The sequence below is a fragment of the Pan troglodytes genome, chromosome 9, assembly GCF_028858775.2.
Source record: "Pan troglodytes isolate AG18354 chromosome 9, NHGRI_mPanTro3-v2.0_pri, whole genome shotgun sequence".
NCBI classification, from domain to species: domain Eukaryota; kingdom Metazoa; phylum Chordata; class Mammalia; order Primates; family Hominidae; genus Pan; species Pan troglodytes.
This window is the reverse complement of record NC_072407.2, coordinates 136,423,868-136,495,058: the sequence shown is the minus strand read 5'-3', so window position 1 is coordinate 136,495,058 and position 71,191 is coordinate 136,423,868. Positions and strand designations below refer to the sequence as shown.

At 50.8% G+C, this 71,191-nt stretch overlaps 1 protein-coding gene across 9 annotated transcripts; it reads right to left on the bottom strand.

Moving 5' to 3' along the window:
• Positions 1-23,179: 23,179 nt before the first annotated feature.
• Positions 23,180-65,693, bottom strand: LOC100614081 (uncharacterized). 9 transcript variants are annotated; one of them, XR_010147721.1, is made up of 6 exons: positions 61,695-65,619; positions 61,323-61,445; positions 57,659-59,828; positions 48,379-48,445; positions 46,581-46,684; positions 23,180-24,040 (listed from the first exon to the last, which is right to left on the bottom strand). XR_010147721.1 is itself a non-coding variant. In XM_063784625.1 (6 exons), exon 6 carries the CDS (start codon positions 43,055-43,057, stop codon positions 42,020-42,022), a length of 1,038 nt encoding a protein of 345 aa, XP_063640695.1. In that variant the 5' UTR covers positions 43,058-43,434; positions 46,581-46,761; positions 48,379-48,445; positions 57,659-59,828; positions 61,323-61,445; positions 61,695-65,680; the 3' UTR covers positions 40,931-42,019. The 9 variants fall into 9 exon arrangements, 6 of the variants coding, with proteins under 6 accessions (XP_063640695.1, XP_063640692.1, XP_063640694.1 ...); XR_010147720.1 differs by having other exon boundaries at positions 23,180-25,893; positions 61,695-65,616; XM_063784625.1 differs by lacking the exon at positions 23,180-24,040 and adding an exon at positions 40,931-43,434 and having other exon boundaries at positions 46,581-46,761; positions 61,695-65,680.
• Positions 65,694-71,191: the final 5,498 nt, after the last annotated feature.

Sequence of the window (71,191 nt, the reverse complement as noted above, 5' to 3'; positions counted from 1 at the left end):
GCAAGGCTTGATTCAGATCTCTCTCCCCATCTCTCTCCCTCTTCCTTCCTGTCTCTTCCTGTCTGTCTCCCTCTCTCTGTCTCTGTCTCTCTCTCTCTCACACACACACACACAGACACACACACACACACACACACACACACACAGCTTCTTGCTCCCTGTGGGCCAGCTGTTGTCCCTGCGAGGCTGCACCCTGGCAGCACATCCTCACACACCCAGAGCAGACAGCAGAGAAGCCTCCTCCACCAGCTCTGGTTAGAAAATGCCAAGGGGGGCCTGGGATTGGTCCCAGACTGGTTCACTCTTGTCCCTGGATGGGTCAGGCCAGGCAGGAGCAGGGGCACTGGGGTGGGTGGTGCTACCATGTGCTCCCCACATCAGAAGGGAGCACGCTGATCAGCGACCCCCACCCCAAACCATGCAGTTGGCAAAGAGGGACCCTTCCTCTAAAGGAAAGGGTGGGGTCTGACCAGCCCCAGCAAGAAATGCGTGCTGCAAGAACCTTTCCATAGTACAAATGGCTCTGACTGGCAAAGGCAGACCACCCCCGAGAGACCCCCACTGGGCTTCTTTCAAAACCACGCAGTTCAGGTGGAAGAACATCTACAGTCTTCAGGAGGCTGAGCCACACTCGTGTGGAACTCAGCTGGGCACACGGCCTTCTCGATACTGTTCTTGAGTCCGGTGCCTCCCAGTGACACTGACTCACCGAACACCCTGCCCTGTGTCACACTGTGTAGGGGCCACGATTTAGCAAATGAAACGACAGGACACCGAACTAAACTGGAATTTCAGATAAACAGCAAATAACATTTTAGTACAAGTGTGTGTCCCATGCAGTATTGGGGACATATCGTACTAAAAAGTTCTTCCTTGTTTATCTGAGATTCAGATTAACTGGGCAGCTTGAGCTGTAGCTGGCACCCAATCCCGAGCCCTGGGCTCGCCTGGGCCTGCTCGTCTGGGACTCTGAACCTGGCGTGCTCTTTCTGTCAGTGGCACTGCACTGGGAAAAGGAGAATTTTCTTCTATTTGACATATTCTGATCCTCTTGCTAAAGGATGCTCCCCTTTAAAATCACAGGTATTGAAGAGACAAGAGTATTTTCTACTGAATATTTTATACTCACCAAATAAAACACAATGTAATCTAAACATGGTTATAAAAAATACCTTCACACTTATTTCAAAAAGTCGTTTACGCCACAAATGACCCAATTTAAAAATGGGCAAAGGCCTTGAGTAGACATTTCTCCAAAGGAGATGCACAAATGGCCAGTAAGCACATGGAAAGACCTTCTGCATGACTAGTCATGAGAAAACACAAATCAAAGCCATGAGGGATCACCTTATGCCCATTAGGATATTATCAGAAAAAAGAAAACTAGTAAGTGTTGGTGATGATATGGAGAAATTGGAACACTTGTACCTTGCTAATGAGCATATAAAACTCTACAGCCTCTGTAAGAAAAAGTACAGTGGTTCCTCCAAAAATTACACTTAAAACTATCACATGATCAAGGAATTCCACTTCTGGGTATATACACACAAGAACTGAAAGCAGGGACTCAGACAGATATGTGCACCCATGATGACAGCAGCTTTATTCTGGGTATATACACACAAGAACTGAAAGTGGGGACTCAGACAGATATGTGCACCCATGACCACAGCAGCTTTATTCACAATAGCCAAAACAGCAACCCAGGTGTCCATGGATGGGTAAGTGGATAAGCCAAATGTGGTCTATGCGTATCGTGGAACATCAGGCAGCCCCATAGAGGAAAGAAATCCTGACACCTGCTACCACACAGTTGAAACCAGAGGCCATTGTGCTGGTGAATAAGCCAGTCAGGAAAGAAATACTCTATGGTTCCACTTATGAGAGCTACCCAGGGTCGTCAGATTCATAGAGGTAGAAAATAGAACATTGGGTATCAGGGACTGGGGGCAGGGGAAAACAGAAAGTTCATATTTAATGGGTGCAAAGGTTTCATTTTACAAGATGAAAGAGTTCTGGAGATGGATATTGGTGATGATTGCATAATCATGTGAATGAACTTAATCCCACTGAATGACTTAAAACCGGTAAAATGCTAAATTTTATGTTATGTATATTTTCTCGCAATAAAACAATTTGAAGAGGAGTATTTCACTTACTTCCATCCCTTTGAACAATATCAATGCAGATATTTTACATCCTCTGAAGAGCTGGGCACATATATATATCACTTTTTTTTTTTCCAAGACAGAGTCTCACTCTGTTGCCCAAGCTGGAGTGCAGTGGCACGATCTCAGCTCACTGCAACCTCCACCTCCCAGGTTCGAGTGATTCTCCTGCCTCAGCCTCCAGAGTAGCTAGGAGTACAGGCATGCATCATCATTCCCAGCTTATTTTTGTATTTTTAGTAGAGACGGGGATTTCCCCATGTTGGCCAGGCTGGTCTCAAACTCTTCACCTCAGGTAATCTGCCCGCCTCGGCCTCCCAAAGTGTGGGATTACAGGCATGAGCATATATCACATTTTACTCAATCCTGAATCTATGCAGGCCTTCATTTGTGTACTCGATTTGCAGAGTATATCCTTGCCCCCATACACTCATGTGCGGTTTTGTCCATGTTCATGCCATTGCTTAACAAAACGAATAAATAAAGACAGTGTCTCTTTCTCAGGCGGGATTTGCAGAACATGGTTTCAGGTAAAGGAGGGACGAGCCACTCAGGGCGGTGCCCTGCTCAGAGCCGGCGGTGCTCTGCTCTGCTCTGCTCCAGTGACCCGCAGAGAGATGGCTGTGCACAAACAGGGTGTGTGCACAGAAGAGGGGTCAGGGCAGTAAGAGATCTAGAAACCCCTTCTTATGGGGCCTGGGAAAAAGAGCACGAAGCTGGGTGTGGCTTCAGAGGAGAGGTCAGTGGTCTCGGAACATCCGAGGAGTTGCTATGCAGAAGCCTGATTCGATTCATTTCACATTTCTCCAAACGACAAGCTCCACCCTGTTTAGAGTTCTAAGAACTGCTATCAATCATGCCACGTGCAGACATATACGCCTCTTTGTGCGTAATGAGCCCCCTGGCTCTCGGACAGGCCAAAGGGATGTCAGTGCTCAAGGCAGCATGGGACAGCGGGCGCTTCTCACTTTGGGCGAGAGCTTGGGGTAGAATTCTTCTCAGTCCCTTCAGAATCATAGATTCCAGGACACGACCCACGGAACGCCTGCTGCACTCTCTGACATCACCCTGTGAGTTCATCTATTTTGTTAGGCATCCAACGTTAAGGCATGGCGACTCTTGTTTCTTTGTTGCAGTCCCACGACTCCTTGGACAGAGCCAGCGATCCCTGCTAACCACCCTCCCAGCAACTGAACCGTGTTTCTGAGGCACCATTCAGTGCCCAGCACTATGCCAGATGCTCCGACAAGCAGGCCTGTGAGACATGTTCCCGCCTCTAATGGAACTGACATTCAGTGGAGGAAATTCTTAGCAAAAATGTCTGGCACATGGTTGATGCTCAACGATGATGCCTTAGTTGGATTAATTATACAATACAGGATTAATTATACAGGATAATCATTAGGCTCAAACTCAACAGGGTTCTCAAGGAAGCAAAGGAATCCAATTTAGTGTATATTAGTCATGGTACGTTTCAAGAAAGAAATGGCACTTGAGCTAGGCCTGGAAAATTCAGAAGGAAATAGTAGGTTAAATAATGGGCAAGCCCCATTAGAGGTGAAACAGAACATTTTAACTACCAGTTACTGGTGCTGGGCATTGAGCTAAGTCCTCTACACATTATTCCGTTTAATCCTCACGTAGCCCAATGAGATCAGTGTCGACACCCATTTTGTAGTCAGGAAATCGAGGCCTAAAGATGTATGCAATTCACCAATGGCCACATGGCCAGCAAATCACTGGGCTTAGATTTGAGCCCTGGGTGGAAACCGCTACACAGTTGGCCCCTCCTAGGCTGGGGGCAATTAAGAGCAGTCTGTGCAGAGGCAAGGTGGCTCTGAGAAGATGGGGAACAAGGTTCAGGAGGGAAAGCAGGCCTCGGTTAGGGGCCTTGGGATCCAGGCAGAGGAGGTGCCACAGTCAGCAGCAAGAGCCGCCGCAGGGTCCTGAGGCGGGAGCCGGCCCGGTTCTCACGGCGCCTCCCCGCGGCTGGCCCGGCTGTCACTGCGCCTCCCTGCGGCCGGCCCGGTTCTCACTGCGCCTCCCCGCGGCCGGGCGGGTTCTCACGGCGCCTCCCCGCGGCCGGGCGGGTCTCACGGCGCCTCCCCGCGGCCGGGCGGGCTCTCACGGCGCCTCCCCGCGGCTGGCCCGGCTGTCACTGCGCCTCCCCGCGGCCGGGCGGGTTCTCACGGCGCCTCCCCGCGGCCGGGCGGGCTCTCACGGCGCCTCCCCGCGGCCGGGCGGGCTCTCACGGCGCCTCCCCGCGGCCGGCCCGGCTCTCACGGCGCCTCCCCGCGGCCGGCCCGGCTCTCACTGCGCCTCCCCGCGGCCGGCCCGGCTCTCACTGCGCCTCCCCGCGGCCGGCCCGGCTCTCACTGCGCCTCCCCGCGGCCGGCCCGGTTCTCACTGCGCCTCCCCGCGGCCGGCCCGGCTCTCACTGCGCCTCCCTGCGGCCGGGCGGGTTCTCACTGCGCCTCCCTGCTGCCGGGCGGGTTCTCACGGCGCCTCCCTGCTGCCGGGCCAGCCACCCTGCATTCCCAGAGCACCTCCCCGTGTCAGAGCCAGAACATCCCAGAATGGACAATGCCAGACAGCTCGTTTCTCTCCCTCCAGCAATAAACAAGATAACCACTTGTCAGTCCTCCCCCTGGGGCCACCGATCAGGAGGAAAATCCCACAGCTTCCTGCAATGGCTGTGTTCCCCCGGCCTTCTAGCAATTTCAGGAAGCATGAAAGACTTTACTCATCAGGACCCAAAACCAATCTGCCTTTTCCTCCAGCTTCATCCATCACTATCTTTACCTGCTGCTGGAGGGGTGGGAAGGGGGAGGAAGGAAACACCCACCTTCCTTCCATCCCCACTCTCTGCTGGCCTGCAGCCCTCCAAGGCGCTCCTATCAATTGGATCAAAGGTCACTGGCTTAGAAGTGAGCAGGTGTTTCCCACGCCTTCAGCTATTAGGAGCCCTGCGGGGACTGGAGCCGGCTGCCCTGGGGAATCTGCAGGTGCAAGTGTGAATGCGGGATGCAGGACCCTCAGGGCAGGCACTGGAGCTGGGCCAGAGGCGAGAGGGGCTGAGCAGCAGTTCCAGCAAGCACCGAGGACATACGACAGGACAGGCACACCCGTATTCAAGGAGAGACAGGCAGCACTTGTGTCTAACACATGCCTGCCATTAGCACCCATGACCAACATCCCGGGGCAAGTGTACACGAACTGCACCCCTGTGCACACAGCAGATCCACACAAGGACAAGCTTGCGCTCCTCCTGATTTATAAACATGTTTACCCGACCGCTCACTCACTGCCTGTCCCATCAGCCACACTCACTCACTGCCTGTCCCATCAGCCACACTCCTCATCAGTGCCTGTGCTCCTCAGATGGGTGCTGACTCCCTCTCGCTCTTTCTTTTTATGTCAGCAAATGCCACCACGTCCACAAGAAAGCCACAATGCCCGTGGCTCTGATCCAGTGTGTGTGATGGTGCCCACACAGGGAGTGGTCACAAGTACCCCAGTGTTTGTGTGTGTCTGTGTGTGTGCTTCTGTGTTTGCAGGTGTCTCCGCATGTATGATTGGATCTGTGTGTCTGTATCTGTGTGTGTCTCTGTGTAGTATGTATGCGTACATGTGTCTGTATGCGTGAGTCTGTGTGTGTTATCTGTGTGTGTGCATGTGTCTGTGTGTGTGTGTGAGCTGGTCTGTGCATGTGTGTGTGTGAGCTGGTCTGTGCGTGTCTCTGTGAGCTGGTCTTTGGGTGTCTGTGTGTGAGCTGGTCTGTGCACATGTGTGTGAGCTGGTCTGTGCGTGTCTGTGTGTGAGCTGATCTGTGCGTGTGTGTGTGAGCTGGTCTGTGCATGTGTGTGTGTGAGCTGGTCTGTGCGTGTGTGTGTGAGCTGGTCTGTGCATGTGTGTGTGTGAGCTGGTCTGTGCGTGTCTCTGTGTGAGCTGGTCTGTGGGTGTCTGTGTGTGAGCTGGTCTGTGCACGTGTGTGTGAGCTGGTCTGTGCATGTCTGTCTGTGAGCTGGTCTGTGCGTGTCTCTGTGTGAGCTGGTCTTTGGGTGTCTGTGTGTGAGCTGGTCTGTGCGTGTCTGTGTGTGAACTGGTCTGTGCGTGTCTGTGTGTGAGCTGATCTGTGCGTGTGTGTGTGAGCTGGTCTGTGGGTGTCTGTGTGTGAGCTGGTCTGTGCATGTGTGTGTGTGAGCTGGTCTGTGCGTGTCTCTGTGTGAGCTGGTCTGTGGGTGTCTGTGTGTGAGCTGGTCTGTGCACATGTGTGTGAGCTGGTCTGTGTGTGTCTGTGGGTGTGCATGTGTGTGTGTAAGCTGGTCTGTGCGTGTCTGTCTGTGAGCTGGTCTGTGCATGTGTGTCCGTGGGTGTGCCTGTGTGTGAATGGATCTATGCATGTGTGTCTGTGGGTGTGCTGGTCTGTGCATGTGTGTGTCCATGGGTGTGCATGCCTATGGACTCCCAGCTCCACGTCACCACATTCTGCCCCTCCCTGGTGCTAACCTCGGCATCTGCAAAGTGAGCACAGACGTCGGGTCTCCCTGGGGGCCACCCCCTCCTACTCCCTGGGCAGGGCCTCTTCCTCCAGGATCTGGAGGTAGCCTGTAACCCACAGCCTCCAGAGAAGGATCTGTCTCCCTGCTCCACCCTCACTCCAGGCCCCACTGCTTGCTCAGTGTGGAAGACGCTGCACTCTGTCCACACTGCAGACAGAGCGGATGGACGGGAATCACTCCACAGTCAATGCAATGGAGAAACGGGAATCCGCTGGCCCGTGGGAAGGGGTGGCCAGGGAGAGGAGGGGTCTGCAGTGCTTACAGTTCTGGGTGGACTGAGGCAGCCCTGGAAATCCCGAGGCAGGAGCGTGGTGTGTGGAGAGAATGACCATTGACAAGGTGAGGCTGGGAGGTGGCACCGGGACTCAGGCCTGGGTAGGGAAGGTGGATGGAAAGCTTTTACAGAAAAGAGACAGAAAAGGGTAAGTGTGAAACAAGGAAACACTCCAGTGAAACAGATACAGTGGCTGAAGTCACCACAGCAGCATCGAGAGACCCATAAGGAGAATATCACGTGTCAACGAAAAGCCCACTGGTCACGTCTGTTCACAGCGCGGCGGTGAGCTGTCCTCCACAGGGCTCCACTCAGCATGGGTGCAATTCCAGAGACGCAGGGACTGTGAAGGGCTCACATCTGAAAATGGGGCCCTCTACCTTACCTGTAGAGGAGGGACCCTCTCCAGCCCATCGGCCTTTGGGAGGTGAATCTGTTTGCTGGGACGCAGGATGAACCTCCTGTCTAAGGGGCCTGGCGCTGAGACTTTGGCCTGTGTCTCCGACTCTAAAAGCCTGGTGCTCCAAACACCTGCCACCACGTGCTGCTGGCTTGTTCATCTGCACACCGTCGTCACAGTTCAATGCTCCCTTGAAAATGAGATTTTCCTCTGCGTGGGGCAGGAGTGATGGACCTGTCTGAAAGATGTGTGTCCTTCTGCAAACGAGCCTGCTTTTAATGTAGTTGAGGATAGATTGACAGAGGCAGATGGATGGATGATACAAGATAGATACATAGATGGATGATTGATTGATTGAAGATATATATTGTAACTGGTTTCGGAGAATAGTGTCGTAGTAGAGTAATAGACCAAAAATAATAAAATCATTAGAAACCTAAGAAATAAATGAAAAAATGAAAATTGGCAAGAAAATTAGTGTAAAGAATATTTTTCATTTGGTGGGAATAAATGATTGGCAATGGGTAACTGGCACAGGCAGCGGGAGATGGATGGATGGTGCCAACCTTCACGTCTGCGGGCTGTGGCCTGTAACCAGCTGTTGACAAGCCCCCTGTCACTTAGACCTCCTGACAAGCCTGCGAGGAGACACTCCTATTATCCCATTATTGAGGCACAGAAAGGTTGACCGATTTGTCCAAATCCCACAGCCTGTGAGAAGAAGAGAGAGGACCTCAGCCCAGCTGCTGGAATGAAAAGTCAAAGTTCTTGGCCATTTGGCTGTGCTCCCTCTCCCTGGGGTGGGCAGAGGCAGACAGGACCAATCCACAGGAGCACATGGCACCACACTGGCCTGATTCTTCCAACCCTGCCGTCTCCTGTCACAATCCTCCTAACTAAACCACAAATGTGACAGAAACCTTCCAATCCACATGTGCCAACACAGAGACTCTGATGCCGCCTTAACCCTGAGTTCTGCAAAACAGCAGAGGGGCCAGTGTCCTCTTTTTACCAAAATGGCTCACCTCACAGTCTCACCTTCCCTTCAATCCCAGCCTGCTTCCTGGCTGTGGAGAGAACCTCGTCCTGCTCTTAGTCAAGCTAGTTGCTTTTGCTGTGACTGTTTCCAACTACAGGCCACGCCAGAGGGACAGGGAGGGAAAGGCGAGCACGGAACGCATCCTCCGTGAGGTCCCCAGGAGGCTTCTGTAAAGAAAGAAGTCAGCTTTGGAGCAGGAAGCATCTGCTGTGCTCTGGTAAGCAGCTGTTGGGGGAAGGCCTGGAACCTGCTTTTCGTGCTGGGGCTGCCAGGCCATCCTCCAGCCTCACTCAAGGCGGAATTCAGAAGGTTCTGGGATCTTTCAAATGCAAATGGGCTCCCTCTTTCTGGGCCCAAGGGTGTGCCCTTTGCCCTTAAACCTCCACTGAGCTTATAGATCAAAACGCTTACGGAAGATAAAAGCTAGAGGGAAAGCTAAATCTTAGACACAGGATTCAAACTTTTAGGTATGTAACTGGGGAAACTGAGGCCCAGTGAGGTGAAGTGTCTTACCGAAGGTCATCCCTTCAAGTCGTGCACCCTGGGCTGGATGTTTGGTCCTGCACAGGACCCCTGTGTGGCCTGGACTCATGGGACCCCGCCCCAGAGGGAGCCCTCTCTGCCTCATGAACCTGCCACCCAGCCCTGGGCAACTGGTGCCTGAGCTCATAGCTTACTTCAACATGAGCTTCAAATAATAAGAATCATAATGCAAATAAGACTTCCTCCAACTGAACACGTAAGTTTTCCAGCCTCTCCCTGGATAACCTGCTGTCTCTGACACCAGCTGACCTTGGCAGATTGCAGAGAACCATGTGGCCTTTCTACTCCAAGCCTGCCCTGCAATGCTCCTCCTGAAAGGGCCAACAGCGCTTCTGCACCCTCAGACCTCCAGGCAGCCCGCAGGATGCACACCCCGTCAGGGCTGGTGCTGCTAGCATGAGTTTTCTCACTGCTGCTGGCCATGTCATCAGAAGTCAGGGGTCCAGACTGCTACGGCGTTCAGTTCTAGATGTTGTCCTTTGGCGTTAGAAATCAGCATGATTCTTGGCAACAATATAGTACACAGTGATTACCAAATGGGGCACCGGGGAAGTAATAGTGATGCTTTCCATGCCAAGCAGGGTGAGAAGCAGGCGGAGGATCTGGGAGAGGAGCAGGAGGGGGTCAGGAGACTGCGTGGTGTTCTGCCATTTTGCCTTCATGACAACCTCCTGAAGTGGGTGCCACTGTCCTGTTTCACAGATGAGAAAACTGAGGCTTAAGAGAAAAAGCAGTGACTGGCCCAGGCACGCACACATCGTGAGGGTGACTCTGGCTTTGAAGCAGCCGGCCTGGTTCTGGTGTGCTCACCGGCTCCTTGGGGCACACACAAGGAATGGCCGTGCAGTGCTACAGTTAAGACCACACATTCCAGGGCAAGACCGGCTGGATGGGAATTCTGCTCTGCCGCTTTGGGCTGTAGGTCCTTGGGCTAGTTGATTAATAACCCCCTATGCCTCGATTTCCCCATCTCTGAAATGGAAATAATAATAGTGCTGCCCTATAGGGCTATTGTAATAAGTATACGTTTGGAAGCAGGCTTGTCACATAGTAAGCTCTACACAAGTGTTACCCATTGCTAGCATTCTATCTGTATCTCTTCTCCTTACCTCACACGGCCATGTCTCCAAAATCAAACCCTCAGCTGCAAGACCCCTGCTGCCCTGAGGGAACAGGGTCTACAACAAATCAGCTTGTCTACTGAAAGGTGGGGTAGGGTTCTAAGCAAGAGAGGCTGCTCAGGGCAGAAGACGCACTTGGTGACAGGCAGGGAGTCCCCCAGAATTAATTGCTCACCACCATGTCACTGCTGGTGACACATTTGCAATTACTGTCTCCCTGGGAGAAAAAACGGCCCATCCTCTCCCAGCTCCAGTCCCCACAGTCTTGGGCCTGATTTTAGTAGGTCTGAGAGGCAGCACCTGCCAGTCCCAAAGAGTGAAATGACCACAAGATAAGGAGATCCTGGGCCTTAAATGACAGGCTGGCTTTTCCGGTCTGTTCCAGTCAGTGACGGGAACTGGGCATGTGCTGGCATCCTTCCAGTGGGGTCTGTAATTGAGATGGAGCCTCTGGGAGCCTGGGGTGGGAGCACAAATACGAAGCATAGCATTTATTGATGAGGACAAGTCTGGGAGGTAAACCTGAATGCTCTCTGTTCTCACCTGGCCTCAGACTTTTGTCTCAACATGCGTGAGAGCAGACGTGAGGAAAGAAGGAAAATAAACATTGGGTCCCCTGCCGGATTTCCTGGAGACAGGGATAGTCCCTGGACAGGCCCAAACATCAGCTTTGCTTCTGTTGTTTGCATCTGAGCTCAGCCTGTGTCAACATTGTAGAGAACAGAGCATGAGAAGTGCTAAATTTCCTCCACCGGCACACTCCGTAGTGGAGCACATTTTGTTTGCACCACCAAGTCCTTCACAAACTCTTCATCTGAGGTGTCCAGGATTCCACCAGGCCCCTGTGTCGGCAGAAGCCCAAAGCCACGCGAGTTGTCTTTCTTGGGTTTGTAGCATCCGCCCCAACACAACCTACAGCATAGGTGGGTGAAGGGAACCCCCGGTCTCAGAGTCACAAACCCAAGGTTGTAGACCTACAGATGTCCCTCAACTTAATGACAGGATTATGTCCCTATAAACCCACAATAAGTTGAAAATATCTTAAGTAAAAAATGCAACTAATGCACCTAAACTACCGAGCATCACAGCTTAGCTTAGCCTACATTAATATGCTCAGAGCGCTGACATTAACCTACCATTGTGCAAAATCATCCAACGCGAAGCCTATTACATAATAAAGTGTTACATATCTCAGGGAATTCTTTGAATACTGTGAAAGCAAAAGGCAGAATGGTTGTGTCAGTAGTACAGTTTCTATTGAACGTGTATTGCTTTGGCACCATTGAAAAGCCAAAACACTGAAAGTCAAACCGTCATAAGTTGGGGACTGTCTGTAGTTCTGTCAATGACCATGTGTGCCCAGTGGGCACCGGGAGCAAAGCTGTAGCCTCCCTGAGCTCCCTTGAGCATCTCTCCCTCTGAACCTGTTTAAACCCTACGGTGTCCTCCATCCCCATGACATTGCCCCCAGCCCGGCACGAGCAGAATGAAAGGCTCCTTCTCTGGGTTCCCTGGGCTTCCTCCTCTGGTCCCTCATTGAAACTGCTGTCCCCCTCTCCACTCCAAGCTCCCTGCCAGCAGGAACTGTGTCTCTCCAACCTTATTCTCACTCATGGCACAGCGCTTGGCATGCTGCAGGTGCTCAAGAGATGACTGTGAATGGATGGAGGCGTGCCTCTTGCGGAACAGATGGCTGGGGGCGGAGGCTGGGCACTGTGTCACGCAAGGGGGCCCCCAGAGGTATGCAAGGAGCTGCTGCTTTTGAAGTACTCTCATCTGTTTGGGGAGTTGGGGTTTAGGCAGAAAGAGATGGTGCAAAGCCCAGGCGGCAGATGCCACATGCCCAAAGAGCAGCTCAGGCGGTGACACCACGGCATGCGCGGTGATCAGTGCAGCTCAGGTGATGAGGCCACGGCATGCGCGGTGATCAGTGCAGCTCAGGTGATGAGGCCACGGCATGCGCGGCGATCAGTGCAGCCATGAGGGGCTATCAAACCACAAGCTGAGTGACCAGTGCCCTCAAGGATGAGGACAGTGATTTATTCGGGGTCCTTCCTTATTCAACTATGCATACACGTATCCTCTGCTCTGGGAATTAGGAGGAGGACCCAGCAGTGGGGTTAGGGAGGGGCTCAGCTTCAGATGCCAAGAAACAGTTCTGCTTCCTTTAACACACACCCCAGCCTGGGCAACCATGGAAGCCTCCTCCTCCTGTTATCAGTGTTCACTTGCAGAGTTAAGGCTCCAAGGTGTGAAGGGAAAGCGCTCGCCCTGCTTGGAGAAGGGGGAGGCTCTGTGCCTGCCTATGACACTGCCCCTGAGAGACCTGCAAACCTGGTGTCCCAAACTTTTCCTACCACCCAGTCTCTCTGTACGGCTGGAGCGATGGTCCTGTCTATCTAGGGGCTGCCTGCCCTTCAAAGCCAGCTCAGGCCTTACCTCCTTCACGAAGCCTGCCAGGGCTGCACCCCAGAGGCTCTCACCTTCCTCTGAACCCCTCCTCCTTACTGTCTGTCCACTATTGCCACCATTCATTCATTCTTAAAAGTAAGAGTATTTGCAAATAGGAACCATAATATTTTGACTTCCTATTTCCTCTCCAAAGGTAGTGGGGACCAATGAGGAGAAAAAGACACAATTGGGAATCAGTTCCTGCTGTTCTATCCCATAAGCTGGAGACATGGAAGAGAAGGAGGAGGTGCAGGTGAGGGGAGAGGACTGAGAGAGGGCTGCTGTAAGACCAGCTCAGCACGGGAGAAAGGCGGGAGCGCGTCTCCAGGGGGAGGAGGCTCCGGGTGTGCTCCCCATGCCAGGGTCAGGTACCTCCCGGTGATTCCCAGCCCCAAACCCACACGCTGAGTCAGGGGTCTGCATCTGCTGCTCAGCACTGCTGATGCTGGGGCTGCTACGCCGTCATTACCCACCAAGTGTCTGGTTATTTCTGTCTCCAGCAGGAGGACAGACCAGGAGGGGCAGAGTCCAGAAATAGCAAAAGCAATTAGCGGGCCGGCTTCTGAGGGCATAATTACTGTGCAAGAATCAGGCCCTGGCAGGTAACCCTCGGCCTAGTTACCAGGTAGCGAGAGGCAGGGACACCAGCGTGCCCTCCCCAGCCCCAAAGCGGTGCTCGGTGCTGGGTGCGCAGGGTGCAGTGTGAAGGAACGTCAGCGTCCAGGGCGCCTTCTCCCTCAGGGCCCTTGGTGGACCCAGAGCTCTGGATGGGCTGAGAGGTCCTGCCTGGCACATACTCTGTGCTCTCAAGACAGGCTAAAAGGCCTGGGGGACCCTGGAGGGGAGTGCCAAAGACCACCTACCGTTATCCCCAGGAATCTGTGAAAACCTGGAGGGAATAGTCCCTATCCCCGCCACCTCACCGTCCACCTGCTACCGCCACCTTCTTTGAGTCAATTCCTGTTTGCAGTCCCTGTTAGATTCACGTGCCCTGCCACAGTGTCAAAGTGGTGCTGAGGTGGGGAAGCCGCGCGGGGCAGAGGCGGGAGGGGAGATGGAGCCCAGAGCGTCCCCTCTGTGCCCTCAAAGTCTCACCCTCCTGCCGAGGAGGAAGGACAAGGGCAGCCCTTCAAATCAGTGTTCACGATGTCCGCCCACCAGGCTGGAGGATTGAGCGATCTGGGTGTGAAATAAATCAGGGAAGGCTTCCTGGGGGCAAGTGCCTGCAGAGCAAGCCTGACCTTTCCAGCCTCCAGCCCTCCTCAGCCTCACTGCCATGCCCAGCAGTGCCCCTCCCTCCACCGAGCTGCCCTCTTGCTTCTTCAGCCTTCCCAGCCCTCTGGATGCTTTCCCAGGTGCCTGGGACAGAGAGTGGCCTCACCTGCCCAGGTCGGACATCACACCCTCGCTCCGGGCCCCCAGCCCTCTGTGTAGTTGGGCACAGCGGATAGGGTCAGGAGGCGGGAGTGGGAGAGTGTCAAGTTAAGTTCCAGCTCTGCCACAGGGGGATGTGGGGGCTCAGCGAACCCCTAACACACTCAGGGGCCTTGTGTAGACTGGTGGGCGTTGCCAGGACTGTGAAGGCACCTGCCGTGCCCAGCACCTGAGCTCTGGTGTGGTGGGAGCTTCTCCACTTCTGCTCCACCAGGCCCATGCAGGCCAGCCCCGGCTCACTGGCACTGCCCCCAGCAGCCAAATATCCACCACCAGGCTGCATCTTCCCCAGTGGAGACCCAGCACCGCCTCCCTGGAGAGTCAGCCTGCATTGGTCACTGTGCCAACAGCCCTGGCATGGGCACCCCCTCTAGCGAGGAACTCCGGTCCCTGCCCTGAGGCTGCTTCCAGGGACCACAAGCTTCTCAGCTGGGTCCCTGTACCAACTGATGAGGAGAAAACAGCATTTCTCTCTCAACACACAGAGCCGAGAGGCAGCTGCTTGTGGATCCAGCTGGAGCTGGCATCAGAAACTCTGTCCCTGGGTTCTAGGCCCTGGTTTGCAGTATTCGTGAGGCCCTGAGTGAATCACTTCCTAGCTCTGAATATTAGTTTCCTGTCTATAAGCGGGAGGGCTTCCTCCCACCTGCTCCACAGTGATTGTGAGGAGAGGTAGGGAGAGGCGGATGAAAATCCGTTCTGTGCTTGGGTTTCTCTCCAGCCATCCTCTCTGAGCCTTGAGGGACAGGTGAGAGCTGGAGCTCAGAAAGGTGAAGGTAAGTTTCACAAGGCCCACCTAGCCATACCTGGGGAAGAGCACTGGCGCCACCAGCACCCCGGACCCCTCCTCTGCACTGCCCAGCCAGTCTCTGCAGGCTCTGACCCCTTGGCCAGGCTGGCCAGCCCCGGCAGAGCCCCGTCCCCTCACACCCACGCGGCAGACACTGTCAATAACGGAGTGCAGGCTCTGACCCCTTGGCCAGGCTGGCCAGCCCCGGCAGAGCCCCGTCCCCGCACACCCGCGTGGCAGACACTGTCAATAATGGAGTGCAGGCTCTGACCCCTTGGCCAGGCTGGCCAGCACCGGCAGAGCCCCGTCCCCTCACACCCGCACGTCAGACACTATCAATAACGGAGTGCAGGCTCTGACCCCTTGGCCAGGCTGGCCAGTCCCGGCAGAGCCCCGTCCCCTCACACCCACGTGGCAGACACTGTCAATAACGGAGTGCAGGCTCTGACCCCTTGGCCAGGCTGGCCAGCCCCGGCAGAGCCCTGTCCCCGCACACCTGCGCGGCAGACACTGTCAATAACGGAGCGCCATGTTTGTCTAATGGATTTATCACTCTTACGAATGCAGCTTCATCAACAAAAGCCGGTGAAAATCGATGTCAAGGCAGCTAAGTGAGCTGCACTTTCCCTCACGGCTTGGCAAGTATTGATAGCCTTTTTGTCCACTTGGTGTTTTGCACCCAATGTGACACTGAAAACAGGAACAAAAATGCCCTTGGCTCTTCTTGCCGACAGTCCCTTGGCTCCGGTTCAGGACAGGGTGCTGGAGCTACGCGCTCCCCATCCAGCCCTCACCGTCCTGCCCTGGAGCAGTGCATCACCTCCGGGGCTTCCTCTCTCCAGGAAAGAAGGGCAGCTCCTCTGCAGCCCCACACGGCTCTCGCTGATACAGGCAAGAACATCACCTGCAGAGCTGGGGAAAGCCACCCACCCTGAACCGGACCAGAGAGAGGACAGGCGTTTGTTTTCACACGTGCACATGCATGTGTGTGTGGGGGTGTGTGCAGGTGTGTGTGGGTGTGTGCACGTGTGGTTGGTTTGCTAGTTGGTTTCGTTTGGTTTGGTTTTTGGCTGAAGTGGGGATTGGCTGGTTGGGGTTGGAAGAAGATTTTGGAGGAATGTTGGGTGCCTCTTGGCAAAACTGCATTAGGATTTGGAAATAAAATGGGACAGGAAGGCGGCGATGCCTTAGAAGTTGCGCTGGATTTCTGTGTGTTGAAATGTGTCCTGCACAGCTACCTCGGCTTCCTCCTGTGTTCAGTGTCTGCTGGGGTGACTCGGGAAGACAGGGAACCATCCAGTGGAATGAGCTCCAGATGACAAGTGCTTAAAATGCTTTCAATTAATTTTGTTTATATATTAATTGCCAATTAAGGGCAAAGCACCATTCCAAGTTCTGGGGAAAATAGGGAGAAGAGGTACAGATGGAGCAGGGCTTCATCATCTGTCTTCTCATTTGACAAGAACTTGTGCCAAGAATTTCCCATATGTTACTTCCAATCCCTACGAGGACCCTCAGACTAGGCATTATTACCCCATTTTAGAGAGATCACAACAGAGGAGCCCGGCTTCCCCAAATCACACAAACAACAAGAGACTAAAATGGGATTTGAATGCAGATTTGCCCACCACCCAAACTCAAGCTCTCTGCACACTGAGACGCAGGAAAGCAGACAGTGGTGTCGCCCCATCTTACAATTCAGATGTCCACAATTCTGTCTTCCTACTGACCCGCATCAGCAACCCCCAGGAGGGCTTGTTAAAACAAGGATTGCTGGCCCACCCCGGAGGCTCTTCCCCAGTAGGTCTGGAATGGGGCCCAGGAATGTGCACTTCAAAAAGACCCCAGGTGGTGCTGGCACCGTCGGTCCAGGGATCACACTTGGACCACTATAGACTATCCTGGGTGCTGGAGACTCCAGGAGGGTCAGGTGGCTGTTCAGTGAAGTTGCTGTGGAACCTTCTGGGGTTCCTGGACTACTGACAGGCCCTTCTCTGCAGGAGCACCGCTGCCAGCCAGTGGGAGGGACTGGGGGCTCAGTGCCCCGACTCCCAGTGCGCAGGAGTCCCCTTGGCTTCCCCACTTGGGCCCCAGGCTCCCTTTTGCCTTCCCTTCCTTGCTCTTAATTCAGAGCCCTTTTCTTCTTTGCAGATGGTGAAGCCCTCTCGGCAAGGAGAGAACCGTCTCACTCTCCCTTCTTGTTTTCCATTCTTCTCATGGAAGCAGAGTGAGGATTCTGTCTTATTTAAACAGGCTTGAGGGACTTGCTTCTGATTTTATGCAGAGCAGATTTTTTATATGTGGTAATGTATTTCTGGGTTTATGTTCTCCAAAAGCATGTACAAATTTTGGATAGATATATGTGTGCCTTATTCTTGAGAAACAAAGAGGAGATGGGTCATAGCACTGCTATTACTGCCAATCATAATCATCATCATCAGTTGTGAGTGTGTATTATTGTGTATTATGTGCTACAGCACATGCATTGAGATCTGTCTCACCCCCTCCCAACCCTTTGAGTTCCTCAACATAACTCACATGTATCAGATACATACAGTGGATCTGGCACTATTCAAAGCCCTCTGCCTGATTCATCTCATTTAATCTTCACGGCTCCTCAATGAGGCAGGTTCCATTCTGCCTCCCTTATTAAGAAAAGGAAGCTGGGCACAGAGAGGTGGAGTGGCTGCCCAAAGTCACAGGGTTCCTGAGCCCATGTCCTAGCCAGCCTCCTGAGGCAGGCACTATTATCCCACAGTGTACCGTGGGCCCGGAAGCGGTCCTCCAGGCCATATGGGAAGTCACAGCACAGGCACAAACCCAAGGCAGTGTGACTTTAGAACCCATGATCTTAATCCACACACGCTGTGTGATGTCAGGTCAGAGCCCCAGACTTCTGGGCTCCTAAGCCAGATGTCTAGTCTCTAGAAAATACCAAGCAAGATTGTGCACCCCAAACCCCAAAGCCACCGCTACAGCTGATGCCTCCTGACGCCCACAGCATCCTTGCTGGCCACACTGAGCACACTGCCTCTCAGTGTGCAGCTTCCCCTCCCACCTGCCTTTGAACTCAGCAACTTGTCATGCTTTCCAAGGCACAAGGCAACTCAGAAGCCAGCTTGCAGCAGAGACTCCCAATTCACCACACATACACAACCAGCCTCCTCAAAATCCATGCGGGCCAATGCCCTCATCTTTACCAAAGAGAGGGCATCCTGCCCCTGTGGCTCGGTGGCTCCAGGGCTCACACACACTCCCATAGGAAGGGGCATCTCCAGCATCTGTCAGGAAAGTGTTCTTGTTGTCTCAGGGTTGCTATGGCGTTCTCTCTCATGTGAATATGCACCCAGCCTCGCCACGTGGTTTCTGGTCTATGAGAGAGTGGGGGGTGAAGGCAGGGTGAGCAGGGGCAGGCAGGGGCAGCTGGAGGAGCAGGGAGGGCTGCGTGTGGGAGGGGACCAGGACTTCCAGCCCTCAGCCTCAGCCTCTCCTGTGGGGCACCCGGGTCCTTTTGAGACAGAGGTGGCTGAGCTGCCCCAGCAGGCCCTGGGCACCAGTCTCCCTTCAGCCCCCAGGCAGGATGCCAGGCTGGGTGGAGGAGGCACCGTGGGCTTGACATGGACTTCTAGGCTCACTTCCTTCTCCACCAGCTGCTGTCTTGAGAACGTGTGTTTGTCCAAGGCTGAACATGGTGAGATTCCTATGCATTTGCCTGTCAGAGGGCCAGTGGGGCCAGAAGCCTCCTGCAGAGGCTAAACCCAGTGCTCCCAGTCTCCCCCAGTTGCTGGCTGGGCAGGGCAAGGTGCTGGTTCCACCGTGTTTGTTTGTGGTGAGAGAAGGCCCCCACCAAGGTGGGGTCAGAACCCCCAGGCGTGAGTCGCCCGCCCTGCCCTGTGAGTGTCTCCACTGGACGCTGTCGGGGGTGCGGGGGTGGGATTTTTTTTCCTGTGAGATTCCAGAAGACAGAACAAGAGCCAATTGGTGAAAGATTCAGGAAGACAGATACTGACTCATTAAAAGGAGTCACGTTCTCACATTGAAATTGGAATCGCTTCCCCAGGAAATGGTGAGAAATCTGCCACTCAAGTGTTCAGGCAGAGTCAGGGGCTGCCAGCCTGGGAGCTGAGGATGTGGAGGGACGCCTGCCACAGGGGCGGGCTGCTCTGACGACCAGGAGGCCCCTCTGCACAGAGGCCCAGCTTCTCAGACTGCAGTCTCCACAGGGCCTGGGCTAAGCGAGGCAGCCCCACACCTCACTCCCGGCCCATCAGAGAGTTGGGAAGCATCTACCCAGAGAACTGCCAAGGCCACGGAGAGGCGTAGCTGGAGCCCTGGCCTCAAAGGAGGCACAATGCGGCTGGGAGAGGTGGCAGCTCACAGGAGACAGCTAGGAGGTGGCGGCGGCAGGGGCTGTGAGCCACCTGGCACCCTGCAAGGTGCAAACCACCCCACAAAGAGGTGGCGGTGCTGGGGCTGAGGGCAAGGGGAGGAGGGTGGGAGGTGTCTCCAGAATCAGCCAAGAGCACGGGGTCTGCCCTGGGAGCTGGAGGGGCATCAGCGAGAAAGGCAAGAAAGGCAGGCCCAGGACGTGGTGGCTGAGGGCACCGGCATGAACATCTGAACCCAGCTGTGGCTTGGGGAGCCCCCAGGTAAGACATCTGCCCTCCCAGCGGTGGCTTTCATGATTGGGATTCAGGGACCACTCCTGGCCAAGTGCAGTTCTTGGACCTGAGAGAGCTAAAGCTCCGTGGCCTCCCTGGTGGGAAGGAAAGCAATGATGCTCATGGCCTCCTCCACCTGTCCAGCTCAGGGCCACTTCACTGGCCTCTGGGGCTTACTGTTTTCTGCCGTGGACTACAATTATCTGCGCAAGTGTCTGACCTCTTGAATTAGACTGCGAGTTCCTCAAGAGCAAAATCCATCTTCTACCCACTCCTTCACACCCACCCTGGCCACACTCACTCACACCTGCACACACACACACACACACACACAATTTGTTGATCGACTGCTGCATAAGCAAATAAAGTGATACATTTTCCTAGGAACATTTTTCAGAGCTGAGGAGTATGAGCCTAAGCCCTTAAAAGCTGGCCAGTGGCTGGCTGAGCGGGTGATTCCACATTACGGAAAGCATGGGCTCAGAACCATGAATATTTCTGAGAAGAGGGAAGCTAAAGGAAGCTGCCATACAGGACTGAACACCTACAATGAGATTGGTGAATGGCAGCTGCCTCTTAGGCCTTCACCCTGCCCCCACACAACCACTTTTCACACGCTTCCCGCACCCGTGCGGCACATGCACCTCCCAGCGTGTTCTCCCGACCTCACCCACAGGCCTTCCCTGGCTAGCCTCCTCACGCATGGAGGGGCAGAGGCAGCATATCTGGTCCCTGCAAGGAACCTGGCAGGTTGCATCCCCTATGCCCCATTCCCCGTCCCTTCACCCTCTGGGACCCACTGCTGATGAGCCTCTTGACTCCCTGGTGGTCAAGCTCTACTCTCCTCCCAAAACAGCTGATTTGGCCTCACTCTTCTTTGAGAGAGAACCTTCCCCCCATAGAATACCACATCGCATCTCAGTGGCAGCAAAGTCAAAATAGGACCCTGGTCTCCACCTTGAGCTTCGGCTGTACTGGCTCATGGATGGCGTCTTGGGCTCCAGGGCCTCCAGTGGCATCCAGAGAAGAGTCTGCTTCTCAGAACGGTGCAGGGGCAGCCTGGTTCTCAGCAACACTCAAGGAAAGAGCAGTCCACACAGCCCAGATTCTTTCATAGTCTTGCTTAGGGGGCCCACGGCCTACACCGGCCTAGGCCATCGGCTTTTCAGATCTGTAGGAAACCAGCTGGAAGCCTGAGGGCAGGACTTAATGATACTTCTTTGTGCACAGGTCAGTCGAGTACCCTGTATTCATTTGCAGGGGAGAGAAGACAGAACAAAGAGAGAGAAGAAGAAAGGAGGAAGACAGGCTGAGGGTACCCTTCATTCTTCCACTCGTTCTTCCACTTGTTTTTGGATACCATGGCTTGAGTTCATTCCTGATTTAGCCCCAGTTAACTGTCCCCGGCCTCTCTGAGCCTCACCGTCCTCATCTGGGAAGTAAAGATGGAGCCCCTGTCTCTCAGGACAACTTGCAAAGGCAGTTAGCATGCCGGGGAAGAAGGTGGTTAGCATGCTGGAGAGGAAGGCAGTTAGCATGCTGGGGAGTGATGCTGTAACAGCAGGGAGTTTTGGGTACAGTTCCTGGGTTCTGCCAGGCTACAAGTATCACAAGGCCTGCATGTGCAGACCATGGCCACCGCAGTGTCACCCAGCTTCCAATCCTTGAGGACCTGTTGGGTGAGAAAGGGGCATCTCCAGGGAGTTTTAGTTTGTGTTTCTCTTCATCTCAGTAAAGATGAACATCTCTTCACATTTATGAGCTATTTGTATTTCCTTTACTGTGAAGTGTCTCTGTGAATCCTTTGCCTATTTTTATTTAGAATTTTTGGTCTTATTTTGTGGGAGCTCTTTATGTATTAAAGAAATTGACCTCAGTCCGTGATCAGAGTTCCAAACTTGTTTCCCAGTTTGTTGTTTATTATTCGGTTTTGCTTATGGGTGGATATTGTCATGCAGAATTCTTTTAGGTAGTCAAACTTATCGAGACTTTATTTTATGATTTCTGGGGTTTCTTTGTTTCTTTGTTTACTGTCATAGGACTTTACTACTCTGAGACTATAAATAACTCTCCTATGTTTTAATTTTTTGAGTAGTATGTCTTTGGTTTTTTTTTTTTTTTTTTGACCTTTAAATCTTTGATTCATTTGGAATATATCTCACTTGGAGATCTCCATTATTAGCCTAGTTATGGGCCAGTAATTTTCTCAGATGGCTGCTTTGTGGTCCCAACACTGTTCATCGAATAACCCATCTTTTCCCCACTATTTAAGAATATCTGAGGAAGAATCATCATACAACTTTCAGTTTCCTCCTGTAACTGGTTCTGTTTTTGGACTCTATATTCTGTTCCCTTGACCGGATTCCCTATCCATGCACCAGCACCACACAGTTTTATTTATTATAGCTTAAAACATATAGCTATACCCCTCATCACCCACTACTACACCTCTGTTTTGGAATTTCTTGAACAATTCTTACTTGCTCATTTTTCTATGTGAATTTTAGCAACAGCTTGACTAAATCCAAAACATGCTATTTCTGTATATATTTGAAGATCAAATTAAATTTATAGATTAATGAGAAGAATTGACACATTAATATTGAGGCTTACAGTCTGTTTCAGTTAGGAGGTTTGTTCAACAGCCAATAGACTCAAGTGCATTGGCTTAGCCACATATGCGTTTAAGGAGGCCCAGGCTGGAGGCTGGCTTGGCAGCTCAGTAGAACCATCAGGGAGCTCAGTAACTCCTGTCTTTCTTCTCTGCCATCCTCAAGCTGGCTTGCATCCTCAAGGTCGTCCAAGTTGAAGGTCCTGTAATCACCACTGGCTGCAGTCAGTATGTCCCCCCGATTCCAGGAAGGAGGGCAGGGAAAGGCAAGTGGATCATGGCCAACTATCACCTCCCCACTCTTACTGAGTTTTCATGGAAGTCCATTCAACAAGTGTCATCAGCTTGTCTAGGTGTAGCCTTTCCAGAGAGCTGGAAAATGTAGTCTTTTCATCTGGGCACATTGCCATCCTAAATACATTTAGATTTCTATTACTAAGGAGAAAGGAGAAAATTGGAGACACAGCCTGCAGACTCCACTGCCCTATCTTGGATGAGGAGCCAGTCCCATCGCCCAAGTCCCTGCCCTCCTGAACTCCCTCTCATGCAGGTCTCATCACTGCTGCAACCCTGAAACTGCTCTTGTCAAGGTCAGCAAAAACCGCCATCTTTCTAAATCCAGTGCTCAATTTTCATTCTTTATCATATGCAGGCATTCAGCAACAATTGGCCACTAGCTCGCTCTCTCTTTTTAAAATCCTTTCTTGGTTGGACCATAGAGCACGGTCCTTGATTTCTTTCTGTCTAGCTGGGTGCCCTGCCCATGGCCCTTTGCTCAGACCTTTCCCAGCTGCTGTGTGTGTTCACTCCTTACGAGTGCATGTGGCCGGTGACTGTGGAGGTGTGAAAGGCACACACACACATACTGACGCCTCTCAAATTTAAATTTAAGTCCAGTCCTACACACCTACTGAGAGTGGCTGAAGTCTTTTAAATGGGCACACCAGGTGCTGGAAAGGACGCAGAACAGCTAAAACGCTCACACAATGCAAAATGGAGCAACCGCTTTGGAAACAGCTTGTCAGTTTCTTATAAAGTGAAACACACATTTACCCTATGGCCCAGAAATCTCATGCCTTGTTATTTACTCAACAGAAATGAAGACGTGTCTACATAAAATCCATGTCTGTTTATAGCAGCTTTATTCATAATTGCCAAAAATCTCAAATGTACATCAACAGGTGAATGGATAGGCAAATTGCAGTACATCCATACAACGAAATACTACTCAGCAGAAAAAGAATTGAACCCCTGATGCCTGAGACATGGATTAATTTCAAATGCATCACGCTAAACAAAAGGAGCTAGACTCAGAAGACCCCTACCATAGGATTTCGTACATCTGATTCCATTCACGTCTGGAAAAGATAAAACAACTTGGAATCACATCTGATTCCATTCACATCCATACAGTCTGGAAAAGATAAAACCACTGGAACATAAAGCAGACAGCAATCTCCAGGGGCTGGGGCTGGGGCTGTGGAATGGGGCATGACCATCAAGGGACACAGCAAACTTTTTGATGGTGGGAATATTCTACATCTTGATCGTGGTGGTGATTAAATGCCTACACATATTTGGCAAACCTCAGGCCTGCACACTTAAAAGGGGAAAGTTTACTATGTAAAGTATACATTAATAACCCTGACTCTAAAAATTTAGCCCATCTGCTTCCCTGCACTCTGCACTTGGGGGAAAAATGTGAAATGGAGAGTCCGTCATTTCATTAAATGACACCCTTGCTCCTGGAGTGACTTTGGGAAAGATGGAGAGTGGCAGCCTCCTGTTTTCTGCTCTATTCCAGCTTCTCATCTTCGTCCACAGACTGGTGGCACCCCCTCCTCTGATCTCACCAGGTCTGACTGCGGGCCCAGCTGCACACCCTCCTTCACAGCACCCATCCTCGCTCCTCCGGGCTTGTTCCTTGTGTCGGCTTTTGGGCGGCTGTCACCTGGTCCTCACAGGGCTCGTGTTGGTTTGTGTTGCCTTTTTCAAAACATAAATAAGATCACATTTGTTACAAGTTCACAATCACCCAGGCACAGGTGGCCTGAGGTCTGTGTCCTTCTCCAGCCTGGCAGGAGCTGGCCTGCCCCCCTTCCCACCCTTGCTCCTCCAGGCCCGGGGCCGTCGTGCTGCTCTACAAGCCCAGGCCAGTCCCTCTGCAAGTCCTGTGCACCGGCTCAGCCTCTGGGTGCAGATGCAGTTCAGGGGCTCACTTGTCCAGTTCTCAAAGCAAACATCATCTCCGCAACGCCATCACAGCAGCCTCCTTGATTTCCTACTTTGTTTTAATTTTGTTTCATCTTATCGTTGACTCAGAGTCCATCGTTTGGCGTCGTTGCGTCTCTTCCCCAACAAAATGTAGGCTCATTCACAGCAGGCAATGGTGATTGCATGAGTGCCCGGGCAGCCTCAAGAAGCCCTGTTGTTTTTGCCTGCTCTGCAAGGTTGTGCTTCTGAGTTGACTCTCCAAGACGCTCATTGTTCAGCCTTCCTCAGGATGACGCACCTCCCAAGGAGGCCTTCTTCTTCCCCTACTTCTCCCTCTCTTACAATCACATGCTCGCAGATACCCATTAAAAGAGACAGCCCTGTCTCCCCTTCCCCACCCCACCCACACCCAAATGCCCTCGGCAACATGTTCCTGTACCCGCAGACACTGGGCGCCTCAGGGGCACAGCCTGCTAAGGCGCCAGCATCCCTCCAAGCCCACTCCATCCCCCCAAAACTTGCCTCTACATCTTCACCCTGGGCTCAACCTTCAGGGTGTTTGGAGAGAAATGGCACCAGGCTAAGGAGCTGCTCACTGTGCAGAAAACACCGCCCTCCCAGCCTCCTCCTCCCCAGGTCTGTTTCTCCCACCGCTTGACTGACAGGCAGCAAAGCCCGTTTCTGTGGCACCCAAGGGTTCGGTCTCAGGACTCAGCCAGAGCTTCTTTCTCCAGGGAGGGGAGGATGCAGGGTCTGCAGAAGCAGCCGCTCAGTTTTCTGAGACCGGGCCTCCTCAGCAGGATCAGCGGCTGGGTCCCACCGCTTTGAGAGTGGCGTCCCAGTACCCTGGCAGGCAGGCAGGCTCTGGCCGGCGCGCAGGCCTTCGTGGGGCTCGCTGAGACAGGACAGGCCCTACATCAATTGCTCATCTATTCACTCCTTTATTAATTTACTCATAGCAAATATTCACCTATAACACATATTTATTTACAAACTACTATTGCCAGTTTCATGACAGAGTGAAGAGAAGAAAAAACAAAATATCAAGCATCCAAAAAACACAGCCAACCTGTGCAGCCCCGGACAGCGTATCCTCCTGGAAGCAGCAGGGCCCAGCGTCCCGCGCAGCCCAACCCTCCAGCATCCATCTGAAGACAGAACCACGCCCACTCCAGGACGGGCCATTTCCTCGGCCTCCCTGGGAGGTCTGAAAAACCAGCGGCCACTCCTGCCTGCCTCCCCACTGCCCGAGCCTGGATGTGAAAACTCTTAGGCCCCCTCCCCTATTAACGAAGCTGAGGCGCGGCCGCACTGGCCAGTGAGGAGGCACCACGGTAACAGCCGCAGGGGCTAGACGGGCCTCTCCGCCTCCCCCTCCTGGCCCCTTCGCCTGGTGAGGCAGCAGCTTCCCTGCCTGTTCCTGAGTCCACGGTGGGAGCCCTGCCTGCAAGTCCCCATGCATCCACAGGTGTGGGCTGGACGGTGCATCGGGCAGGGGTTTCTGGTGGTGTGGCTCTCCACAGTCTCGTGCCTGGTCTTCTCCATCTCTCTTCATCCACGTGCCTGCCCGGGCCCCGGGGTGATGGATCAGCAGGTGTCCAATGTCACGCTGTTCATTCAATGCACTGAATAAAACATTCCTCACAGATTAACTGAGCAGTTTTACGTGAACAACCACCATTTTCATCGTTTTAAATTTTCATGGTACTTTCCTGAAGAACAAGTACATTGTTAATAATTGAGGGGAATGAGACCTTGTTAATCTCTCTGTATTTTAATAAGAGCCTACTGTGCCCTGGCCATTTATATTTAAAACAGCTTCATTTTTTTCCCTAAAGTTGTTTCCTTTGAGCAGAGTCCTGGTGGGGCAGGTGGGGTGGGGTCATTTGAGTCTGGAAAGCACATTGGGAAATAATTTTTGGGTTTCAGGAGGACATCGGGGAGGACGTGGGATCAGGGCCCACGAGGGAGGCTCAAGCACACCCGGCACCAGCAGGAGCCCAGGCAGGGTCTTCAAAGAGGAAGAGGCCCCAAGGTCCGATCATCAGAAATGGAGAGACGAGAAGGGGGTGACACACGGGGGAGAGAGAGGGAAGGAGGCCCACGCAGTGAGACCCTCCCTCTCCCACCTCAGCACCCTGAAGGTCCCCATTGTGCTTGGAAGTTCCGATGCACCCCCAAATAAGCACCCCCAGAGCCAGATCTATGCCCTGCCCGACACCCAACCCCGTCCATGCACACCTCGCTGAAGCCTCACACAGCACCTCAGCACTGGCATCGCTGGCATTTTACAGCTGTGGGATGGAACAAGGCCCAGGCGGTGAAGCCACCTAGGGTTCTACATTTAATATGGAGCTCAGGTCCGCATGGGTTTAAAATCTTTCCTTTAACCACCGGCCAGTGCTGGGAAGATGACCTCCCAAAACCTGCCTGGATAGGAAGAGTCCTGTTTCCAGGATCCGGCTCTCCCCAGGCAGGAATCTCCTAAGTCCCTCCTAGGCTCTGGAGACCCCGGAGCCCCACCTCCTGCCTCTGGCCCCACCCTGTGCAGCTCCCTCAGTTCCCTACCACAGCAGGAGCCTGCCTTCCCCATCCCTGCCCAGCCCAGCCCCTGCCCCTGGACCTGGCCCACCCTTCAGACGCCTGGCCACGCTCCTCCACACTCAGCCAGGTGATGAGACTGGCTGGCATGCAGGGCCAGGAGGCACACTGAGGCCACTGGATTTGGGGTGAGGTGGTCAAGACGGAAAGGGATTGGTTTGGATGGCACGGCTTCAGGCTGCAGCAAAAGCCACTCAAGTGAGTGATTTCATGCAACAAGCTGCTAGAACATGCTGAGAGGGAAGCGTAGGGCAGCCCTACACCAAAGCCTTACTTGCTGGAAAAATCAGCTCTTCACATTCACGGGCAGGAGAGCAGCCACCCTGCCTGCTGGACGAGGTTAGCTGGAAGCTGCCTGGCCTGGGGAAGAATAAAGGCAAAGAAGAGCAGTGCTCCCCCAGGTCAGGCAGAGCTCGAGACTGTCCAGGGCTGGGATGTGCAGTGTCAGGCAGAGCTCAAGACTGTCCAGGGCTGGGGTGTGCAGCGGCGCCCTTACGCTCCAGAGCAGAAAAGCAATGCAAGGCCTTTCACGGGCCTCGCTCAAGCGCACGTGTGTTACCCATCATTTGTGGAAAGGGAAACCTCTGGACAGCACGTTTCCAGGATGCCAAAAAGCTCTCCTCTCAACCTGCCCCAAATTTCTCCCCCAATAAAACTGCCCCAAATGTCTAGAATTTCATCATGAAGCATCAACAGCAAAAGGAACCCCCACAGCGAGACTGTACGTTCCGCTCCTCAGCCTTGCCCACGGCACGGCACTCCGTGTGTGCACTTCTGTGCCCTCTTCCATCTGCTTAGGAAAGCAGAAGATCTAACGACTACAAAATAAATGTATCTCTCAAACATCTCTAAAATAAATGCAGTGCAACTGCAGCCCACACAAAATCCAGAAGAATGTACAAGCCATCAGCATTGGATACCGGCTTGGTGACTCCGAATGACTTCAAGCCTCTGAGCCTTACTTCTGACATTTATATAATTATGGAAAAAGAGTGTGGGTCTCTGTCTGGGCCTTGAGCTGCACTCCCCGTTCCATCAGGTCAGGCCACCTGTGGGAATAAGAACTTGCAAATCCACCCTGCCACGCAGGCACATCTCTTAGCACAGTCCGGCGTGCATTCAGCACCAAGGAATTACGTTATTCTGACGACTGTCTCTTTGCGTAACACTCTAAACTTTACTCGCTCCTTTGCACCCCACCACCATGTGTAGTTGGCCAAGCTGGCAGGCTCAGCCTCGTTTTATAGAGACCAAGGATTCAGTGGCTGGTCCTTGGCCAGGTCCTGGGCAAGCCCCACTCACCTGCCTCTCTGGGCAACACTCCACATCCACAGGTGGAAAGAGGCCACTCTCCTCCACACTTGCCCATGTCTGGCTGCTCTTCCTGTGTCTCAATTCACAGGAGGAAGTTTCTGCCACCCCTCCTGTTATGTGTGAATTGTGTCCCACAGAAATTCATATGTGGAAGTCTTGACCTCTAATGCCTCAAAACTTGACTGTATTTGAAGACAGGACCTTAAAGAGGCCATGAAGGCAACAGGAGGTCACTGGAGCAGCCCCCATCCAGGATGATTGGCGTCCTCCTAAGAAGAGTAGCCTGGGACACAGACACACAGAAGGACGGCCATGTGAGGACACAGGGAGAAGATAGCCACGTAGTCACATGCAAGCCGAGAGGAGAGGAAGCCTCAGAAGGAACAAACTCTGCTGACAGCTTGATCTCAGACTTCCAGCCTTGGGAGCTCCTTTCACAATTCCGAGAGCTGAGCCGCCCAACCCCTGGGAGGTTCATCATAGGACAGCCTGAGCCAACTCACACACCTCTGGTTTCCACACTGGAAGTGCAAACTAAGCCCCTGCCGCCCTCCAAAGGTTCCAAGCCGCCGACACTCACCGGCAGCCCACCATGTCCCCAGCAGCTCTGGGGACCTCCTCTCCCCTCCCTGCAAGATCAAGCTTTCCAATCGTGTCTTTAATGCCTCCAAGAGGCCTCCTCTGACTACTTATTTGGGAGCTCCTTCACTCAACCTTATACATTTCCATGCCCGTGCACATGTGTACGTGTGTGTGTATGTGTGTGAGAGTGTATGTGTGTGATTGTTTGTGTGTGTGTGTGTGTGTGTGTGCGGTTATGTACTTAGGTATCTCTTCGAGCCCTATTTGTAAGATAGAATCCCTAAGGGCAGGGGTCATGTCCAGACTCATGGAATGTCAAGGTTCAATAGCGCTTTCGGGACTGTTTAGTCTACGATCATGATTTTACGAATGAGAAAACCAAGGCGACAGCCTGAGATCATATCACTGGTCGGGGCAGAGTTAGGGTGATGGCCAGACTCTGAGTGGTCCCACCAGGCCACTCATCGGCTCTTTCAGGGACCTTAGAGTCCCGTGCATGGCTCGGTCTCCTGGGGCCCATCAACACAGTCTCCAGGACATCCTCAGACATTGCTCCCTGCTCTCTCTTTCCAGATCCTCAGATTCAGTATGTCGTGCACATCCAGTCTTCTTTTCTGCAGCCCTCTTATAGAGACGAAGTGCGTGCAAGAACCAGCATGGGTGTGCACAGGCACACACGGGAGCACCAGCAGACACAAGTTTCCTCCCAGGGACACAGTTGCCCCTCAGAAGCGTACATTCACTAATACATGAGAACTCACAGGAGCGTGTCTCACATTTGACAGTTTACATGTAACCTTTAATTGCTCAATTCATATCCGCCTCCCCTGTTGGACTAAACAGTCCATAAGAGCAAAAAAAGCATCGAGTTTGCAGTCCCCGAGTACCCTACAGGGCCTGGCCCATAGCAGACCTTCAATAGCAGGTCTTCGATAAACCTGGGTTGAGTCGAGTACATACACAGACACATGAGCAGACACAGAGGAGTGTGCATGTGAGCACGGGTGTCTTGTGGGACACACACCTGCGTGCACACGTGGGCATGTTCACCCACTCTCACACGTGCACAGCCACGCTGCACATGGGAGGCATGGAGGCACACACAACACTCTCGGGTACCAGTGGCACCTTCCTCTTCACTGGTGGGAGGGGGAGGGGAAGCTCCTGTAGAGCCCCCAGGCCACCATGGGCTGCTCCCAAAGCGTGTTCCGGCAGGGCCTACTGTTTTTCTCCATCCGCAGGCTGGGGTGAGCTACAGAGATCATCTGTAGGGGAGCTGAGCCCCACTGGGAACTAACAGCAGTGACCCAGATGGCAGTCAGTGGCGGCAACGACAAAATTGTGTCCAGCTGAAGGCCTGGCCTCAACCAGCACCAGGCGCCCTACCCCATGGGGTTGTGGAGCTCTCCAGAGGTCCCCACACCTCCTGGAATGAAGTCCACAGTGGCATTAAACTGCCTGGGCTCAGAGCCCAGTCCAGGAGCCAGAGACAGAGCAAAGCACCATGGGCTGACACTGCCTTCCCCCAAGATGCCCTGCTGCTTGGGAGGTGAGCCGAGAGGCAGCTTCAGTGCCAGAGCCAGGCACCCAGCCAGCCCACTCCGGCTTCAGCCAGAACATGGCTTCCTCGGGCTCTTCACTGCAGAGGGAGGGCTCTGCACACAACAAGGCTCTGGTTGGGACCGTGATACAGATCTGAGTGCTGAGGCTTCTGAGGCTGTCGCTCCTGCCCTAGGAGCTGGCACTGGGAGCCCCCATTCTGCCTAGGACTGTGAGCCCCTCCCCAGGTAACAGAGCTCCCTCCCAGGTAAATGCAGAGGATGGACCCCTGGGAAAATGAAGGGAAGGAGAAAGAGCACCACAGAGGAAAGCTGTCCACCACCCAAAGTAGAGAGAACAAAAGCAAAGCACCATTCCAGTTAATACATGCCCCCACTACACACTGAGCACCAAGGAGCTAGGCCCGTGCCCAGGGCTGGAGCGAGGACACTCCTGCCTTCATGCCTGCACTCCAGGAGCTCACAGTTTCTCCCTCTGAAGCCCGTCCTCCACCCAGGCACCAAGGAACCCTTTTTTTTGGTCTCTAAAATCATAGTTTGTTACCCTCCTTCAAGCCTCCCAGTGGCTTCCCAATAAGGTTCAAACTCATTTCCTGGTGGCCCAGCCTCCAAGGCCTGGCTCCTGCCCACCTCTCTCACCTCTCTCATGTCTCCTTTCTGCCCCTGAGCAGGTTCACTTCCTCCTGGGCCTCGGCCCATCCCTCTGGCACGTCTCTCTCCAGGAGACCTGCCCTGGCGTCCTGTGTAAACAGCCAGGCACACTCTGCCACTCAGCTATGGTTTCCTTCTTCATTCTTGTTTGTTTACTAAATCAGCTGCCAAAACAAAACAATGGGGGACTTCAATCACACGGCAGGGTGCCCCTCTGAGGTGAAGCTTCCAGAAGAACAATCAGGCAGCAACATTTGCTGTTCTGCAATATTTGCTGTTCTGCAGACTCCACTGGTGATACCCAGGCAAACAGGATCTGGAGTGGACCTCCAGCAAACTCCAACAGACCTGCAGCTGAGGGTCCTGACTGCTAGAAGGAAAACTAACAAACAGAAAGGACATCCATACCAAAACCCCATCGGTATGTCACCATCATCAAAGACCAAAGGTTGATAAAACCACAAAGATGGGGAGAAACCAAAGCAGAAAAGCTGAACATTCTAAAAATCAAAGCTCCTCTTCCCCTCCAAAGAAATGCAGCTCCTCGCCAGCAACAGAACAAAGATAGACAGAGAATGACTTTGACGAGGTGAGAGAAGAAGGCTTCAGATGATCAAACTTCTCCAAGCTAAAGGAGGAAGTTTGAACCCATGGCAAAGAAGTTAAAAACCTTGAAAAAACATTAGACGAATGGCTAACTAGAATAACCAGAGTAGAGAAGACCTTAAATGACCTGATGGAGCTGAAAATCATGGCACGAGAACTACGTGATGAATGCACAAGCTTCAGTAGCCGATTCGATCAACCGGAAGGAAGGGTATCAGTGATTGAAGATCAAATGAATGAAATGAAGCGAGAAGAGAAGTTTAGAGAAAAAAGAGAAAAAGAAATGAACAAAGCCTCCAAGAAATATAGGACTATGTGAAAAGACTAAATCTACGTCTGATTGGTGTACCTGAAAGTGACAGAGAGAATGAAACCAAGTTGGAAAACACTATGCAGGATATTATCCAGGAGAACTTCCCCAACCTACCAAGGCAGGCCAACATTCAAATTCAGGAAATACAGAGAACATCACAAAGATACTCCTCAAGAAGAGCAACTCCAAGACACATAATTGTCAGATACACCAAAGTTGAAATACAGGAAAAAATGTTAAGGGCAGGCAGAGAGAAAGGTCGGGTTACCCACAAAGGGAAGCCCATCAGACTAACAGCTGATCTCTCAGCAGAAACTCTACAAGCCAGAAGAGAGTGGTGGCCAATATTCAACATCCTTAAAGAAAGAATTTTCAACCCAGAATTTCATATCCAGCCAAACTAAGCTTCATAAGTGAGGGAGAAATAAAATCCTTTACAGACAAGCAAATGCTGAGAGATTTTGTCACCACCAGGCCTGCCTACAAGAGCTCCTGAAGGAAGCACTAAACATGGAAAGGAAAAATCAGTACCAGCCACTGCATAAACATGCCAAATTGTAAAGATCATTGATGCTAGGAAGAAACTGCATAAACTAATGAGCAAAATAAGCATCTAACATCATAATGACAGGATCAAATTCACACATAACAATATTAACCTTAAATGTAAATGGGTTAAATGCTCCAATTAAAAGACACAGACTGGCAAATTGGATAAAGAGTCAAGACCCATCAGTATGCTGTATTCAGGAGACCCATATCATGTGCGGAGACACACATAGGCTCAAAATAAAAGGGATGGAGGAAGATCTACCAAGCAAATGGAAAACAAAAAAAAGGCAGGGGTTGCAATCCTAGTCTCTGATAAAGCAGACTTTAAACCAACAAAGATCAAAAGAGACAAAGAAGGCCATTACATAATGGTAAAAGGATCAATTCAACAAGAAGAGCTAACTATCCTAAATATATATGCACCCAATACAGGAGCACCCAGATTCATAAAGCAAGTTCTTACAGACCTACAAAGAGACTTAGACTCCCACACAATAATAATGGGAGACTTTAACACCCCACTGTCAACATTAGACAGATCAATGAGACAGAAAGTTAACAAGGATATCCAGGAATTGAACTCAGCTCTGCACCAAGTGGACCTACTAGACATCTACAGAACTTTCCACCCCAAATCAACAGAATATACATTCTTCTCAGCACCACATTGCACTTATTCCAAAATTGACCACGTAGTTGGAAGTAAAGCACTCCTCAGCAAATATAAAAGAACAGAAATTATAACAAACTGTCTCTCAGACCACAGTGCAATCAAACTAGAACTCAGGATTAAGAAACTCACTCAAAACTGCTCAACTACATGGAAACTGAAAAACCTGCTCCTGGATGACTACTGGGTACATAACAAAATGAAGGAAGAAATAAAGATGTTCTTTGAAACCAATGAGAACAAAGACACAACATAACATACCAGAATCTCTAGGACACATTTAAAGCAATGCATAGAAGGAAATTTATAGCACTAAATGCCCACAAGAGAATGCAGGAAAGATCTAAAATTGACACCCTAACATCACAATTAAAAGAACTAGAGAAGCAAGAGCAAACACATTCAAAAGCTAGCAGAAGGCAAGAAATAACTAAGATCAGAGTAGAACTGAAGGAGATAGCACACAAAAAAACCTTCAAAAAATCAATGAATCCAGGAGCTGGTTTTTTGAAAAGATTAACAAAATTGATAGACCACTAGCAAGACTAATAGAGAAGAAAAGAGAGAAGAATTAAATAGATGCAATAAAAAATAATACAGGGGATATCACCACCTATCCCACAGAGATACAAACTACCATCAGAGACACCTCTATGCAAATAAACTAGAAAATCTAAAAGAAATGGATAAATTCCTGGATATATACACCCTCCCAAGACTAAACCAGGAAGAAATTGAATCCCTGAATAGACCAATAACAGGCTCTAAAATTGAGGCAATAATTAAGAGCCTACCAACCAAAAAATGTCCAAGACCAGACGGATTCACAGCTGAATTCTACCAGAGGTACAAGAAGGAACTGGTACCATTCCTTCTGAAACCATTCCAATCAATAGAAAAAGAGGAAATCCTCCCTAACTCATTTTATGAGGCCAGCATATCCTGATACCAAAGCCTGGCAGAGACACAACAAAAAAAGAGAATTTTAGACCAATATCCCTGTAAACATTGATCCAAAAATCCTTGATAAAATATTGGCAAACTGAATCCAGCAGCACATCAAAAAGCTTATCCACCATGATCAAGTGGGCTTCATCCCTGGAATGCAAGGCTGGTTCAACATACGCAAATCAATAAACGTAATCCAGCATATAAACAGAACCAAAGACAAAAACCACATGATTATCTCAATAGACACAGAAAAGGCCTTTGACAAAATTCAACAGCCCTTCATGCTAAAAACTCTCAATAAATTAGGTATTGATGGGATGTATCTCAAAATAATAAGAGCTATTTATGACAAACCCACAGCCAATGTCATACCGCATGGGCAAAAACTGGAAGCATTCCCTTTGAAAACTGGCACAAGACAGGGATGCCCTCTCTCACCACTCCTATTCAACATAGTGTTGGAAGTTCTGGCCAGGGCAATCAGGCAGGAGAAAGAAATAAAGGGTATTCAATTAGGAAAACAGGAAGTCAAATTGTCCCTGTTTGGAGATGACATGATTGTATATTTAGAAAACCCCATCGTCTCAGCCCAAAATCTCCTTAAGCTGATAAGCAACTTCAGCAAAGTCTCAAGACACAAAATCAATGTGCAAAAATCACAAGCATTCTTATACACCAATAACAGACAAACAGAGAGCCAAATCATCAGTGAACTCCCATTCACAATTAATTCAAAGAGAATAAAATACCTAGGAATCCAACTTACAAGGGATGTGAAGGACCTCTTCAAGGAGAACTACAAACCACTGCTCAATGAAATAAAAGAGGACACAAACAAATGGAAGAACATTCCATGCTCATGGATAGGAAGAATCAATATCGCAAAAATGGCCATACTGCCCAAAGTAATATATAGATTCAATGCCATACCCATCAAGCTACCAATGACTTTCTTCACAGAATTGGAAAAAACAACTTTAAAGTTCATATGGAACCAAAAAAGAGCCCGCATCGCCAAGTCAATCCTAAGCCAAAAGAACAAAGCTGAAGGCATCATGCTACCTGACTTCAAACTATACTACAAGTCTACAGTAACCAAAACAGCATGGTACTGGTACCAAAACACAGATATAGACCAATGGAACAGAACAGAGCCATACCACACATCTACAACCATCTGATCTTTGAGAAACCTGACAAAAACAAGAAATGGGGAAAGGATTCCCTATTTAATAAATGGTGCTGGGAAAACTGGCTAGCCATATGTAGAAAGCTGAAACTAGATCCCTTCCTTACACCTTATACAAAAATTAATTCAAGATGGATTAAACACTTAAATGTTAGACCTGAAACCATAAAAACCCTAGAAGAACACCTAGGCAATACCATTCAGGACATAGGCATGGGCAAGGACTTCATGTCTAAAACACCAAAAGCAATGGCAACAAAAGCCAAAATTGACCAATGGGATCTAATTAAACTAAAGAGCTTCTGCACACCAAAGAAACTACCAACAGAGTAAAGAGGCAACCAACAGAATGGGAGAAAATTTTTGCAATCTACCCACCTGACAAAGGGCTAATATCCAGAAACTACAAAGAACTTAAACAAATTTACAAGAAAAAATCAAACAACCCCATCAAAAAGTGGGCAAAGGATATAAAGAGACATTTCTCAAAAGAAGACATTTATGCAGCCAACAAACACATGAAGAAATGCTCATTATCAGTGGCAATCAGAGAAATGCAAATCAAAACCACAATGAGATGCCATCTCACACCAGTTAGAATGGCAATCATTAAAAACTCAGGAAACAGCAGGTGCTGGAGAGGATGTGGAGAAATAGGAACACTTTTACACTGTTGGTGGGATTGTAAACTAGTTCAACCATTGTGGAAGACAGTGTGGTGATTCCTCAAGGATCTAGAACTAGAAATACCATTTGACCCAGCCATCCCATTACTGGGTATATACCCAAAGGATTATAAATCATGCTGCTATAAAGACACACAAGCATGTATGTTTATTGTGACACTATTCACAATAGCAAAGACTTGGAACCAACACAAATGTCCATCAATGATAGACTAGATTAAGAAAATGTGTCACATATACACCATGGAATACTATGCAGCCATAAAAAAGGATGAGTTCATGTCCTTTGTAGGGACATGGATGAAGCTGGAAACCATCATTCTGAGCAAACTATCGCAAGGACAGAAAACCAAACACTGTATGTTCTCACTCATAAGTGGGAATTGAACAATGAGAACACATGGACACAGGAAGGGGAACATCACACACTGGGGCCTGTTGTGGGGTAGGGGAGGAGGGAGGGATAGCATTAGGAGATGTATCTAATGTAAATGACGAGTTAATGGGTGCAGCACACCAACATGGCACATGTATACATATGTAACAAACCTGCACGTTGTGTACATGTACCCTAGAACTTAAAGTATAATAATAAAAATAATGATAATAAATAAAAACAAAAACAGAAAAAAAACAGGCATTCATTGCTCATAGTTCTGGAGGCTGGGACTTCAAGGTCAAGGGTGGTGCCTGGTGAGGCCTCCCTTCCTAGCCTGCACATGGCCATCTTCTCACTGTGTCCTCACATGGTCTTTCCTTCCCTATGTGGCACTCTCAGCCCTGGTGTCTCTTCCTCTTCCTAAAAGGACACCAGTCTTATCTGATGAGAGCCCTACCCTATGAGCTCCTCAAATACCCTATGTCCAAATACACTCACATTGGGGGTTAGGGCTTTCACATGTAAATCAGAAGGAGCCACAGTTCAGGCCGTAACAGTTACGCAGAGAATATTGATTCTGAACCCACTACATGCTGGTCACTGTTCTAGATGCTACAACATCATAGTGAACGGAATCGAAAAAGACCCCCTTAGAGACTGCACTCTGATCAAGGAGAGACAGTACACAACACAGGTGTTGTGGACAGAAGTGTATCCCCCAGAATGCACACACCAAAATCCACTGCCTATGAGCAGAAGTGTATCCCCCAGAATGCATACACCAAAATCCACTGCCTGTAAGCAGAAGTGTATCCCCCAGAATGCACACACCAAAATCTAATGCATGTGAGCAGAAGTGTATCCCCCAGAATGCATACAGCAAAATCCAATGCCCAGTGCCATGGTGTTTGGAAATGGGGTGTTTGGGAGGTAATCAGGTCATCAGGGAGGAGCCCCCATGATGAGAAAGAGGAGGAAACACCGCATCTCTCCATCTGCCTGCAGCCGCGTGAGGACAAGTGAGGAGACAGCCACCTGCAAAGCAGGAAGGTCCCACCACACAGAGGCTCCACAGCCTCCAGAACCATGGACAGGTGGATCTAAGCCTCCCTGCCCAAGGTGTACTCCTCCGGCAGCCCAAGTGGACTAAGACAGCAGAGAAACAAGAGATTACATGGTAGAGCAGTGAGTTCTTGGGAGGAACAGAGGAGACAGCAAGTAGAAATGGAGGGCCCAGGGCCAGGGAAAGGCTGGCAACCTCACATGGGGTTCCCAAGGCGGGGTAGGAGGGGATACCCACATACAGTTGGTATGGGAGGGTGGCAAGGTAACATGCGGTTGTCGGGGGTTGCTGTTATGTCACCTGGGTTGTCAGGCAGAGGTTGCCGACATGTGGCTGTCAGGAGAAGCATTGCCATGTCACATGGGTTGTCAAGGGAGGGTTGCTATGTTACCTAGGGTTGTCAGGCAAGGAGTTGCTATGTCAGAAGTTGTCTGAGGAGGGGTGGCTGTGTGACCTGAGGTTGTGAGGGGAGGGGTGGCTGTGTCACCTGAGATTGTCAGGTGAGGGGTGGCTGTGTGACCTGAGGTTGTCAGGGGAGGGGTGGCTGTGTGACCTGAGGTTGTCAGGGGAGGGGTGGCTGTGTGACCTGAAGTTGTCAGGAGAGGGGTGGCTGTGTCACCTGAGGTTGTCGGGAGAGGGGTGGCTGTGTCACCTGAGGTTGTCAGTTGAAGGGTTACTGCGTGACCTGAGGTTGTCAGGGGAGGGGTGGCTGTGTCACCTGAGGTTGTCAGGGAAGGGGTGGCTGTGTGACCTGAGGTTGTCAGGGGAGGGGTGGCTGTGTGACCTGAGGTTGTCAGGGGAGTGGTGGCTGTGTGACCTGAAGTTGTCAGGAGAGGGGTGGCTGTGTCACCTGAGGTTGTCAGGAGAGGGGTGGCTGTGTCACCTGAGGTTGTCAGTTGAAGGGTTACTGTGTGACCTGAGGTTGTCAGGGGAGGGGTGGCTGTGTGACCTGAGGTTGTCAGGGGAGGGGTGGCTGTGTGACCTGAAGTTGTCAGGAGAGGGGTGGCTGTGTCACCTGAGGTTGTCAGGAGAGGGGTGGCTGTGTCACCTGAGGTTGTCAGTTGAAGGGTTACTGTGTGACCTGAGGTTGTCAGGGGAGGGGTGGCTGTGTGACCTGAGGTTGTCAGGGAAGGGGTGGCTGTGTGACCTGAGGTTGTCAGGGGAGGGGTGGCTGTGTGACCTGAAGTTGTCAGGAGAGGGGTGGCTGTGTCACTTGAGGTTGTCAGGGAAGGGGTGGCTGTGTGACCTGAGGTTGTCAGGGAAGGGGTGGCTGTGTGACCTGAGGTTGTCAGGGGAGGGGTGGCTGTGTGACCTGAGGTTGTCAGTTGAAGGGTAGCTGTGTGACCTGAGGTTGTCAGGGGAGGGGTGGCTGTGTGACCTGAGGTTGTCAGTTGAAGGGTTACTGTGTCACCTGAGGTTGTCAGGGGAGGGGTGGCTGTGTGACCTGAGGTTGTCAGTTGAAGGGTAGCTGTGTGACCTGAGGTTGTCAGGGGAGGGGTGGCTGTGTGACCTGAGGTTGTCAGTTGAAGGGTTACTGTGTCACCTGAGGTTGTCAGGGGAGGGGTGGCTGTGTGACCTGAGGTTGTCAGGGAAGGGGTGGCTGTGTGACCTGAGGTTGTCAGTTGAAGGGTAGCTGTGTGACCTGAGGTTGTCAGGGGAGGGGTGGCTGTGTGACCTGAGGTTGTCAGGGGAGGGGTGGCTGTGTGACCTGAGGTTGTCAGGGGAGGGGTGGCTGTGTGACCTGAGGTTGTCAGGGAAGGAGTGGCTGTGTGACCTGAGGTTGTCAGGGGAGGGGTGGCTGTGTGACCTGAGGTTGTCAGTTGAAGGGTAGCTGTGTGACCTGAGGTTGTCAGGGGAGGGGTGGCTGTGTGATCTGAGGTTGTCAGGGGAGGGGTGGCTGTGTGACCTGAGGTTGTCAGGGGAGGGGTGGCTGTGTGACCTGAGGTTGTCAGGGGAGGGGTGGCTGTGTCACCTGAGGTCAGTTGAAGGGTTACTGTGTGACCTGAGGTTGTCAGGGGAGAGTCTGCTGTGTCACCTGAGACTTTAAAAGGAGAAGTTGCTGTGTGACCTTAGGGTGTCAGGGGAGGAGCTGCTGTGTGACCTGAGGTTGTCACAAGTGGAGTGGCTTTGTCACCAGAAGCTGTCAGAGGAGGGGTTGCCTTCTTGTGGGGTTGTCATGGTGTGTGTTGCTATGTTGCCTAGGGCTGTTCAAGACATGAGGTCTAAGAAGAACTTTGAGGTTGTTAGCATCCTGCTCAGTCATCCCAGCTCTAGATCCTTCTCCGCGGGTGGTGGGTGCAGGTTCTTCCTGTGCAGGGGAAGTCAGCGCTGGCCATGTGACTTACTGTGGCGTGGACTGTGCATGGAACGGACTGTGTCTCTCATTGAGTCAGCTCCATGAGACATACTTCAGGTGGCCGCCCCAGCCAGCTTTGTTGCCAGGACAAGGGGCACATGGAGCTGAGCCCCTAGCTGGCCCGAGAGGGACACATCGTGTAAGGGTGAATATGGGGTGTGGTTATGACAGTATAATGTCTCTGCCATCCTGAAAGGAAGGGAGGGTCTTCAGTGCAGAGGGAGGAGAAGGAGCTCCAGGCAGAAAGGACAGCAAGTGCCAAAACCGTGGGGCAGAAACATGCTGGATATGTCCAAGGGAAACACAAAGCCATGTGGCTGGAGTATAGTGGCCGAGGGTACAGGACAGCAGACACTACCTGAGGCCAGGAAGGCCACTGCAGGATCTCAACTCTGAGAGAGAAGCCGCTGGAGGGTTTTGAGAAAAGACTTGCCTCCTACCGTATTTTAAAGGGCAGCTGGAAAGACATGGAATTCAGCAGCACCAGCCAGGATACATTTAGGAAGCATTTGGGTAAGGGTTATGGAGGCTCAGATCAGGGCAGTAGCAATGGAAGGGAAAAATTGGATTCTAGGAGTTTTTGAAGGTGATTCTGCTGGGATTTCTGGAGGTGGAATGAAAGACAAAGGGGAACCAAGAGGAGCTCCTGTGGTTTGTATGCTTTTTTTGTTTTCATTTTTGTTTTTGAGACAGGATTTCACTCTGTTGCCCAGGCTGGAGTGCAGTGGTGTGATCTCAACTCACTGCCATCTCCACCTCCTGGGTTCAAGCGATTCTCCTGCCTCAGCCTCCAGAGTAGCTGGGACTACAGGTGTGCACCCTCATGCCCAGCTAATTTTTGTATTTTTAGTAGAGACACGATTTCACCAGGTTGGCCAGGCTGGTCTCTAACTCCTGACCTCCACCTCCATCCATGTTGCTGCAAAAGGCATGATTTCATTCTTTGCTGTGCCTGAGTAGTATTCCATGCTGTGTGTGTAACACATTCTCTTTATCCAGTCTACCACTGTTGGACACTTAGCTCAACTGCCCATCTTTGCTATAGTAAATGGTGCTGCAATGAACATCCACATGCATATTCTATCTTTCTGATATAATGATTTCCTTTTCTTTGGGTGTATTCCCAGTAGGGGGATGGCTGGATCAAATGCTAGTTCTAGTTTCAATTCTTTAAAAAAAATTCCACACAGTTTTCCAGAGAGGTTGTTTTTGGACTGAGCAGCCGAGAGGGAAAGTGACCACCTCCTGATGGAGGAGCAGCCCCACGGGTGTAGACCAGGAGGGGGAGTGACCATCTTCTGAGGGAGGAGAATCCCATGGGTATAGACCAGGAGGGAGAGTGACCATCTTCTGAGGGAGGAGAATCCCACGGGTATAGACCAGCAGGGGAGTGACCACCTCCTGATTGAGGAGAACCCCACGCGTATAGACCAGGAGGGAGAGTGACCATCTCCAGATGGAGGAGAATCCCACGGGTATAGACCAGGAGGGAGAGTGACCATCTCCTGATGGAGGAGCAGCCCCACGGGTATAGACCAGGAGGGGGAGTGACCACCTCCTGATGGAGGAGCAGCCCCACAGGTATAGACCAGGAGGGGAGTGACCATCTCCAGATGGAGGAGAATCCCACGGGTATAGACCAGGAGGGGAGTGACCATCTCCAGATGGAGGAGAATTCCACGGGTATAGACCAGGAGGGGAGTGACCATCTCCTGATGGAGGAGAATTCCATGGGTATAGACCAGGAGGGAGAGTGACCATCTCCAGATGGAGGAGAATTCCACGGGTATAGACCAGGAGGGGAGTGACCATCTCCTGATCGAGGAGCAGCCCCATAGGCACAGACCCGGAGCTTGGCTTTGAACTGGCCTCTTGAGAGCCTTCATGCAGGAGGTCGACCTCTCACCAGGAAGCCTGCCCCTGGCAAGGGTGAAGAGACCCAAGGATGAACTGGAGAGGAAGAGACGCTGCCCAGACCCAGCAAAGGCTCCAGAGCCACAGGGACCTAGTACTGAGGCAGCATCTGGGGTCATCTGGTGCAGAATCCACAAGGACAGACATTCCTTCTGAATCTGGAAGCCAACCACATGGGGAAGTGATATCTTCTCTTCGTCCCTGGCAGTTTTCCTTAAAAGCCTGGAGCTTCTCCGGTCTCAAGGGCACCAGCCCCACTCTCCTCACCCCAGTGCAGGAAGCAGCAAGGAGAGACGTGAGGAGCCCGGCAGCGGTAATGGAGCGGAGCAGGCGGGGAAGGCCCCAGCGAGGGGCCGCCAGTGTCACTAGTGGAGCTGGGGAGCAAGCACTCGCATGCCCACAGCAGTGCCCCGGGGAGCAAGCACTCGCATGCCCACAGCAGTGCCCCGGGGAGCAAGCACTCGCATGCCCACAGCAGTGCCCCGGGGAGCAAGCACTCGCATGCCCACAGCAGTGCCCCGGGGAGCAAGCACTCGCATGCCCACAGCAGTGCCCCGGGGAGCAAGCACTCGCATGCCCACAGCAGTGCCCCGGGGAGCAAGCACTCGCATGCCCACAGCAGTGCCCCGGGGAGCAAGCACTCGCATGCCCACAGCAGTGCCCCGGGGAGCAAGCACTCGCATGCCCACAGCAGTGCCCCGGGGAGCAAGCACTCGCATGCCCACAGCAGTGCCCCGGGGAGCAAGCACTCGCATGCCCACAGCAGTGCCCCGGGGAGCAAGCACTCGCATGCCCACAGCAGTGCCCCGGGGAGCAAGCACTCGCATGCCCACAGCAGTGCCCCGGGGAGCAAGCACTCGCATGCCCACAGCAGTGCCCCGGGGAGCAAGCACTCGCATGCCCACAGCAGTGCCCCGGGGAGCAAGCACTCGCATGCCCACAGCAGTGCCCCGGGGAGCAAGCACTCGCATGCCCACAGCAGTGCCCCGGGGAGCAAGCACTCGCATGCCCACAGCAGTGCCCCGGGGAGCAAGCACTCGCATGCCCACAGCAGTGCCCCGGGGAGCAAGCACTCGCATGCCCACAGCAGTGCCCCGGGGAGCAAGCACTCGCATGCCCACAGCAGTGCCCCGGGGAGCAAGCACTCGCATGCCCACAGCAGTGCCCCGGGGAGCAAGCACTCGCATGCCCACAGCAGTGCCCCGGGGAGCAAGCACTCGCATGCCCACAGCAGTGCCCCGGGGAGCAAGCACTCGCATGCCCACAGCAGTGCCCCGGGGAGCAAGCACTCGCATGCCCACAGCAGTGCCCCGGGGAGCAAGCACTCGCATGCCCACAGCAGTGCCCCAGGAAGTGGACAGCGTGTGGGTGGAAGGGCCCCAATAACTGAGTGCTGTACTCATTGTCAGGAACTCGCTGTAGCCACCCAGGTAGTCATGGGTGAGCCTGGTGGTCAGAGCAGGCCACTCGGCTGGTGCACCCTTCAGACAGGCCAGGGCCCCTCGGGCGGCACCCTCTGAAGGTCAGGACTCGCTGTGCACTCACAGTGGGACATAGCTGAGGACCCCACTGCTTTGCCTCCGCCCCATGCCAGGCCCTGGGCAAGAAGCAGTCTTTCTTCTCTCTCCCCTACTCCCTTTCCCCTTTCTCCCTTTCTCCACTCCTTTCTTTCCACGAATATTTACTGGATGCTTTCTGAGTGCTAGGTATTAGACATGTCCAAGGAGGGATGCAAAGCCCTTCAGACGTGGTCTCCTCTGGTGAGACACTCCAATTCTCTCTGGGAAGACAGACATACATACAGAGAGACGTCATACAGATGGTCACAGCACATGAGTTGGATGGTGGTGCCTAGAAAGTTACAGTCATCCCTGTCCTGGGGAGAAGATGATGGAGGCTTGAAGGCAGGGGCTGCACCTTCAGATATGCCACATTGCCTGTACACAGGGAGCCCGCATGTGGGGACGCGCAGCTGCCCCTCTCCCGCACCTGAGCTAGTCCTGTTTCCCAATCCAGAATTCTTCTCATTGTCAGAGCAACACCCCCAGCTTGTCCAGCAGTGTGTTCTTGGACAATGCCTTCTCCTATCAGGACCTCAGTCTGCAGCTGTCTGAATACAGGCCACAGATGAAAACAGTCTTCCTCTCAGGGTTCCTCTCCATTCGGTCTCTCTTCCTCCAGAGGACCCACATCCTTCTGCTGCCCCTGGATCCCCAGGGCCACACACTAGGGTTCCCTCCTGGCTCCCCTTCCCCAAACCTCCACCCAGGCCTGCTCTGCTTCCCAGTTCCCTATCTGCCAGGGGCACAGGGTTGAGAAGCCAGCACCCCCTTCGACTCTTCTCTTTTTATCCTCCCCACCACCACCTACACACACACACTGCACATGGTTGCCAAAACCATATTGAATTCTTTGGGGGAGAAGGAAGGGAGGGAGGGAGAGAGGATCTTTGGATAGTGCAATGCTTAAGAGTAAGGCCCTGATATCAGATGGCCTGGAAATAAAGATCTAACTATTTTTTTTCTTTGAGATGGAGTCTCAGTCTGTCACCCAGGCTGGAGGGCAGTGGCTCAATCTGTGCTTACTGCAACCACCGCCTCCCTAGTTCAAGTGATTCTCAGCCTCAGCCTCCCAAGTAGCTGGGATTACAGGTGTGCACTGCCATGCCAGGCTAATTTGTGTTTGTTTGTTTGTTTGTTTGCTTGTTTGTTTGTTTGTTTGTTTGTTTTAGAAGCGATGGGATTTCACCATGTTGGCCAGGCTGGTCTCAAACTCCTGACCTCAGGTGATCCACCCACCTTGGCCTCTCAAAGTGCTGGGATTACAGGCATGAGCCTCCATGCCTGGACACAAATATCTAATTTTGGCTCTTCCACTCACTGTGACTTGGACAGCTTCACCTTTCTGCATCTCACTTTCATCATCTAAAAATGGGTTATAATTAATACCTCCTTCATTAAAGTTGTTAGGATGATCAAATGATAGCACATAAATAATAACCCACTTATCACCTTGCCCAGGAAATGATCAGGAAATATCAGGGAGTGTTTTTAGGCCATTTGCAGCCAGCAAGACACACATTTGAATCCACACCCCATCAGTTACTAGCTGGTGAGCTTTGAGCAAGTTGCTGGTTTTCTCTCTCAGTTTTCTCCTCTCTGAAAAGAGCCATGCAAAAGATATGAGAAGGTCGGCTCTCTGAGAGTGAAGGCTGTGTCTATCCCACAAGTGGATCAAAGAAGCACTCAATGCATATTGAGTTGGAAGAATGAACGGTGGGAATCGCCTTCACCCGACTGGCTGATTGCTACGATTAGAGTTACCGGTGTAAACTCTCTGCATATGGTAGGCACTTAGTGAGTACTACCTGAGAGTATTTCTTCTCCAAAGGCCGCTTGCCGGGGCAAGCTTTCACCACGCTAGACAGCTGTAAGAGCTTCATGACTGTTCTCTGTGCTGCCATCATCAGGCCCTCTCCAATCTTAGCCACCAGATCAGCTTTTCAAAGCACATGTCAGTCTCCGGGTCAGAAACCCCAGCTGCTCCCCTAGAAGTACAGACTTCTGAATCTGGCATTCAGGAGTTCCTCAAGCCCCAAGCCTAACTGCCTCCTGTAAGGATCCTTCATTCAGTTCAACTGAACTTTATTAGGCCACTGCCTCCTCTGGAGACACACCCTCTCCTTACTCACACACACGCACCCACCCATGCGCACACACCTAACTTCTGCCATTAGAATTCTGCACATCCATCAATACTTCACCCAGATGCCAGGCCCTCATCTTCAACCACCCTCTATACAACGTTCCTATTGACATGGATTTGAGTCTCCCAGCATTGTGACTAATTGGGTGCTCCGGGTAGGAGCAGAAACTGTCTTTCCACAGAACCAGTTTCAGAGCCAAATAAATAGTGGGTTAAATGCATCAGGTTAAAATAACTCATGCCCATCTGGACACTTTTCTTCTTGATTCAGACTGAATCTGAATATGTCATTCCCTCTGTGTCCTGGTCCACGGCTCCGGTGCCCAGCTCACTTCTACTTAGAGCAGCTCTCTGAGTGCAGCTGGTCTAAGATGTTGCCCCTTTGGGACATCATGCCTGCACACTGGCAGGGGGCCTTCAGGATTTTAACCCGTATCAGTTAGACAGAACTTCCGGCCGGAGGGGGAGAAAGAGGAGCTCTCCAGTGCCCCTTGAGTCCCACTGTGTGTGGGAGCTGATCCCCTGCCTGAGAGTTGGCTCTCTGGGAATGGCTGGCCTCGCTGCCTTAGGCATTGGCTGCAGAAGGGCCCAGAAGCCAGAAGCCTCCTGACCACCACCAGGGATGCTTCTCCAGCTGGGCCACACCCAACACCCCTGAGACCACGACATTGGCAGGCTTCCTATTGGCAGGATGGCCATGGGGATAGAACTCTTCCCAGAATTTTATTCTCCACTTCTGTTTCCAGACCTTTCCCCAGCCAGGGGCTTGACTGGTGAAAGGAAGCTTTGATGGAGATGGGCAATGGAATCAGGGTGGATCAGGCCCTGCTGTGTTAGAATCACTAGGCACTCCCTTGGGAATGCAGATTCCGGGGTCCTGCCCAGACGTGTTCACCTACTCCTGGAATGGGGGTCCAAGGGTCACATGGCCTACAGCTTCCAGCTGATTCCTGTATTCACTACAAACCTTGAGCCCCTCTGGGCAGCCTCAGAGACCTGGGCCCCCAACACTTCTCACTGTGGTGTGTGGTGAACTTTGAGCATTTACCTTCCTGGCGTTTTTTGTTTCACACCTTGCCATCTCTGGAGATTCTTAATTTTTCTCATATAATTTTTACTCAATAGGACTCTGATACACACTAACCAATAATCAATATTTATACAAATGCTTAGATGGGAAGTGGAGTCCTATTTGGGGGTGAGAAATGGGAAATGACATACCCAAAAAATCCTTGAGTCGTTCAGCACACACCCTTGCCTGGACAGAAACATTTTTCAGCCTTTTTCAAACGTGCCTCACTCTTCTCTGCAACTTCTGCTGCCTCCTGGAATGTAGAGAAGAAACCAGCAACCAGAGAAATGTGCTCACATGGATCGATGCCTCATCCACATTACACGCTGACTGCAATCACAAAAAATGGTCCTCACCCTTCTTTTGCTGATGAAATTGAAGTTTGGGCCCATTCATGAGCATGCCCAGGTCTCACAGCAAGTATCTTTCAGAACCAAGGTTTGTGCCTACTCTGAGGCTGTGAAACCCACCTTCTTTCCCTCACCCTCCACCACCTCTTCCCCATCTCTCTGCTTGGGGGAATCCTCAGTGCCCCCCACCCACCCAGTGGCAACCCTCTGAGGGCTCTGCAGACCCCCGCAGGTGGAATCATTGCCTCTCATCTCTCTCCTCCCTGGGTACTTCTCTCTCCTCCCTGGGTACTCCCTCCCAGCAGTGGCCACCACTGTTCCTCCTTAAATGAACTTGGCTGCCTGTCTACCTCTGCCACCAGACGGAGTTCCTGGACTCCAGCCCTGCATCTTAAACAGTGCTTTTTCCCCAGACTGGAGGAGTGGCTGACCCACGAAAAGTGCTCAGTGACAGTGGAAGGAATGATGCAGACCTACACCCTTGGGCTGAGAGTGGAGGACAGCTTTGTGAGCTTTTGCTGTGGCCTCTTCCGGCTCCTTTAACCCTGAAGAGGCAGGGCCCCAGGGCTCTGAGCTTAACCACCGTTCAGAACCCGCACCCTAGGAGCCCAGGCTTGAGGCTGCTTGATGGGAGCTCAGCTCAGGCTCTCCGCTGGTGCATGCACTCTCCTATTTCCCTCTTCTCCACAGCCATACATAGCTTGTAAGGACCTGAATGGACATTGAATGCCTAGAATCTAGCTTCCCCTCATTATGGATTTGATTGATTCTCAACCCTTATTGTACAAAGCAACACAGGCCATTAAATAAGCATGATTTTGGAGGTCCAGCGATTGGACTCAAAGTTGGCTCTGGAATTATACAACGTGTGCCTGATCAGCCCTCAGAGCCCCAAATTCAAGTGTGGAAGGAACGGCAAAGGCATAACATCATGGCAGTTTCTCCTCCAATGACTGGTGTGGCAGGAAGGGAGGCTGACAGGCTCACAGGACAGTCTAGGGGGCACCTGACATTTTCGGGAGTTGTCTAAAGCAGGAGAAGACACAGACCTCATTAATCCCTGCAAAGGGCAGCTCGGGGAGCTGGCAGCCACCTCTCACTTCTCCTTGGCTTCCCCTGTGTCTCCTGACAGTTGCAGGAGTTTCATTACCATTAACAGCTCTGCAAATTGCACCATCAGCAAAATGCCCGGGTAGTTAATAAACAACTACACAAGCAAATCCCGGTCAGGGACTCTTCTCTCTGCCTCCTAATGAAAGGTGCAACTCTCTGGCATTTCTACCAACTTCTGGATGTGAGAGGCAAATTTATCCTAAGGGCTCAGGAACAGGACCATCTCTCTAGGCTAGCTGGGAGCCCATTAAACTTGGAAACAGAAGATCTGTGTTCCATCCCAGGCTCTGATGTCTACCAGTTATATGACCTTGCAAAACTAACTTAATTCCACTGGGTCTCAGTTACTCATCCATAAAATGGAAGCAGTAATAGTATGTACTTCACAGGGTTGTTATGAGGATCAAATGAGATCATCTATGTAATTAGTAAAGTGATGGCACAAAATAAGGACTCAAGAAGAGATAGCCATTGTCATTGCTACCTGTCACATGTTCGTGACCACGTTGACTCAGCCCATGTCAGGGGTATTGGGAGTTCCAGTCCATGCCCTGAAAACACAGATGAGAGAAATTGCCATTATTATTATTCTCGAGCCAGTGTCTCCCACTCCCTGAGGTCTCAAAGGCCCTCCTTCTCAAACACCCCCATCTGTCTGTTCTCTCTGCCTTCTGTTCCTATCTTTGCTGTGACTCCTCCTTCTTGGTTCTAATCCTGAATCCAGAAGCTGCCAATGCCTGCTGAAGTCCTCTAGCACTGCCTAAAGCAATGTTTTCCCACCGCGGGGATGGGGACCTGGAAGGATGGAACATTGTGACAAAGTGATCCATAAACCAGCTGCGCCCAGACGACTGCTAGGTCTGAGTGTAATCAAGCATTCAGTATGACCATGTGGCCCATTCATGGAGGCCCAGGCCACCTGGAGGCCATAGGAACAAATGGGATCACAGCCTTAGCTCACACCAACCCCAACCAAAGCAAAGGAGCAGGGATTCACCAGCTTAGGGTCAGAAGGAAATTTGGCTGAGTCTCAAAATTAATAGGGCCCTTGTCCAGCCTGCAGTGTGGATACTGTTGTCAGAGGCCATCTCTGCTGGGGACTGAGTCAGTGTGGGATTGATTTTTAAAGCCTGACTGTCTGCTGATAGATGGTGTGATGAAATGAGAGATATAAATTGTCACGCTTTGCAATCACAGATGCTGTCACTGCAGCTGTCAGGGACTAAGAGGGCAGGCTGGCTGCTGTCATGGGGGTACCCAACCCTGGCAGATTTCCATTTGTCTGGCCAGCATTCAGGAGGACATTTCTTACATGCTAACCCCTCAGAGAAGTGACTGCCAGCAGCTTTATGGGGTGGTGCAATGGCCAGCAGGGGTAGCTCAGGGGGTGCCCTGAGCCCTCCTCCAGAACCTACCAGCCGCATGGCCTTGGGCAAGCTACTGAACCACTGTGCCATAAATCTCATCCTCAGCATAATGATGGTGGTGCTAATACTACCTCATCAGGTCATTGGTTCACAGAGCAAGCGTATGGATGTTGATGGGAGCGAAACATCCCGATTAGCAAGCCAACCCCAATAAGGCAACTCATTATCCCACAAAACACACTGCCAGAGAGAGGAAAATTCCAGGGATTTTTAATTGAATGACTCAACAAGGACAGGAAAACCTAGGTTCCTTTCACCTTCTCCCTCTGCCACTCTTCTGCTGTTGAATCTGTGCTTATGCTGGGTTCCCCATGGTTGCAGTAAGCCTGCATCTGTTTTGGCTTCACATCCGGGTAGGACACGTGGAGAGGAGGAAGAGAGGCAACGTCCTGCTTTTGTCTCTTTTTTAAAACCTCTCTCTGAAGCCTCTCACCTCATGTCCACTTTTATCACATTGGCTAAGATAGCGTCCCATGCCGTTACCCTTATGTAAGGCAATGGCTTACTAGAAATGTGACCGGGACTGGCCAGCCCTGTAGGTAAGGCCAGCTTTTCTTAACACACATGGCAGTGTATCCCTGATCCAACAGAAAGAAAAGGCAACAGGCATGGGAGGTCAGCCACTGTCGGCTATGGCAGGTGAAGCACCGAGGACGCTGCCAGGCATTTGATGAGCGCACATTCGATGGTAGCTCTTCAATGCGACGTGTCCTAACTGTAACTCCGTATTATGAATGGCTAGGCTTACAGCAGATGTGACGATGTGGTTCACACCTCCCAGCTCACTCTTCTAGCAAATACACTTGCCTTCTGAAAACACAACACTGCCCTACAACTAAGCAAATTATTAAAGACTACTATTCAGGATTCATGTGATTTATTTCCAAAACTAAAGAAAGCTGCATTTATGTGAGACACGCAGGTTACAGAAGTATTTAACAAAACACGAATATGTAAGCACATTTAGATAGAAATCAGACCAATTTTCAACTTTTGCCCTCTGCAGTAGATGGTAAGAATTTCTACTTTTGGGGCTGCAAAGATCCCTCCTTTCTGACTTATTGTGTGTCTTCACTGGCTCCTGTGTCCTCTGGCTTCTGCTGCAGTGCCTCCTCTACACTCAACTGCTTTCACCCGTGCCCTCAGGCCGGTTTCCATTGTCCCTAATCAAAGAGGCAGCCTGGCCAGCATGCACAGGACAGCTTCCTCCCAAGGGAGGGTTTTCTTCTCCCAGCTCCATTCTGCCAGCCTCCTCAAATCTTTTTGAATATGGGTAAGTGCCCATACCTAAAAAATATAGATTCTGTCCCCTGACCCCATTCAACTCTCTGAGAAGTCAAGGTAGCTTTCTCCATTTAAAAAAAAAAAAAAAGAAGTTTTTCACAGATACACAGGCAGAAGGAAGAAGGGCAGAGCCCATGGTTGCAGAGTCTCTGTGGCCGTCCCCTCTGGTCTGTAGTAGGCAGTGATGACAAGGTGGGGGGTCAGGCTGTAACACTGAGGCAGTATCCTCCAGAGGTGAGGCCAGCACACTCCCCAGCCCCAGGGTCAGGCCTCAGAGGCAGGCATCGGGGAGCCGGCAGCAACCCGCAGAGGGTGGAAAGGACCCTTCTTTGCAGCACGGTGCCCTTCTCACACCTGCACACAGGTGCGTGGATGGAAGAGGTAGACAGTGATAGCGCCTCCTGTCCCACAGCCTCCTCAGCAGCTGTGCAGGTCCCTCTGCAACCCCTGACCACCATCCCTCAGCCAGGGTCTGAGAGGCCACTTTGAGAATCAGGCTTGTTAAGCCAGAAGGATAGATTTTATAAACCTTCTTAATTTAGTTTTTACCTGCATGCAGGCTCAAATTATATCAATTGGTTTTCATAATGGATGTATCCGTTCTCTTTCACAGAGGAGAAAATAGCCCAGGTCCCCAAGGAGGCACAAAGGGAGAGGGAGGAACTTGCACTCAGCCAGAGATTGAAAACACCATAAAATCTGAGTTTCGGGGGTCATTTAGTCCAGACCACCACTGCCTTTAACCTGTAGTATTCTTACCATTTCTAGACAGACCAACCATCCTTCTATTTGAGACGCCCTTCTCCCCAATAAAGTGTACCAGTGGGAAGCAATTCTTGACATTTGGGCTTTTCTTAAGGAGTACAACCTAAATCTATCACTAAGAAACATTTTCATGGCTGTATTTCAGCAGGGATGTGACACCAACTATTATTTGATACTGAAGACTTAAAAGCTGGGCTAAACTCCTGTGTGAAAGCCCCGGCATTAAATAACAAAAGGAAACCATTCCAATAGCCAGCTCTGCTCTAAGAGGCCTTTGTCTTATCCAAAAAACACCTTTCGAAAAACTCTATTTCCCACCCCATTGTCTCCCTTCCATTTCTAGGTAGTAGGGGAATAAAGAGATCAGTGTGGGGAAGGGAGACTCAGGCATAGAAATAACTGGATGTGTTTTGCTGGTGGACTAGGAGCAAGATCTACCTCTGGTACACAGCCTTCCTCCTACACCAGCCTAAGGGCAGTGGAAGCAGCTCCATGGGCAGAGATGATCCCTCATGAGGACTTACCCTGAGGGAGAAGTAACCAGAAGTAACCAGACAAGTGCGGAGGCAGCCCCTTGCTGCTCCTAATGGCTCCAGCTCTTTAACTCTAGGCCTAGAGGCATGCCACAGGGCACCTCCTTCTGAGAAGGGAGAAGTCATAGCCCTGTGAGGAGCTTGCTTAATCAGTGTGAAGTACCTTCCCGTTTCTCCCCTCTCCATTCCTCTCCTTCCTCATCCATACCCAGCACCCTCCTCCCAGACTAAATTCCAAGCCCCTGGCTTGGCTCGGCACCATGGAACCACCTGGACCACCACAGTGGCTTGTCTTCAGAATCTCCTTCACATTTGTTTCTGCCCTTTTCTTCCCCCCCGGCTCCTTATCTCTGGCTTCCTCTCCCTCCTCCTCCTCTCTGTCCTATTCCCTTGCCACTCCCTCCCCCTTCTCTTCGCAAAGACTGCACACCCCTTTTTGCTCATCTACCTCTTCTGCTTGAAATTTCACCCATTTGTCACCAAATTGTGTCCAGTCATAATTAAAGCCCATTTCAAACCTCAGCCCACCCAACTCTTTACAGCTCTTTTCCTTCTCTGTCTTCTGAACCCATGTGCCAGCAATTGTGTTTTTCGATAGCAGAGTCCTAGAAATTCCAGTGTTTGTGCTGACCTCCCTGCGTGTAAGCTCCTTGGGGACAAGGTCAATGTTCGCTACTCCCCTCCTTGGCACCGGATGTGCTGCAGAGCACAGCGTGACAGCCAGGCCCTGGCGGAATGGAATGTTCCCTGAAGGGTTTCAGCAGCTTCTCTGCTGGACAGTTCCCTGCCCCTTGCCAATTCTGCCATTGGGCGTAATTCCTTAGAACTGCACATCTTCACTCTGAGAGAAGAGATGTGTAATCAAAAACACGGGCATCAAAGTCTCCCCAGGTCCCTGGAGTCACAGTGGGTCGATTTAACTTATTTTTCCACAAGTCTTTCAGCTTTTTCACTGAGCTGCTTCTTCTCTAACTACCTATCATCTCTCCCTACCAAAGAACATAAAAGATCAAGTATGTTAAAATAATGAAGAGAAGAAGCTCCCTTTTCCCTAAAGTTTTCCAGGGACCATAATCTCAGAATGAGTAAAATCTTCAGAAATCCTTTAATCCCAAATCCATGATGTACAGATGAGAAAGCTGAGGCCAAAAAGGCAAAGTGACTGACCTGAGATCCCACCACAGCAGCCAGAGCTGGTGCTGAGGCCGGCACAGCGCGCCCCTGCCTCCTCCAGTGGGGTGTCCTGCCCCGCAGAAGCCGTCCCACCTGGCTTCACGCTGGGCCCCCTTCCCTCTCACTCACAGCCACCTGATAAGCACAAGATATCTTCTACTGCTAAGCGTGTGACTGGCAGCAAGCAGCTCAGAGTGACTCCTCTTGGTAAGCGTGGATGCTGCCAAGGAAGGTGCATAACCGAAGGAATAGAGCACTGTGTGGCAAGCCTAGCCCTGGCATCAGTCCCACAGGGGGTGTCCCTGAGCAGGAGTCGCCTCGGGATCCATTTAATCACAGCACAGAGTTAATGGCACTGAGGCGGCCGTCACTCCTTCTCCAATGAACGGAGATGGGGGTGGCTGGTTATAATTTCCTGAGCACTGAGGGTCCTAGGAGGCCTCAGCCTCATGGGGAAGAAGGTCTCTTTGGCAAGGAGTCCTTTGCAGTCAAGGGAATGCATTAAGCCACCTCCACAGGGTGCAGGGGGGATGCTGACCATGCTTACTTCAGCAAGAGGCCACCAGCCGTGGAGGTGCCATAGCCTCTCCTCACCAGCCAGCAGTCACCATTTAGATTATCCTTCTATGACATACATTCTAGCTCCTGTCTTGACCCTGGGGAGATTCTGCACAGAACCCATCTCGGGGCAGTGGGACGTTCCTCCCTATCAGCAGAAGAAATGGCTCACAGGGGTGCCCAGAGAGCAGCCTGCATGACTCCAAAGCTGAGTCCACAAGGAAGGTGGAGCCACCACCTCCTAGACATAGACTGGCCATGCCCCTGCCTTCTCACTCCAGTGTCTTTGTGTACCCCATTCCACAGTGCAAAAATCCCACCAGCTGTCACTCACTTGGGTGGAGAAAGGTACAAGCTTCATACAGGACAAGAGGGTGTTGCCACGAGTCTCCCAGGGAAGCCACCTGCAGTTTGGTGGGGGGTTAAGAGCAGGGGAAGTGGCAATCGTGGTAGCCTGAACTCCTGCGTGATCCTGTAAACAGCATCTTCCTAACAGGAACAAGCAAGTGGTGAGGGTGGGAGTGAGGTGGCGAAGCTTGCGTCATGCCCTGGGGAAACGCGAGGCCATTCATGATTCAAAGTAGGACTCCTTTGAGGTCTCAGGAATGTGTCATCAGCAAAGGGTCGGGGAGGCATGGAGGGGAGCAGAGTAGAAAGCACACTGAACCTAGAGGCAGGTGACTAGCTCAAATCCCAGCCCCTTCACTGATTGACAATGCAATTTGGGACAAGTCGCTTAACCTCTCTGAGCCTCAGCTTCCGCATCTGTAAAATAGGAGCAAACTACGTGGAGCTTGTCATAAGAATCGAGATGAAATGGCTTATTTCAAACCTGTGCCTGGCTCCAAGCATGTGCTCGCCGCATGTGAGTCCTCCTTCCTCTCAGCTGAGAAGGAAGGCTCCTACACGTGGTTATTTCCAGGCCAGCTCCAGGCTTCTGCAGCTTACTGACCACTGGCCCCCAAGGAGCCCTTTCCACGCGACTTCTCGGACCCAACAGAGCCGAGCTGAGGGTAAGTTGTGGGCACTGCCGTCGCCTCTTGCTCAATGGCCTCATGCCCAGAGCTCCCTCCTTGTCTGAAGCTGAGGAGGGGCCTCCCGGCCAGGGCCCAAGTCACCTCTTATCCCAGATTCTTTAAGATAAGCAGGCACAGGAGGAGGGCCTCGCGGGCCAGAAGACATGGGGTCTGCACAGTCTGCCTTCCTTTCTGGGCTGTCTCTCCTCATCCTCCACACCAAGCCAGAATTAGAACAGAGATCTGACTGGGCCTCTGCGGTGGCTCCAGGGCTGTCACATCAGGGAGGGAAGGGCCTTACCCGGCAGTGCCAGCCTTCATTTCTGAACACCTGCCCAGTCACTCCAGACACATACGAACTCTGAACCCCAGCCAGCCCGCAGGCCGCGTGCCCCAGGCTCCTCCAGGCCTCTGCGTCTCTGCCCAGGCTGCAGCCTTGGCCTAGGGAGTTGGATCTGTGGGCTCCTCAGGAGAGCTCCAGACAGTGCTCCTGCCACTGCCCAGCAGAGTCCAGGCTCGGGACTGGCCCCAGCTGCCCCAGGCTCCAAAGCTACCAACCAGAAAGAAGCTGGAAGATGGCAGATGGCAGAAACGTGTATCCAGACCCTGCGTCCTCTGGGTAACAAGAATCACCTCCACTCCCCTGGCTCTCTTCCATGATCACGTGACACGGCCTCCAAGGCAACAGTTAGAGAAATAGCAGTCCCATCATTAACTCATTCAAGAGAAATACGGTGGGTTCCAACCCCATTATCAGCACACTGGGGGGTCCAGAGACACAAAGTGAAGGGATCCAGGTCTTGAGAGAGACAGAGATGCATGCCCAGCCCAACGTGTGCAGACACGAGGTAGCTGCAGGATGCAATGGGGATATGGGTGTGGTGCTTGGTGACTGGGATGGAGGGAAAGGAGAGAGGGTGAGGGACAGCTTCCTGGAGGAGAGGATACTGAGCCAAGCCTTCAAGGATGCCTAGGAGTTAGCCAGAAGCAGAAGGTGAGGGCGCGGGGCTTCCCAAAGAGAAGGAAAACAGGCAGATGAGAAGCAGCCCGGTTTGTGGATGTCACTGAGCAGCTCTCCTTTGCTAGAAGATGCGTCTGAGGAGGCCACGTATTGCTGGGGGGCATGGAGCCAGCTACTCAGGCTTTGCAAGCCGCTTTTCAGAAGAGGGACTTTTGCCTGTAGGCGATAGAAAGCTATTGAAGCTTTTATGCAGGGAAGTGACCAGTTGAGATCTGCATTTTAGCTAAATTACTTTGGCAATAGACGGAAGATAAATTGTGGATTGATTATCCATGCAGGGCCAAAACTTTGGGATGCACTAGCTTGCACTAGTAATGAATGCTAGAGGGGAAAAAAAAAAAAAGAAAAAAGAAATTCTGGCTTCTAGCCCAGTGTCCCTAGGCACTGGCCCTGTGAAATGCAGGTGGCTGTGGGTAGCTACATGCTGGATGAGGGGAGAAGCCAGCTCCCCAAGCCTTCCAGATCACCTAGACAGAGCCCTGTAGAACGCAGCTCGGTGCTGCCCTGTGCTCTGATGGTCTGTTTCACAAGCAGTTACTCTGCTCTAGAAACATGTATGGGTTTGTGTAGGTGAAGGGACTCAGCTCTGCTCTGTTCCCTCCTGTCCCTCCTAGTGGAGTGGGGCCTGGGCTCTCAGACAGGACTCTTGCAGGACCAGCTCTGGGTCCAGAGCCCTCAAGATGCCTCACCGTCGGACAAAGGATGCCTTGATGGAGCCTTGTCCAAACAGACAAAGCCCAGGCTCTCCAGCACCACCTAACATCTCACGTCTCCCTACAAACTGTTCTGTTTACAAAAATAGAAGATCTCAGAGCTGCGGTCTACATGGGTCTCTTAGTTGATGAGGACAGACATCCCCAGCACGATGCAGAGGCAGGGAACAGGAAGAGAGCATCTCCGTCTTATGAAGTGGCCCCTCTCCTCCTGTACTTCCATCCCCAGAGAGAGGTCAAATGGCCACAGAGCCCAAGGATAACAGGGCCATCGCTCAGGGAAGGGATTGGGTGGTTTTCATTTTCCTCTTTGTACCTCTGCCATTTTACTTTGTAACCATTTAGGGGGGAAAATATCTATGAAGTGATACTATGTTCTTCCTAAATAGTGCTTCAAGGTTTATTTTAATTCCTCATACCCAGAAAGTGTTTTCCCAGGTCCAGGCTTGAGGCTTCCCACTATAATAAAAAGCCTCCTACCCCAACCCTCTTGAAGACAAGGCTTCCAGCCCAGAGGAGACCCCAGCATGGCCAAAGCACTCCTCACACTCAGTTGCATGCATAGCTCCACCCACCACCTGCTCAACTCCCAGCTTCCTTCTCTCCCACAACCAGAATCACAACCTTCCAAACCTGCTAATGATGTCCTCAAAATGTGCACCATATGGCAGGTCCAGGGTCCTGCCTGCACTTGCCAAGCTAGCCGGAGCTTGACCAGAGAGGAAGCCTGTCTTCAGCACCCTACCCGGGCTGGCCAGTGGGACTCGGAGGCAGGCGGTGGGGACCTCGCACCCAGCTCCACCCGCCCAGTGCTGCTGTCCATCCCTCATCCAGCCACAGGGCTGCTCCCAGGGTACGCCCCAGCTTCTGCATGCCAACTCCATTAGAAAAACCTCCTGGGCGCTGAGACACCGGGACTGTAGGCTCCTTCCTAGCCTTCTGCCTCATCTCAACCAGGACTCCATATGGGAATTTTCCAGAGACACCAGGAGACCACCTGCTCACCGCCATTGCAGGAGAAAGGACAGGGGCTGCAGAAAGGGTTTGAAGGACGGAAGTGACATAGGAGGAAGAATTCTAGGGGCTGAAGTTGCTGCCTGTGCTCCATTTCCGGTGAGCATTTCTAATGCCAGCCTGCACGATGCCTGAAATTCTCCCCAACCACATCACTCCTTTGAGTCCAAATGTTGAAGTTCTGCTTAAAATGCAAATCATTTTCCCAGATGAGAAAACACATTAATAATAACACTAAATATTCCTCTAACACTTTATACCACATCTCATTTCCTTCTTGAAACAGCCCCACGAGGCAGCACAGGATTACTCCTCCTCTGCAGATGGAGAGGCTGAAGCTGAGTGAAGCTGCCCCGGCGACACCGTGCAGCGCCTGCGCGGACAGGAGGCGGGCGCCCCGGTTTCAGCGCGGACTCTGTGGCTTCATTGCAGAATGAGCGCAGGCACCGCAGCATTTCAACCCTGTGTGTTTCAGCCACCTGAGGCCAGATCGCTATTAAGAGACAGATGCGATTTCTGATTCACGAAGAATTGGTCTGATGGTGCTAGAATGCTGCCTGAGCTCTGTGCAAGGTGTGGGGCAGCGCGGGGAGGGTGCAGCAGCCTAGCGGGACAGCCGGCAGCCCTCAGCACAACGGCATTTGGTCGAGGCCCTGCTGTCCCTTGGGAAGTTAGATCATGTGCTTTCTGAAGTTCTAGCATCCAAGAATGGTGGAAATCAAGCAGAACATTGGTGTGGTTTGAGTTATTTTCGTCACTTTCCACAAAATCCTGCAAGGGAGAGATGGGCTTCCACTAGGGCTAGCTCCTACGCAAACAGAGGGGGAAGGAAATACAACATTTTCTAACCCAGGCCTTGTGTCCGTTAAATGAGCATTTTTACAAAGCTAAAAAACAGCAAAATATGGCCCAAAGCTAAACAATAGCCAAAGTGAAACAGTTCTAAATGAGGGCTGTGGAGCAGGAACCCCAGCAGAAGTTAAAACTGTGACCCAAGACTTTACCAAGCATCTTTTAAGAACTCGATGCAGACAACGCAAGTCAATGCACTAGCAAGGATCAGGTGAAGAGTGTTATCATAGTCACCATTAATTTAATAGCTAAGGGGACAGACTCAGTGACAGAGGCCAGTGAGTAAAACAGATGAATATTCAGGCCTAAAAACTGCATCTGGACACAAAGAAATGGGGCTGTGGTTATTTGCACATTACAATGATCAGAAGTAAATAGGCTATATGCCCATTGGAGTGTTGAAGGAATCGTTAATATATTTCTAAAGAAATCTCAGGCCCAGTCTGAGACTACAAAAGCCCGAAAATATGCTGGATTCCCTGGTCCCACATCCCACACTGCACAGTGTCAAAATCATGCATCCTCTGGGAAGGACCAGCTCCCTAGTGCCCACGTCAGAGGTGGCAATGGAGGATGATTGACAAGGAGGACCCTTCTGAAGGCGGAGCCAAAAGCCATGAAGACACAGTTCAAGACGATGCTCCTGGAGACAGTGGGTGGGGGCCACATGGGCCAGCCAAGGAACCCAGTCCACTGCCGGACGGAGAGGCCTTTTCACTCCTGCCTAGCAGGGTGGGTCCATCATGTAAACCAGTGATCTCTGTGTTTCTCTTTCCTCCCTTTTCTGAATGGAAGATTGACATTTTAAAATTGTGGTTATTTTATCTTTCCTCTCAAGGAGAAAAGGTAGGGTAGGTTGGGAAAAAATGGCCTGTCTTTTAGTTCATAGGTCACCAGCCATAAGAAGCCACATCTGGGACTGATGGAGCAGACTGCCCACACACAAGCTAGATGCAGAAACTGGGTGTGATTTGGGAGTGGTGGCTTGGGAATCAGAATGCGCTCTATGTGGAAGAGCAATGTCTGTGGAAATCAGAGAAATCAGAGTGGCAGATGCAGCAGACATTGCTAGGGGCCTTTCCCATATTCATTCTTTGTTGGTAGCATATCCTTATTTTATTAAGGGTAGCAATGTGCCATCAAAAAACTACATTTCCCAGCTTCCATTGCTGGTAGTTATGGCCATGTGACTAAATGCCGACCAATGAGATGCAGACAGATTATGTGTGATCTTTGCAGAGAAACGCCTTTTTTCCCCCTTTTCTCTTTTCCCCAGTTTCTACCTAGAATATGAACATGATAGGTGGAGTTGCACTCACTGTCACTGTTTTAGTCCATGAGAAGACCTGAAAATGAAAATAATGTGACAAGAACTCAGAACATAAATATCAGTGAAGCTGCCATGTTACCTACAATGTTTGCTCATTGCCAGATTTCTATTACAGGAAGGGTGAGAAACAAACCTTCTGTTCTGTTTAAGCTATTGATCTTCTATATCCTCTTCTTTAGCTGGAAGTAGAATATAATTCTTACCTGATTCAAGCTCATCACCTACGCTCTTGGTGTCAATTTTTGCATCTGTAAAATGGGGATTAAAAAAAAAACTATATCCAAGACTTCTTTGTGAGAATTTAAATGACATAATATATTTTAAAAGTCCAGCTCCAAACTTGTCACATAATAATTGCTGGATAAATAGAAACTATTCCTGCATTTACTACTATTACTAGTAGCATTATTATATAATCACAAATGACTAGGTCAAGCCAAGATCGAAACATAAGTATTCTAACAGCCAAACCTTTGCTTTTGCAGTTTGTAATCTTACTAATTCTCAACACCTTACCCTGAGCTACAGATAGACTCAAAGCACCAGAATAAAGGGCAGAAATATTTGAGGCCCAGATGAGGAAGGTTTGCTGCAAGCAGCAGGCAGAGGTTAGAGCAGGATCAGCCTGCTTTTTCTGTAAAGAGCCTTATAGTAAACATTCTTGCTTTGCAGGCCATACGGGTTCTGTTGCAGGTGTTCAATGTTGCCATCACAGCATAAAAGCAGCCATGGGCAATGTGTAAATGAAAGAACATGGCTGTATTCCAACAAAACTTTATTTACCAAAAAGGCAACAGGCTGGCTTTGGCCAGCAGGGCCTGGTTTGCCAATCCCCTGCCTAGAGGGATGCCCTGTGAGAAAAGACGCAAAAGAGATATGGAGGAGGCCCTAGTTCTACAGCAATCTGTCCCAAGGCCCGGAGAAGGTCACAGATGCCCCTGTGCTCCCTCCAGCTTGTCCCCCAGCGCTCAGCACCTCAACACCGTGCTCTTCCTGGGCTCAGAACAAGGCGTGTGCAGCTGCACACCCCCTACATGAACGTTTCCTCCTCACCCCCACTCCATCTCACTGGACTAACTCCTACTCATCCTGCAGTTCCCAGCCTAGACGCTTAACTATCACACCTTTCAGAAAACCTTCCCGGCCCCAAGCCCACGGCACTGTGCTGCATCACCCGGTCGCCTCCTTTGTCACACTCGGCTCAGGCACAGACTCTGTGCTCAGGTGCTAGGAGGATACTGCTGGGGCTCACACTGCTTGCTCAGGAGTCATCAGAGAAGGAAGTTTCAAGCCGGAGGTCAAACACAGGGGGAGCTTGGCAGAATGCGAGGAGAAAAGAGCAGGAGTTTGGGGTCCCAGGGCCAGGCAGAGGCATGCAGGTCAGCTGTGAGCACCTCCTCCTCACCTCCCCTCTGCCCCAGCGAGCAGCATCTGCCCAGTCCCACTCCCTGTAGGTGCTCTGCCAGAGGCCGCATCACCAGCAGGCTGTTAACCTTGGTAATGAAAAGCAACAACTTTATGGGCACCAGAAACTAGCTAAGCTCATCAATTTTATTCATAATAGAAAATTATTGCTTGAAGGCAGGGCACAGTGGCTCATGCCTGTAATCTCAGCACTTTGGGAGGCCAAAGCAGGCAAATGGCTTGAGGTCAGGAGTTTGAGACCAGCCTGACCAACATAGTGAGGCTCCGTCTCTACAAAATAAACATACGAAATATTAGCCAGGCATAGTGGTGCTCACCTGTAGTTCCATCTACTCAGGAGGCTGAGGCATGAGAATTGCTTGAGCCTGGGAGGCAGAGGCTGCAGTGAGCCGAGATTTTTCCATTGCACTCCAGCCTGGGCAACAAGAGCAAACCTCCATCTCAAGAAAAAAGAAAAAAGGAAATTAATGCTTGGAAAGAGTAAGCCAGCAGCAGTAAGGACCTCTGGTTTCAAATTGTTCTGTGAGGAAAATGCACTAGGAGAGAAGAAAAGACACACACACAATACCCTTAAGGGTGAACAAACTGTATCTCACGTAAATGGTAATGCAGATATAATACGCAAATGATATAAGCAAATTGCAATGGGAAGGGGAGAAGGGAAAAGACATGTATATATTTACACTCACCAGACTACGGAGGATTCACCACCAGACTGGGAAGCAGCAGGCTGGGCTCCAGAGTCAGACACTCGTTCATGCACAGATGAGGAGAGGTCTCACGAAGCTTCAGTGCAGTCTGGGACCTGAGCTCTGTTGTTACTTGTTACAAGTTGTTTGTCATGAGGCCCAGTCACGAGGGCACTTCATGATTGGGCTCAAGGAACACAAAAACGGCAACTTGCTTTTGCGATTGTCTGTTGTTTTTCAGTAACTAATGTATAGGAATAAATTGAAATAGAGATTTCTCCAAAACAGCGCTGGATGAACCCCTGAAGAGGCTCACACAACCTGTTCCGGGACTTGGTGACCATTGTTTGTGTCCACATTCAGTTGAGTCCAAATTAATATTTAACTTTTCCTCCACACAAATATGAGCTGGGAGGTGCAGAGTTTCCTGGCATTGAGGGTTACTTTCCCCTTTATTACACCCCACCAGAAGTACTGTCTTATTTTTATGGGGGTATTCTTTGTTTTCCAGTTCCAGGAATTCCATTTGTATTAGGAAGAGGTAGGGGAGGACAGTCTACCTCTGTCCTTTCCCCTCCCCTCATGTCATTGGAATGAAGAGGGTATGGGTGCAGCCCACGGTGGGCAGCTTTTCCTCCTCTGGCCCTAACCCACCAGACAGCATCTGGTTCTCAACGCAGAGCTTTGGGGAGTGGGGTGGGGGAGAAAACAGGAATGGAGAATAGAAGAAAAGAAAGAGAGAAGGAGGGAGGGAGAGGGGAGAAAATGCAGCGCTAACTGGCATTGACCAAGAGCCAAGCACGAGCTAAGCACGTTATGGGCTTTACCTCTTTAATCTCATTTAACTTTCACAACAATCCTCTGAAGTTGGAATGATTTTCCGTGCTCTCGAGATGAGGAAACTGTGTCTCAGGAAAAGTAAGTAAGCTCTCAACACCTGTTACTCAAACCTGGGCCTTGAGACTCATGCCCATGCTGCCCAGGGCAGCCCCCTCCATGGTGCCCACCGCGGCCGCCGGCTCTGCAGCCCCTCGCTCACTCCTGTCCTGCAGCCCCGTGCTGAGGCTGCATTCTGGCATCCAGGATCCATCCGGAGCTGCCGCGATTCCAGGGCGGCTCATGACTGTGTAATTAAGGGGAAGGCAGAGGCGTCGCCAAATAGGACCAAGGGCCGACTGCAGAAGCTGCCAATCCTCCATACAGACGCACGCACGGTGCTCCTCTGAGGGATGGGGAAGCCGTGGGGCCTCCTGTGGAGAAGCACATCCCATCTGCACTGCAAGAGGAAGCGTTTTGGTTAAGAAACAGCGCCTTATGCTCTTCACACAAATTCACCCAGACTCAGGAGTCAACAGCTGCTTGACTTTCCTGAAAACGGCTGGTGCAAGCCTTCTCCAGGAGCACATGAAGTGGCCAGTCATGGCTGCCTCTGCGGAGAGGAAAATATGCTTGAAACTGAATTGCTTCCAGAAGGGAACTGTAACAAACTGTAACAAATCTTTTAGTTTGACCCTCCTGCTCACTGCGTAGAAGGAACGTGTGGTGAATTTTGGCTAGATATGGGGCCACTGGGGCAATGTGGTTTGGGTTAAGAGTGTGAGCTTCAGTGTGGCACATACCAGGCTCAAATCCATACCCTACCCTCACTGCGCTTACTTCAGATAAGTTCTTCAACCTCTGGGTAAGGCTCCATGCTAATAAGCTGTAATAATAACCCTGACACAGTCACTGTAAGGACTGAAGAGGCGACACATGGGTGGAACTAAGCACTTGGTAAGCTCCCCATACGTGTGGGCAGTTACGGAGCAGAGAGAATGCAGGCCTGACACTGGGAGGGCAGGTCAGGGGTTGTTTTTTGCTGGGACAATTCTCAACATGTGTTTTTCCCTACAACCGCCCTACTTCACCTATCATTGAGACGTAATTGAAATATGGCTTCTCCAAAAATTCAGGAAATCAGGGTCTAAAGAAGTTCTATTGTTAGGCATAGGCATATACAGTGTCATATGGTCTCCACTCCACCCACCCCTCCTGCCCCAGCAGATCCAGCATGCCGTGCCTGGAAACAGGAGAGCTTCACAGGGCACTTACGGAATCCACCAAGCATCTCCTCCTAAGGGCCACTAGGACCAGCCCACAGACATGGGAAAGCACTGACTACCTTGTTTGCTGTGATGTTTCAGTACATAACTCCTGTTCTCCTAGAGCATTTCTCTTTTGTAAGTGAATTGGTATAGTGCTTGAATCCAGAAGGAGGGATCCTGGACTCCCCTCGTAAGCTCCCGGGAGCTTAAGAAATCAGCTGACAATTTCCTGTTGTCGAATTGTTCTAGCAGCATGAATGCGTCCAGCATAGACTCTCCCTGGTGTGAACTGGCCTGAAAGTTTTTACACCATCCTTTGGCAAGGAAGATGAGAAGCTTTTCCATGAAGGAGTACACACAGCCCATGCATGACACAGCTCCAGGTATGTGCTCATTGTGATAGGAAAGGGCATCGGGAGGCCGAGCACCTTCAGCAAGAGGCCTGTGAGAAGTGATTATCTAGAGGGTGTCGCTTCCATTCCCAACTCATCCCAGGCAGAGGTGATTCTCACCTTGCATTCGGGGCCACAAATGAACGCTCTTGCAAATAGGCAGCACAGAAGAGCATCTTCATCCAGACCTCTTGAGTTAACTCTCATAGGAAACATTAAGGCCATGACTATCCCATCCCAGGACTTTATTATGGTGTGTTTTAAATGCCATTCACCCTCCAGGTGGCCCCTCTGCTCACAGAATAAGTTCTCTGTGGTCTTAAATCTGTTAGCAAAATGAGGATGTAAATCCTCAGTGACTTGAGCCTGCTGTTCATATTTCTGAATAATCTGGGAATTTTGAAAGCTTGGAGGTGACCGACCCTGATTTTAAAATGTACCCAGGATTTATTTTAATTGGACACGACAAGGCCAACAGATCGGGAGACGCTTGTCTTTGAAAAGATAGTTTGTTACAGTTCCCAAGAGGAGGGGCAGTCCATACCACCCCGCTCAGGGCCACGTGGAGAAGCACCAGGCTCAGTCAGGGGTGGGGACGAGAGGAGAACTTGGGCAAAATCCTTGGGAGTGGCGAAAAGGAATGGGGAGGCAGGGGGAGGGCTGGGCAGGCTCAGGCCTGGGTAGTTTGGGATTCCGGAAGGCTCTGGTTACACGGGCAGTCTCTAGCTGCCCGGCACCTGGCCCTGGGATGATTAGGGCAGGGAGATAGTGTCCCAGGCTGCAGGATCCTGATCACGGGAGCTCCAGCCTGGTGGGTTTGCATATCAAAGACCTGCTGGCAGGCAAGTTGTTGGTGATCTCCAGGAATTAGCAAACCCTGGGAGAGGCAGTCTCTCTCTGGGTCCTCAAGGGCATCATAAAATACAGAAAATAAAAACATAATTAATAAAACGTTTTCCAGTGGTCATGTTGCATTTGAGTTATAAAGTGTTTTATGAGTAGTGTCATTAGTCTTATTGCTATACATGGTCTTCCTGTCTATACCCTTCTTTTGAATCATTATCAACATAATGTTAAATTCAGTCCAGAGGAAGCACTAAAGAATCCTCCACAGAACCTCAAAAGGGGGCCCTGCACATTCTCCTCAAACATTCACAAGGGTGTGGCTCTGTGGTGCCAGCAGCACGGCCCTCAGCAAGCTGGTGGGCATGGAAAGCTGTGTTTCTATCCTACAGTTTCAACAAGCATAGCTCATCCTATGCCCTGGATAAAAGAAAGGAGAAAGAGCGAGACGTGAGTGCCAGTGTGGACGCCGTAAGCCATGAGGAGAAAGCCAGCATCCCTGCGGGCGCCTGTGTTCCTTACTTCAAGGGGTGGAGGGGCTCCTCAGTGTACCCTGGGAACCTGGCTGCTCAGAAGGACATCTTTAGCAAACTCCAAAGCAGGGCTCCTGGCCCTAGAAAAGGATAGCATTTTACCTCACAAATGGGACTCACAGACGTATTTATCAAATTATTATTATTTCACAAGGTAACGCTCAATTTTATACATTTTTTTGTTTCTTAATGTTGTCTATAACCTACCAAACTGATTTCACAAGCAGTCATGGGTTTTAACCTGCAGTGTGAAAAAGCTGCTCTAAAGAAACGCAAAGCCTTCCAGGAGACTCAGTGAGACGCCACGGCCGATATCGTACAGGTAGTTTATTTTTAACTAAATATATTGACTCTTTTTATAAATATGACATATTTTCCATGTAAAAATTCAAACATGTGAAATCCCCCCAAAAAAGAGGGAAAAAAACTCTCTCAGACCTGAAGACACTCACCACTTGCTTTTTAGTGACCTCCCTTTCAGAATATTCCCTTTCACGTATAGACATGGATATACCCTACTATACAATGGGCATTGCAGGATACTGTCCAGGCTATAGGATACTATACATGCCGTTCTATTATTCTGTTTCATGAAAAATGGCATTCAAGTCTCTTCATTTTCATCACTATCTTTAAGGGTTAGTGTTTTATTGTAAGGATCTCCAATAATTTGCTCTACCAATTCACTATTGATAGGCATTTTCAATGTTCCCATTGTTTTACAATTATAAATGATACTTTAATGAACATCCTTGAGTATGCATCTCTTTATGCCACTGTAATTTTCTACTTATGGTAAACCTGGAAGTGGACTCATTGATTCAGAGAGTAAACACTTTTATATTTAATACGTAGTACCGAACTGCCCCCAAAATGATATGACAACTCTCCCTAATAGCACTTAAGATTGTCCAAATCCTCACAACACCTCTAACACTGGGTTTTGTCCATTTAAAATTTTTTTCAATACAATAAGAGAAAATATCTTATTATTGTTGGTATTTGCATTTTTTTAATTTTTAGTGAGGATGAGTATCTTTGCGTAGGCTAATTATACATTTGTATCTCTTTTGTATGTTTGTGTGTGCAAATTACCTGTTCAAACCCTTCACCCATTTTTCTCTTTTGAGTTGTTCTTGTTCTTTTCTTACTGATTTGGAAGAAGAAATGATGTTCAGTGGTTGAGCATGAGCTCAAAGTCAGACTGTCCAGGTTCAACCTCCTGTCACGTTTTTAAATCTGCATAAGCCCAGGCAAGAGTTGAGCTCTCCATGTCTCTGTTTGTTCATTTGTAATCTTGGATAGTAATTATGGTAATGATATCTCCTTCTTAGAGTTGTGAGCATTATATGCATTAGCGAGTCCAACATCCATAAGCCTGTGCCTGGCACATAGTAAGTATTCAATAATACTATGTTAAGGATAGGGTGAAAGTCAAGGTGTTTTTACAATTATGTCGCATGGACATCAACCCATTAGGATGGAAATCAGCTGCAGCACTGGAGCAGCATCCTGAAGTCACTGTCTGAGTCTGTATTGTGCTGCTGCAATGGAATACCACAGTCTAGGTCATTGATAAAGAACAGAGATTCATTTCTTACAGTTCTGGGGGATGGGAAGTCCAAGGTCGAGAGGACCTCATCTGGCAAGCACACTCTTGCTGTGTCATCCCATGGTGGAAGGTGGAAGGACAAGAGAGTGCAAGAGAGCAAGAGACAGAGAAGGGGGACTGAACTCATCCTTTCCTCAGGAGCCTAATCCCATGATAACTAACCCACTCCCAAGATGAGTAACTGACTCCCACAATAACTAACTCACTCCCAAGATAAGTAACTGACTCCCACAATAACTAACTCACTCCCAAGATGAGTAACTCACTCCCACAATAACTAACCCACTCCCAAGATAAGTAACCGACTCCCATCATAACTAACCCACTCCCAAGATGAGTAACTGACTCCCACAATAAGTAACCCACTCTCAACATGAGTAACTCACTCCCAGGATAACTAACCTACTCCTGAGATAAGTAAACTCACTCCCAGGATAACTAACCCACTCCAGAGGTGAGTAACTCACTCCCAGGATAACTAACTCACTCCTGAGACAAGTAACTCACTCCCAGGATAACTAACACACTCCTGAAGTAACTAACTCACTCCCAAGATAACTAACCCACTCCTGAGATAGTAACTCACTCCCAGGATAACTCACTCACTTCCAGAATAGTTAACTCACTCCTGAGACAAGTAACTCACTCCCAGGATTACTAACCCACTCCTGAGATAGTAACTGACTCCCAGGATAACTAACCCACTCCTGAGATAGTAACTGACTCCCAGGATAACTAACCCACTCCCAAGATGATGGCATTAATCCATTCACGAAGACTGAGCCCTCATGACCTAATTACCTCTTAAAGATCCCATCCCTCAAAAGTGTGCATTGAGGATTAAGTTTCCGACACATGAACCTTGGGGGACACATTCAAACCACAGCAGACATTAATCTATACATTCCTGAATGTGGGAAAAGGTAGAGCTGGTCCCAGGGAAGTCAGTGGCAGGGTCCACAGCCTTGGGAGACTCAGACAGGCAGCTATCTGCCAGCTGGTGTGGGGGGGGCTGTCGTGTTCTAACTCGAAGACAAACTGTGCAGCCCTCACCAGCCTGGCATCACCACCAGCATGCCATGTGTGAGGCAGAAGGCTTCCAGGTTCTCAGTGGTCTTCCACCTTTGTTTGTGGTTTTCTAAAGCTTTACAATTTTATGTGATCAGAATGATCTATCTTCCTTCATGCTTCTGGAAGGCCTTAGCCACCAAAGAGTATACAAATATTCATTCATGTTTTTGTTCAGTATTTTTCCGGACTCCTTTGAATATGTAAAATCTCAGAGAGTGAATTTCCATTTTCCATGGCTGTTCAGCTTTTTGAGCAGATACATTCTCATTGCCAGAAGACCTATTATGTAGGTTACAACTTAATTTATACAAATATATATAAAGTATATATATACCAATGTATAAATATAATATTTATATCTGCAATAAGAAATAAGAGGCCTTCAGTTGCTCCACAGTTCTGTGGTGCATGCCCAGCTCCCTGAGGCCCACAGATGAGCCTGGGTCCCGTTGGTCATGCTCAGAGCTCCCTGAGTCCCTCCTGAGCACAGCTCCCCATTACATTTACAGGTGCTTATTTGATGAATGGTTGTGTCTCCCACACACTTCAGTAAGTTCCACAAGGACAGATAATGTCTCAGCTCACCATTCTGGCCCCAGAGACAAGCACAGAGCTGAGAGTAGAGTGCATGCCACAGATAGAGAGCAGGAGGGAAGACAGGGAGAGAGAGTGATGAGAATGAGCCGGGGGTGGGGAGACAGAGAGCAAGAGAGAGCAGGGAGGAAAGAAGCATCAGTCTTTGTGCCTTTGTTCCTCCCCACCCCCAGCCCATCACTCCACTGGGCTCACCCAGAAATAGGTGCCCAGAACAGATGGTTCAATTAAATTGAATATAGTTGAATTGCAGGTGGCTGTTCGGCTCCCAGAACCCAGCGTGCAGACGCGCCTGTGACTGACCACCTATGCAGTCTCCAATCTAGCTATTTGTGTATGTCTCTTTCTCTCATGAGACTGGAAAGTCCTCGAAAACAAGGACCTTCTATCATTCATTCTTATATCCTCGCCCTCCTTACACTGAGTTTGAGCTCAGAAAATGTTTGGCAAATGAGAGACAGAACCGTGCAGCACCCTAGCCTGAGCCTGGGGCAGCACAGCCTGCAGCAGCCCAGCCTCCAGCAGCCCAGCCTCCAAGGCTCCTCCCATCAGTTCTCAGCCTCAGCAGCTCCCTCGCCCCAGCCAGCATCCCTACACCTCCGTCCCACATTAGCAATAGTTATTGGATGTGTAAATTACCATCAATGGAGTGACAAAGACTCAATTAAAGAAGGAGATCTGAAGTCAAAGCTGTCACCTCAGAGAAATCAGCCTTGATAGATAACAGCAGCAGCTCTGCAGGGCAAGTACTCAGAGGTAAGGGCTGGAGGGACCCCTTCCCTCACCCCTGGCCCGCTTTGTGTGGGAGAAGGGTGGGATCTGTCAGGGACTGCTGTCACCTCCCTGCCCGGGCAGGCCCTGAGGAGGGCCGGGAGCCACAGGGAAGCTCTCTGCATCATCCACCTCCTCCAGCCCTCTGAGAAAGAAGAGCCTGTGCAAAGACCCAGAGAACACTTGGCTGAGCTGGCACCACTCAGCAAGCAGCCTCCTGCGAGGGGGCCATGAGAGGGCACTGACCCTGCACTACTGCTGCACGTCTGCACAGGCTGGGCATTCAGGCCAGAGCGCAGGGCGGCTGCTGGCCATGTCTCACTGCTGCCAAGCCCAGGGCAATGGTGGGAGCTGCGCGACTTCCCCATGCCTCCATGTCCCTGCTTATAAAACAGGACCTTTCCAAGAACAAGGTAGCTGTGGTCAGAGGAAAGAAGCACACACTCTGTGCTTCCATGTTCACCCAGCACCAGCTGACTAGGGGCTGCCAGCTCACCAGGCCATCCTCACTTCCTACTTCTCCCACGCTGCCCCAGGGGGTCAGGCCCTGGCTTCCCCTCAAGCATCCTCCAAGCCAGTATGACACATGCCGAGCCTGGCACTTCAAAACCTGCTCCCTCACAGTTCCCACAGAACATTTTAGCCTCATCAGCCCACCCTTGAACAACCCTAGGTCCAAACCCAGTACTACAGTCCTACACCCTATAAACATTTCTCACAGTTCCCACCTGATTTCATTCCCCTTTTTGTGCAATCCCACAGCAAATTCCACCTCAACACTTCTTATGCTATACTATTTTTAGTTTTACATTTTCATATTATTATGTTAATATGAAATATTATTCATATAGTATTACTAATTATTACATTATTACTATTAATACCACAAGTTTACATGCTCTTAGAGGGCATCCTTGATATACTTCAGCTCAATAATATGCACATATTATAGACTCAGGGAATGTATTTTGGATAGATGAATGAACACATACCTAAATGAATAAATCAACATAACTTACCAAATCCAGGTCTGTAAAAAGAGAATTACAATGAATGGGTTGCTGTGAGGAACACTTATTATATAATGAATAATAGTGTTTTGCAATCTGAAAATAATTATCTAAGTGTGTACTATTTTTTCTTTTTTAATTTGGAGATGGAGTCTCACTCTGTCTCCCAGGCTGGAGTACAGTGGTGTGATCTCGGCTCACTACAACCTCCACCTCCCAGGTTCAAGTGATTGTCCTGCCTCAGCCTCCCAAGCAGCTGGGACTACAGGCACGTGCCACCACTCCCAGCTAATTTTTGCATTTTTAATAGAGATGAGCTTTCACCATATTGGCCAGGCTGGTCTCAAACCCCTGACTTCGTGATCCACTCGACTCAGCCTCCCAAAGTGCTGGGTTTACAGGTGTGAGCCATTGCACCCAGCCAAAGTGTGTACTATTATTGAGGTTATCTTTACAAGTTCTCTCCCTATCTGTGTTTTCCGGCAGCAAAAATACTGTGACACCACAGTGACAGAAGCCTTAAGCAAGGACGGTGTGACAGGACAGAGACAGAGGCCTTAGGCAAGGATGGTGTGACAGCACAGTGA

Excerpts from the sequence above, each read along its gene's own strand:
- LOC100614081 (XM_063784624.1), bottom strand. The coding sequence starts at position 43,057 with ATGAGTACAGCACTCAGTTATTGGGGCCCTTCCACCCACACGCTGTCC.